Below are 71,553 nucleotides of genomic sequence, written 5' to 3' on the forward strand. Positions count from 1 at the left end.
CATAACACCGAGCCTCTGCAAGTACATTTAAAGAGGAAATGAGATGGAAATTAATTTTTTTGTTTGTTTTTATATACAGCATTTTTATTGGGCAAGACTGAATGTTTTTTTTTCTTATGGTGGGTGAGGTAATTGCATGTTTTGCCAATGTGTTTTATTATATATATGTTAAATTAATCTATCCAATGCTTCCAGAATTCAAATCTAACTGGAAAAGCCTTCACTGTGACACTGCAATGTTTTAAATGACAATCATTTTTGAATTTAACTCAATAATTGAAGCTACTGACTAAAACAGGCTTGGTTTTTAAATAACTGTTAAAAATTAATCATGCAGGTTTAGATTTTTAAACCGCCTTACATTCCAGGTGATATTTAAAACCAAACTTAAAAAAAATGATTCTATTTTAAAATTCAATTTGTAAATACCACCCTTTTCAAAATGGTTCTTGTAATCAAATATGTTATGACGATAAGTTAGTTTGAATTTTCTTGAGAAACATATTTTTCTATAATTATGCTTTCGGTACCTTGAGGAGCAAATGACTATTCACTTTTCACCGATGTTGTCAAAATGTCGAATTTACCTTCGAGCATTTTGTAGCGGTGAAGAGGGAAGAACGTAGCTAGAAAAAATACCTTCGGCATAAATCTCCGCCACATGTCAACGTCAGATTATTGTTGTTATTCCCAAATTTTGGTTTCATCTTGGGATTCACTCATGTTCCGTGAAAAAGTAGGCGGCTTAAAATTCCGACTAGATGTGCGTACTTTGAGAGTGTAATTCATTTGATAACTTCCAACATTTTCGCTCTTTACCCGCGTTATTAGAAATGCACTCTTCCTTGGTCTGCTGGAGAAAATCACAACTGTCTCGTGTCTGCTATTAACATCCAACGGTCTTCATTTTGTCTTGTTAAAATTTCTTAATCGTATTTGCTCTGATAACGGGCCACATTCTCAGACGGTGATTTTGAAAATCAGTATATATTACACGAACTGCTCTCGGCAACTAAAGGAGCAGGGGATCAAATTGTGAGTCTTACTGCCGCAAAATGGGAAAACTACTTGACGGTCCAACACCTTCCTCGGTTGCAAATTGTAACTAAAGTAAAAAAAAAAAAAAAGTAAAAAAAAAAGTAACTAAAGGAGCAGGGGATCAAGTCTTACCGCCTCAAAATGTGAAAACTTCTCGACAGTCCAACGCGTCCCTCGGTTGCAAACTGCAGTGGGTTTAGTCTGCTCTGCAGCTCAGGGAATTTACCCCGCAACCCTGTAAACTGCAGCTGCCTCACACAGGAGACGAGACTCGTCACGCTCGCTTAATACCCGACTGCTATCGAAAGACTGTTTTTATGTACAGACACTGAGACAGGTCGCCACCCTTGCATGTCTCTCAGTGACTCGTCTCTTCCTCTACTTCCCTCTCTGGGGTAGAAAATGTAGGGTTTCAAATGCCGGCGGCGGCGGTGGCGGTGGGGTGTCCTCTCTGTAATCGCTTTGTTCAGACAACATTTTTATAAGGCTGGTCTGCACTGATTTGTAACAACTTTTGTATCGCCGGGGGGTGGGGTGGGGTGGGGGGGGGGGTGGACGTTGCTTTGTAGAAAATTAACGTTTTTAATATCAAAGTTTTTCATTGGATATTTTTGTGATAGCTTTGAATGTTCGTAGCTTTGATGTGTGGGGGCGTCGTGTGAATCCAGGGACACGTTTGCCACTCTAAATCGGCCACCGCTCCTTAATTTAACGCACAGATGTTGCGGCGGGGCCGTCACGACCACGTCACGCACCAGCCAGCCGACTGTGTCGTGTTTATTACGGTAACGCAATATACCACTGCTTTGACCTTTGCAATGTAAAACCACCCCGAATGTCAGATCATCAGAAGCTCCACGCCAGCTCTCCACACACACACACACACACACAGTGGACATGTGTGTCATCGATGCGTGTCATTGTTTTTGTTTTTCCGTTCAGAATAAAGTGATTGTGTCTGGAGTTGGTCTGCGGTCCGTTGTGGTTTTTCAGCGCTCGGCCGATCTGATTTGTCTTACGAAAACCGTGACAGGTAAAACCGTCGTAGGGCCGGCGGCCTCTGGACGGGGCGCGGACCGGCTCTCCTGCCACTACACCAGGCCCTCTCAGGATGCGAGGATTTAACGATGACCGAAACCGAATTCGTCTGATCCGCCACGGTACCGCACTCGTTAGAAGACGGATTCATTTTACCGTTAACGATTATGTGTGTGTTGTATTTTATTACTTGTCACTTCTGTACACAGATCTCACTTTACATATGTATGTACTGCTCTTACACCCTGTTTACACACATTTTATATCTTAGTTACTTTTTAATATCCGCCCGTCCATTATCCGAACCGCTTATCCAGGGGAGACACCCTGGACAGGCCGCCAGGCCACCACAGAGGACACACACACACACACACACCTAGGGACAATTCAGTACGGCCGATTCACCTGACCTACATGTCTTTGGACTGTGGGAGGAAACCGGAGCCCCCGGAGGAAGCCCACGCAGACACGGGGAGGACATGCAAACTCCACACAGAGGACGACCCCCAAGGTTGGACTACCCCGGGGCTCGAACCCAGGACCTTCTTGCTGTGAGGCGACCGCGCTAACCACTGCGCCACCGTGCCGCCCTACATTTGAATATTTTTCTTAAGTCAAGGCGAGTGACAGCAAACTAACGTGCTTGGTTTAATCTGCTTGCCAAAGACTAAATTTACCGGCATGTAGCGACTGGCTGGCGGTAAAGGTACTTTGCCGCTTGTCATGTGGATGTGTAACCAAGCGGGGTTGATAAGTGTGGTCACTTGCAGCAGTACGTTCCTCAGCGCTGTACTGACCGTGAAATCTGACTTCCGCATTTCGAATAGCTCCAGAGTTTCTAACTTCTAACGTTAGAAATAACAAGGCCGTACTAAATCGTCCCTAGCTGTGTGTGTGTGTGTGTGTGGGCTCTGTGATGGCTTGGCGGCCTGTCCAGGGTGTCTCCCCGCCTGCCGCCCGGTGACAGCTGGGAGAGGCTCCAGCATCCCCGCGACCCTGAGAGCAGGATGAGCGGGTTGGATAATGGATGGATGTGTTTTATTAGCGTCAGAGGAACCTCTGCTTGTAACGGCACCGCGGCTCCAGCAGCACGTCTCCATACGTGGAAACGGACAACAACACTTAACAACCAAAAACGTGCCGTTTTCAACACTGCATAAAAAACGTCGCGTTACACACACCCGATGTCCGCCTGAGTGGTGCAAGGGTCTGGGGTAAAAGTGATCAGACAAGCGACAGATGGAAACAAGGCGGCTTTCGTTCACGCAGCGACAGAAGGGAACTGTCCGTGCAAAAAAAATGCTGCACGCTTCTCCATGTGGTTGTGTGTGTGGACTCACACACCACTGTGTGTTGACTTCCTGTGCCGGACACAGTCTCATGTAGTAGAAAACAAACACTAAGACAGGAAACAAACACACGTCAACACTCGCATTCGTCTCAGAGCAGAAAGGTCACGCTGAGTGACGGTCGGATGAGCATCCAATTTAACATTCCCCAATTTAAGAGAGGTTAAATTTAGTTTTATTGATTTATACTTTTGCTTTTTATATACGCAGGGAAGTCCATTTCCTCAACAAGAACAGTTTTAGCAAAAACAGAACCGCGGATAAAGTGTAGGTCTACTTGATTTCCGTTGCTTATTTCGGACAGCAGTACCGCCGCGTGTGTGAGCCGCAGCCTCAGCTCTTCAGAGAAGCCTGCGGTCCGTCACTCAGCTGATCGATGAGATGCTGGTAGGCACAGTGTGGAGGTGCATTGTGGGAGGCCTGCAGCAGCTTCTTATGTGCATCAAGCGATGTCAGCACCTTTAAACAGAACATAAACAATGAGTGAGTGAATGACTGGTTTTATTTTCATGAATGTTTTTTCATGTATGAGTGTCAGCGCATGCATGAAGGAAGGACAACCCTGCAGATGAAAAGCCCTGTAAGCTAAACCACTGTCGGATATGTTAACCCACAAAGCAACGCTCAGACAAAAATGAGTTAAGCAAAAATGCGTCCAAAACAAAACGATTATAGCGAGGAGTTTACAGATGTGAAGACGAACTGAGATATTATCCATCCATCCATCCATTATCCGAACCGCTTATCCTGCTCTCTGTGTTGTGGGGATGCTGGAGCCTGTCCCAGCAGTCATTGGGTGGCAGGCGAGGAGACACCCTGGACAGGCCGCCAGGCCATCACAGGGCCCACACCCTAGGGACAATTTAGTACGGCCAATTCACCTGACCTACAGGTCTTTGGACTGTGGGAGGAAACCGGAGCACCCGGAGGAAACCCACGCAGACACGGGGAGGACATGCAAACTCCACACAGAGGATGATCCCCAAGGTTGGACTACCCCGGGGCTCGAACCCAGGACCTTCTTGCTGTGAGGCGACCGTGCTAACCACTGCGCCACCGTGCGGCCTGAGATATTATCTATAACAGATATTAGTGTGATGTATTTTCATCCTCGGAGAAAATTACTATTCCATGCTTAGGTAATTCAAGAGTGTCATATTGCAGTATAACTGACACATGGTTCAGATGTATCAGGACCTGAGGCAGATAAAAATAAACTCATCTGCCTTTCCTTTTATCTTTTGAATGAACTTACCTGCCGTATTGCACTCTGTTGGCTGTACAAGCTCAGTGTTGCAATCGCAGCTTGTCTCACTGCATGGTGCGAATCCGAACACGCCGCCGTCAGAATTGGGCAGCACATGTCTTTCTCCAACACCCAAGACGCCCCACCATAGATGCTGACCAGATTTCCCAGCGCTGCACAACAGTGGCGACGTGTGACAGCATCGGGGTCAGTAATAAGGGGCAGCAGCATGGTGGACACCCTCTTGGCTTCTTCTGTCCACCTGCTCATCTCGTCCTGGTCCCCTCCCTTCTTTAGTGTTGGGACCAGATGTACTCCTGCCTCAACACTTGAGCTCACGTGTTTATTTTTGTCCCTTGTTTTGCTTTTTTCTGTACCGTCATTGCCCTTTTCATCAGAAATTTTAAATCCTGTCTCCCCGATAAATCCCAACCAATTCCCTAGGGCCCTGCAAGCCGCCCTGCGGACAGGGATACAGGGATCATGAAGACAGTTGATCATGTCGTTGAAAATGCCGGGGTGCAGGGTAGGCAGTGCAGTGGGCATAAATGGATCCAAGTTTCCCAGCAAATTGTTAGTGGCAGCCCTTATCCGGTCATAAGGGTGAACCAGGGCCTGGTGCAGCACCATGGGTTCCAAGTGAAGCTGAAAGCAGTCGGGCCGAGGGCAGCAACGAGTGACCTGTGAAAGCACGGTTAAGAGCTCTACGGCAGAGTCCCATAAGGCATCCTGCTGAAGCAAGGTGGAGAGCAGAGAGCTAGCAGTTCTAGCTGCCGTGGTCTGAGTTCTGGAGGCAATGGGCTGGCTGTTGCTGGAGAAGTTGAAGAAGCCACTGCTCCCGGCAGCCGCTTTGAGGCGGGGGACAGAGTTCACAGGGTCACACAGGAGCAGACGTCCCCACAATGAGATTGGCAGCTCTAATAGCTGAGGAGGAAGGGACTTGACCACCTGCCCCGGCACAAACAAAACAAAACAACTTGCTAGGTCAATGCTGATCAGAAAGCATAAAAACAACAACATGACACTCTCCCTACGGTAGAGACAGTCGATGTTAGTATGTGTTCTGCGTGTGCCAACTGCAAGAGCTCTAATCACTTGCATCGGTATGATGTTTGCTACATCAGTCAGATAAGTATACACTGGACAAGTCTCTAACCTGCAGGAGGCCTGTAACAATGCCACAGCTGTCATATAACTGAAGAATCCTGGACATGGTCTCTGAAGGTAGGTCCAGGGCAAACGGAAAGCAAAGCAAGTGGCAGCTCAACACTGACAAGCTGTCAAGACTCCCGTCCTCCTGAGGCCTTACACGAGTCCCTTCGGAGAACCTGTGAACACTGTAAAAGAGATCTTGTTCATCGCTCCAAACCCTTGGTGACTGTGCCACCTCAAGTCTGGTGGGGAAAAAAAATCTCTAGGGGAAAGTGAATATCTGCTACATAGATAATGATCATGAACACTAACCAATCAGTGTCGAGAAGAAGGCCTAGGGTGCGTACACAGTACGACTCCTTCTCTGAGAACAGAGGGGCACACGAGTATGGATCCTTGGCGAAGATAACCAGCATGGCAGACAGGAAGGCATATAGTCCTGATGGCAAAAGGACAATCTCTTGTAAAATACTGAATACTTTAAAATTCCTCTCAACGGTCATTCTTCTCCTTTGTGTTTTTTGGTGGCTTGCAATACCAACTTTAAGTCATACCGCCACCCACTGTACAACAGGATCTAGTTTACACGAGTCAAAAAAAAAAAGAAGAAGCTATATTCTATTAAACAATCTGGTGTTTATTTAAAAAAAACAAAACAAAACAAAACCATTACCCCTCTCTGTGTTTCCCACACCGTATCTCCATTTGTTCCTAATATCCCTTCCAAATTCCATCCTCGTCCGTTCTCCCTCACCCTTTGGTGCAACCTTACCCGCTCTTCTTTATATTTGTCACAGTGCAGTTATCACCTGTTCCACATTTTCAGTCGTATTACAGTGCGCACACTTGTGAATTTACTTTCCCCTATAGAAATAGTCTCATTTAAACCAGTGTGATCAAACCTTGACCAGGATAAAACCACCTCCTCTCTTCTACTTCTACCTTGTGTTCTATTGTATGTTCTGCCCTTACTGTCCTCATCCCACTTTTTCTGCCAAACTTCCAATATTTTATTTTTGATTAGTGCTTTGATTACCTTCCCCTTTCCCACATGGTATGTCAATTATAGGCCTCATACTTAGTGATCTTTTAGCCGTCCTGTCTGCAATTCCACTGCCCTTTAATCCCACATCAGCAGGTATCCAACAACCTTCAATGGGGCCAAATATTCAAAGGACACTGTACCATTTGCCGAACAGATGTCCGTGATGGACAATGTCTTTTCTAGTGAAGTCCCAATTCTTCTCCACAGACTGAGCAACATTCCCGGGTCTAAAGATGAAGACAGTGGGCCATTTTCATTCTGATAAAAGAAAAGAAAAGAAAAACAAAACAAGAAAAGGCCATGACATCTCAGTTCGATTACAGCTTAAACTAACACAACTTCATAGCACACATGACCAGATTTTGTACATCTCTCAGTCATTCCAGCAGTTGTGGTTCATTGTCTGACCTCAGAGAGTTTGTGTAGCAGCAAAGACAGGAGGCCATCGTATAGTCCCCAGCCCGAGGGTAGGGGAAGCTGGGGCTGAGAGGGACAGAGGGAACAAAGCGGCTCAGACCGGATAACATCACTTCATAATCACATTACAAAATGTTAAACATGTCAAGGCATACAACACAAAACCACTCCACGTGGATCGGCTACCTCATCAGAGTCCAAAAGGAGGTTTTGCAGTGTGGAAGTCAAATTATCCATGTCAACGTCCACAGAGAACCCGTGGTATGTGAACATAGACAGAACTGAGGCAGAAAGACACTGGGGTAAAGAGGGTAAAAGACAGATTTGAAAGACAACCGTTGTCACCCATCATCCATCAACATGTACAGCACGCACATATTAATCCGATTAACGAATACTCACTTCCAAACGGTTGGGTAATGATCGATTAAGGATGCTGATGAAGGGCTTGGCGAGTTCCTCCAGTCTACGGTGAGAGTTGATGAGCCATTTCATAGTGCAATATCATTAAAGTGATTGTGATGAATGGTTCGTGTTGGTCTCAGGGCATGCACATAGTCTCATGGAGGTGAATACAAGTTTAACTGACAGACTGGGAAAAAAAAACAACTTTTAGACCTGCTCTCTGCTTGCATCCAGTCGTAATGCCGCTCCCAGAAAGTCAGCAGCACCGCAATTATTTCTCCCAACACCGCCACACTGCAGGGTTGCTGGAAAAGCAAGAGAGGAGGAAAATGCACCAGAAAGTTACCGTCGATCATACTTTTTGCCTGTGTCAGTTCAACCCACAAGCCAATTCCAATGACGCTCCCATCCCTGTGAGCACTGACCTTCATAACCACGGGGTTTTCAACAATATCGTGGACCAAATCAAAGAGGCAACTGGGTAAGCCAACTTCAGAGCCGACATGGCGGGACTTCTCAGGATCGGATGTCAGAACTAGGTTGGACAAGACTCTCAACATCTGGCGTGTCTGCCGTGGTTTTTCCAGATTCCCATCCACTAGCTGACAGAAGAGCGAGAATAAAAGCTGTTGCAAAAATAGGGATCAGTTTCAGCTTAATTAAACTTTACATGAACCTCCCTACCTGGGATTTCAGCGTCAGCAGCTTGTTTTTCAGCTGAGGGATAACGGCTTGGTGGTCTGACGGTATGGTCTGCTGCCTCGGGTCTGTTTCTAGGGCCAGTTTCTCCCATTCCTCTTCACTGTCAACATCCTGACTCAACAACGAATGATGGATAGGACACTCAGTACTGCATACACAACACAGCTGTCCAGCAGGATTTATTTATTTAAACTGGCCGTCACAAAACAATCTGTGTTTTATACTCCACAATATGAGAAAACAAACAAACCAAAGAAAATTCAGTGCAGATGATCTCTCACTTTAAAAAAAAAAAAAAAAATTTCCGCCTTTTGTCTCCCTAAATGTACTTGGCAACTACCCCACTCTTCCGAGCTGTCCCGGTTGCGGCCCCATTCCCTCTGCCGATCCGGGGAGGGCTGCAGACTACCACATGCCTCCTCCGATACATGTGGAGTCACCAGCTGCTTCTTTTCACCTGACAGTGAGGAGTTTCACCGGGGGGGACATTGCGTGTGGGACGATCATGCTATTCCCCCCAGTTCCCCCTCCCCCCTGAACAGGCGCCCTGACCGACTAGAGGAGGCGCTAGTGCAGTGACCAGAACACATACCCGCATCTGGCTTCCCACCCGCAGACATGGCCAATTGTGTCTGTAGGGACGCCTGACCAAGCCGGAGGTAACACGGGGATTCGAACCGGCAATCCCCGTGTTGGTAGGCAACAGAATAATAATAATAATAATAATAATAATAATACATTTTATTTGTGGGCGCCTTTCAGAGCACTCAAGGACACCTTACATAAGACAGTAAAAAACAAGGAGCACTGTATCAGACAGCATAAAATCAAAACAAAGCAGGTTAATAAGCAGATAAGTATAAAATCATCATCTGCACAAAACTCAATGAGGCATGTATCAGACTGAATATGCCAGTGTGAAAAGGTGCGTTTTGAGATGGGATGTGAAGGCTGAAAGAGAGTCAGTGTTGTGAAGGTCTTGTGGGAGAGACTTCCATAGGCAGGGGGCAGAATGACTGAAGGCTCTAGACACCATGGTAGTCAAGCAGGCCGATGGTGTAGTGAGTTGGAGAGCAGAAGAGGATCTGAGAGTGTGGGAGGGCGTGTGGATATGAAGGAGCTCAGAAAGATAGGAAGGAGCTAGGTTATTAAGGCCCTTAAAGGTGAGGAGCAGGATCTTGAAGTCAATACGGTATTTAACAGGGAGCCAGTGGAGTTGCTGAAGAACAGGAGGGATATGATCTATGGAAGGAGTTCTGGTGATGAGACGCGCAGCTGAATTCTGGACCAATTTAAGTTTATGAAGACACTTGAGAGGAAGACCAAAGAGGACAGAATTACAGTAGTCAGTACGGGATGTAACCAGGATGTGAGTGAGTATGGTGGTGCTGTTAGGTGTAAGCGATGGCTGAAGACGATTAATATTGTGTAGGTGGAAGTATGCAGACCGAGTAACATTGTTGATGTGAGCTTCAAAAGATAATGTGCTGTCCAGGATGACACCCAGACTCTTAACCTGAGGTGATGGAGGAACTATAGAATTGTCAGTAGTCAGAGGAAAACTACCAGATTTGGCCAAAGTAGATTTATTAGAATAGACCACCACACTACCCAGACGCCCGATCTCTTTCACTTTTGCTATCAGAGGAAGCCACGGGAGTACTAACCTGCATACACAAGGTAGTGTGGCTGTCTTGACTACGCCGTCGCACTAATCGAGGCCCAACATCAACAGAGGGGAACTCCCGCTCATAGTCCTTGCTGATTGGACCCCTGCAAAGTAAAGGGCATCATCTGTAAAGGTACCACCTGCACTAAAGGCAAATCACATGTCCTCTTTGACTTGGTCTTATTGTGAACTCCTGTTTTACAATGGGTGCACCAGAAACCTGTGTTTTGATGTCACACTGGCTTGATCCTTTGAGCTGGGGCTTGGATCAATTGTTGCCTGGCTGGTGTCTTGAGACAAATGATTTGTGGTGACTGAGGTAGAGGTGGAGGGCTTGGCTTTGGGGAATGCCCTCGCTGCAGATGAGCTGGCCCTTCCATTTCCCGCTTCATGTTTCCACTTCTACATGGTATACACAGAACAGTTTAGAGGTGGGCTATAAAATTCTGAGATTGACATTATTTACGATGAATACATCAGTGAGTGCTCTGCAATGAACTGGCCAGGGTCCAGAGTGTCTCCCTGCCTTCTGCCCAGTGTCTGCTGGGAAAGGCTCCAGCCCCCCGCAACCCTAAACTGGGTTAAGTGGGAATAGATATTAGATGGCTAGCTGGATGGGTCACAATTGGCGAATTAGACCGTCACCACTTACCTGTTTACTTGTCTTGTCCTTCTGTTCTCGAGCCTTGCGCAATAACCTGCTTTCTCCAGAAGTCACTGTCTTCTCTACTACTTGTTGGCGCTTGAGTGCCAGTACATCAGGGCTGGGAGCGACTGTCAGGGGCCTGGAAACACTGGCGTCTGACTGCACTGTTATCATCACCATCATTGAAAAAAAAACCAACAACAAAAGAAGTCTTACACAAACATAGCCTTAAATAGTGACCAATCTCATCCATACAATGACAACCTCAATTAGAATTTATATTAGAACTGTTCATGTTAGAATTCATGTTAGAACTCCTGACCTAAAACGCCATCAGCAACAAAGGGGTGATACAGGAGGTCTGGCCATGACAACCTCATCTGGGCATCTTTGGTCAGCAAACCTTTAAGCAAACTCTGCCATGGCAAAATCAGCAAGTCATCGTATAGAGGCAAATCCCACGTAGGGAAAACAGTAAGGTACTAACTCACTTAGCTCTCTTCAGCCTGGCTGGAGGCAACTTGGTTGTGGTCTGCTCTGGTATGATTTGCATGGCTACTTGTTAAGTTTTGTCTCATGCACATACTGTAAAACAGACATAGTTCCAGCACTACATGGAACAACACCAAAACTTACTCTTTTCAAAATCACTTAGTCCACAAAGCAATATAAACTTAGGTATAGGTAATGGTTAGAAACAAAATGCTCAACAAAACATATCCACGATTATGCATAAAATTTTAAATTCATTTTTGATACTGTTAATAATTTATAATAAAGACTGTGACCAAGTTTGACCTGGTATGGCCATGTTTTTGAAATGCAGCTGGCTTAGCTGTGGTCATGCCAGACATGGCTACATTCTGGCCAGTGGAAACTACAAAATACTGCAGTCATGCTGTACCTTGCAGGTATTGCTCATAGTGTCTGGCCATTTGACTGGATCTCTCACTATAAGCTGCACCAGCTCGAAGATGGAGTTCGTGTAGAAGGGCGGTGCCCCCGTGTGGAGCTCATAAAGAATGCAGCCTAGAGACCAGAGATCAGCGGTGTGGTCATATGGCTTCTCCTCCACCAGCTCAGGGGCCATGTACAGGGGTGTTCCCTTGATAGAGGTCAAGACCAAGGTAGAGACACTCATAGCCCTGGCAAACCTAAAGGGAGATTACATCACATATGTACTCAAGATTTTTTTTCTCTTTTGTTAAAAAAAAATAAATCTAAATCTACTTACCCAAAATCACATAGTTTCACCACTCCGCATTTTCCCAGCAGAATATTTTGGGGCTTCATGTCACGATGAAGAATTCGATGTGAATGTAAATAATACAGAGCTGACACCAGTTGGCAGGCAATCTCATGGACCTTAAGGGAGAGGAAGAAGTGCACGTAGACCATATGAGGAAAAGGGTTTAAGATGGCATGCCAATTTGAACCCTTACTTCAGCAAACTGAAATTGAGGTAAATACTTGACTTTCTGGTAAATGTCCATCATCCTCAAGGATTTGGAACAACTCTCCCTCCGCGTACTCTGTTACAACCACAACCTATCACAAACAAATGAGGTTTACAGTCATTATACTACCACCACAAACACAGAGTAGAGACAAGCCGACAAACAAGTCCAAACATCCCACATGGGACCAAATTGGATTGTTTTGAACTGTTTTTCCACTAAGCCTTACTCTATATTGTTTGTAAATGTAATTTTTAAAGGAAGACATGCATGGACCATGGTGAACATACCTCTGTTTCGGTCTCAAAGCTGTCAAACAGCTGGACAATATTTGGATGCTTTAGTCCTCTCATGATTTCAATTTCCCTCCTGAGACTTCGTAACTCCTTCTCAGAGCGACCCACCTTCGGGATAAACTTGAGAGCCACCACCTTCGGGTGACAGATGAACAACCGCTGAACCAACGTAGCAATGCAAACCAGCCGTACACTGACATGAACAAACGAATAGGCTTTTTGGATTTGTTTTTGTCTCTGTGTTGCGCTGCTGTGGGCTGTGGGAAACGAAATGACAAGTAAAGTGTTCCTGATAGGATTATATACGTAACTAGAAGAACCCCGCTACAATGTAGCAGTTTGGTTATCCACCCGTCTAAATCTCCCTCCTCTTCATCCTGCCAGCTAACCGCCTTCCCCCTGCCCCTAAACCCCCCTCCCACTCCAACTCCCTCCCCCCAAATGCTCGGAATCATCTGAAATGCCGAGAAAAGTGGTTTTTAGCCATTTTTAGAAAATGCATATTTTGCATAATTATGCATAATTATTATAATTATATTTGAATTTTCTGCTATTTTTCTGGTCCTCTCTGGAACAATACCTACCACCTCCAAAAAAATTAGGATCATAAGTGCATTTTTACAAAAATGCATATATTTTGCATAATGCCAAAACATTTCTAAGTCCCAGAATTTTTTTTTATATACAGTGCATCTGGAAAGTATTCACATCCCTTCACTTTCCCCACATTTTGTTATGTTACAGCCTTATTCCAAAATGGATTAAATTCCTTTTTTTTCTCATCAATGTACACACAATACCACATAATGACAAAGTGAAAAAGGTTTTGTAGAAATGTTTGCAAATTTATTAAAAATAAAAAACTGAAATATTGCATGTACATAAGTATTCACACCCTTTGCTATGACACTCAAAATTGAGCTCAGGTTCATCCTGTTTCCACTGATCATCCTTGAGATGTTTCTACATCTTGATTGGAGTCCACCTGTAGTAAATTCAATTGATTGGACATGATTTGGAAAGGCAAACACCTGTCTATACAAGGTCCCACTGTTGACAGTGCATGTCAGAGCAGAAACCAAGCCATGAAGTCAAAGGAATTATCTGTGGGCCTCCAAGACAGGATTGTATCGAGGCACAGATCTGGGGAAGGGTACAAAAAAATTTCTACAGCTGTGAAGGTCCCGAAGAGCACAGTGGTCTCCATCATTCATAAATCGAAGAAGTTTGGATCCACCAGGACTCTTCCTAGAGCTGGCCGCCCAGTCAAACTGAGCAATCGGGGGAGAAGGGCCTTGGTCAGGGAGGTGACCAAGAACCCGATGGTCATTCTGACAGAGCTCCAGCGTTCTTCTGTGGAGATAGGAGCACCTTCCAGAAGGACAACCATCTCTGCAGCACTCCACCAATCAGGCCTTTATGGTAGAGTGGCCAGATGGAAGCCTCTGCTCAGTAAAAGGCACATGACAGCCTGCTTGGAGTTTGCCAGAAAGCACCTAAAGGACTCTCAGACCATGAGAAACAAGATTCTCTGGTCTGATGAAACCAAGATTGAACTCTTTGGCCTGAATGCCAAACGTCACGTCTGGAGGAAACCAGGCACCTCTCATCACCTTGCTAATACCATCCCTACAGTGAAGCATGGTGGTGGCAGCATCATGCTGTGGGGATGTTTTTCAGCAGCAGGAACTGGGAGACTAGTCAGGATCGAGGGAAAGCTGAATGGAGCAAAGTACAGAGAGATCCTTGATGAAAACCTGCTCCAGAGCGCTCAGGACCTCAGACTGGGGCGAAGGTTTACCTTTCAACACGACAACGACCCTAAGCACATAGCCAAGACAACGAAGGAGTGGCTTCGGGACAAGTCTGTGAATGTCCTTGAGTGGCCCAGCCAGAGCCCAGACTTGAACCCCATTGAACATCTCTGGAAAGACCTGAAAATAGCTGTGCAGCGACGCTCCCCATCTAACCTTACAGAGCTCAGGAGGATCTGCAGAGAAGAATGGGAGAAATACCCCAAATATAGGTGTGCCAAGCTTGTAGCTTCATACCCAAGAAGACTTGAGGCTGTAATCGCTGCCAAGGGTGCCTCAACCAAGTATTGAGTAAAGGGTGTGAATACTTATGTGCAAGCAATATTTCAGTTTTTTATTTTTAATAAATTTGCAAAAATTTCTACAAAACCTTTTTAGCTTTGTCATTATGGGGTATTGTGTGTAGATTGATGAGAAAAAAAGGAATTTAATCCATTTTGGAATAAGGCTGTAACATAACAAAATGTGGGGAAAGTGAAGGGGTATGACTACTTTCTGGATGCACTGTAGGTGAAAAAATCAAAGATGCTCAGAATCATCTGAAATGCCGAGAAAAGTGGTTTTTAGCCATTTTTAGAAAAATTCATAATTATGCATAATTGTAATTTTCTGGGATTCTCCCCTTACTCTCTGAGACAATACCTACCACCTCCAAAAAGAAGTAGGATCATAAGTGCTTTAGTTTTCGGTCCCGCTATCTATACTAACACCACACACACACACACATTACGAAAATATATGAGTAGATGACCTAACGTGACATTTGCTTGAAAAGCACGTCAGAAAGACAAAACGACGAAAACGAGTGGCTGCATTATTCCAACTCTGATCGATGGTTCAACTTTATTGGGCCAGACGAGGCAATTCATGGAATACTTACAGAAAGTCAAAAATGACCCAAAACTGGTTATTCAGCGGAGGAAGAACATAATGTAACCGGTTAATTTCTTGCCCGGTGCGGGATTCGATACGACGTGTACTGCGCCACAAGGCGACGTCACTAACCGCTCGGCTAAAGAAGCAGACCCGTTAACTAACGGGTCTTATTAGTAGTTTACAATAACAACACACTATGATCGTGTATAACCCTTATTGTTGATTGGCCAGGTAAACCCAGCCACTGAGGATGCACAAGCCAGTGCATCCTTAGTGCCGGTCCCAAGCCCGGACAAATGGGGAGGGTTGCGTCAGGAAGGGCATCCGGCGTAAAATCTTTGCCAAATCAAATATGCGGATCATAAATAAGACTTACATACCGGATCGGTCGAGGCCCGGGTTACCAACGACCGCCACCGGTACTGTTAACCAGCAGGGTGTCGGTGGAAACTATGCTACTGTTGGGCGAAGGAGAAGGAGAGGGGGAAAGCATGTCCAGAGGCAGCTAGAGAGGAGGAAGGGTAGGCATGTGGAGGTGAGAGTTGGAACTTTGAATGTTGGCACTATGACTGGTAAAGGGAGAGAGCTGGCTGACATGATGGAAAGAAGAAAGGTAGGCATACTGTGTGTGCAAGAGACCAGGTGGAAGGGGAGTAAGGCCAGGAGTATCGGAGGTGGGTTCAAACTCTTCTACCATGGTGTGAATGGGAGGAGTAATGGGGTAGGGGTAATTCTGAAGGAAGAGTATGTCAAGAGCGTGTTGGAGGTGAAGAGTGTCAGACAGAGTGATGAGTATGAAGCTGGAAATTGAAGGTTTATTGCTGAATGTTATCAGTGCATATGCCCCGCAAGTTGGGTGTGAGATGGATGAAAAAGAAGAATTCTGGAGTGAGTTGGACGACATGGTGGAGAGGGTACCCAAGGAGGTGAGAGTGGTGATTGGAGCGGACTTCAATGGACATGTTGGTGAAGGGAACAGAGGTGATGAGGAGGTGATGGGAAGGTATGGAGTCAAGAAGAGAAATGTGGAAGGACAGATGGTGGTCGATTTTGCGAAAAGGATGGAAATGGCTGTGGTGAATACATATTTCAAGAAGAGGGAGGAACACAGGGTGACATACAAGAGTGGAGGAAAGTGCACACAGGTGGACTATATCTTATGTAGAAAGCGCCATCTAAAAGGGATTGGAGACTGCAAGGTGGTGACAGGGGAGAACGTAGCTAGGCAGCATCGGATGGTGGTCTGTAGGATGACTTTGGAGACCAAGAAGAGGAAGCGAGTGAAGACACAGCCGAAGATCAAATGGTGGAAGTTGAAGAAGGAAGGCTGTTGTGTGGAGTTCAGGCAGGAGTTAAGACAGGCACTGGGTGGTAACGAAGAGTTGCCAGATGGCTGGACAACCACTGCAGAAATAGTGAGGGAGACAGCTAGGAAGGTACTTGGTGTGTCATCAGGACAGAGGAAGGAAGACAAGGACACTTGGTGGTGGAATGAGGAAGTACAGCAAATTATACAGAGGAAAAGGTTGGCAAAGAAGAAGTGGGATAGTAAGAGAGATGAAGAAAGTAGACAGGAGTACAAGGAGATGCAGCGTAAAGCAAAGAGAGAGGTGGCAAAGGCAAAGGAAAAGGCGTATGGTGAGTTGTATGACAGATTAGACACTAAGGAAGGAGAAAAAGACTTGTACCGATTGGCTAGACAGAGGGACCAAGCTGCAAAGGATGTGCAGCAAGTTAGGGCGATCAAGGATAGAGATGGAAATGTGCTGACAAGCGAGGAGAGTGTGCTAAGAAGGTGGAAGGAATACTTTCAGGGGCTGATGAATGAAGAAAATGAGAGAGAGAGAAGGTTGGATGATGTAGGGATAGTGAATCAGGAAGTTCAGCGGATTAGCAAGGAGGAAGTGAGGGCAGCTATGATGAGGATGAAGAGTGGAAAGGCAGTTGGTCCTGATGACATACCTGTGGAGGCATGGAGATGTTTAGGAGAGATGGCAGTGGAGTTTTTAACTAGATTGTTTAACACAATCCTGAAAAGTGAGAGGATGCCTGAGGAGTGGAGAAGAAGCATACTGGTACCGATTTTCAAGAACAAGGGCGATGTGCAGAACTGTAACAACTACAGAGGTATAAAGTTGATCAGCCACAGCATGAAGATTTGGGAAAGAGTAATAGAAGCTAGGTTAAGAGGAGAGGTGACGATCAGCGAGCAGCAGTATGGTTTCATGCCACGAAAGAGCACCACAGATGTGATGTTTGCTTTGAGAATGTTGATTGAGAAGTATAGAGAAGGCCAGAAAGAGTTGCATTGTGTCTTTGTAGATTTAGAGAAAGCTTATGACAGAGTGCCGAGAGAGGAGGTGTGGTATTGTATGAGGAAGTCAGGAGTTGCAGAGAAGTATGTAGGAGTGGTGCAGGATACGTATGAGGGCAGTGTGACAGTGGTGAGGTGTGCGGTTGGAATGACAGATGGGTTCAAGGTGGAGGTGGGATTACATCAAGGATCGGCTCTGAGCCCTTTCTTGTTTGCAATGGTGATGGACAGGTTGACGGACAAGATCAGACAGGAGTCTCCATGGACGATGATGTTCGCGGATGACATTGTGATCTGTAGTGAGAGTAGGGTGCAGGTTGAGGAGAGCCTGGAGAGGTGGAGGTATGCACTGGAGAGAAGAGGAATGAAAGTCAGTAGGAGCAAGACGGAATACCTATGCGTGAATGAGAGAGAGGACAGTGGAATGGTCAGGATGCAAGGAGTGGAGGTGACAAAGGCATCTGAGTTTAAATACTTGGGGTCAACTGTCCAAAGTAACGGGGAGTGCAGTAGAGAGGTGAAAAAGAGAGTGCAGGCAGGTTGGAGTGGGTGGAGAAGTGTGTCAGGAGTGATTTGCGACAGAAGGGTACCAGCAAGAGTTAAAGGGAAAGTTTACAAGAGGGTTGTGAGACCAGCTATGTTATATGGTTTGGAGACAGTGGCACTGATGAAAAGACAGGAGGCGGAGCTGGAGGTGGCAGAGTTGAAGATGCTAAGATTTTCACTGGGAGTAACGAAGAAGGACAGGATTAGGAGCGATTATATTAGAGGGACCGCTCAGGTTGGACAGTTTGGAGACAAAGCAAGAGAGGCAAGATTGAGATGGCTTGGACATGTGTGGAGGAGAGATGCTGAGTATATTGGGAGAAGGATGCTGAATATGGAGCTGCCAGGGAAGAGGAGAAGAGGAAGGCCAAAGAGGAGGTTTATGGATGTGGTGAGGGAAGACATGCAGGTAGCTGGTGTGACAGAGGAAGACGCAGAAGACAGGAAGAAATGGAAACGGATGATCCGCTGTGGCGCCCCCTAACGGGAGCAGCCGAAAGTAGTAGTAGTAGTAGTTGATTGGCCAGGTACTCAAACTTGATGTTAGTACTTCAGCGATGTGGCTGTTTAGCAAGTAGAGCAGGTACTTACTTGTCCGCAATACTTCTTCCTGCCCTTGAAAACACGTCCGAAGGATCCCTCCCCGACCAGCTCCAACACGTGGTAACGCGAACTCATATCAGCGGACGAGGGCGGCCGCGCCATTACTACATCTAGCAGACCCCCCCCCCCAAATAACAAACTAACAGCTGGGCTAAATGCTGCACGCGGGACCGGTTTTTTTTAAAAAAAATTATTACTCTTTTATCCAGCGACCCCTGTCAGATTGTGACGCTTAACGTGACGTATAACCCGTAACGTCTCCAGTTGCGTTTCGGTCGTGAACGTATAAACTGATCTTTGAAAAGCTGCCGTCAACGCGCTGCTTTCCCCTAAACTCTAACTCGGCAACGAGCGACCAACGTTATCCGCCGTTTCATAATAATTACAAAAGGCACAGAAAAAATGTTTTTAGTTACCAGCGCTATACATTTGGTGCCGGGTGACGTTTTATTTTGGTCGTTTAACGATATATCACGATTTCCTTATTTATTTCCGTAAACGAAACAGAATTCTACGCCGGCTTTACTGTAGACAGCAAACAAGCACTGGTCCTTAGCATAGCAACCAAACTTGCGTCCCTAGTAACGGGCTGGGCGTCGCGTCCCAAATGGGCGCAGTTAAAGCGGCGGTGTGCCTCCCGTTTTATTTTACGTTAATTTCCTTAATCTGTTTTTCCTCTGTGCTCATGAGACGAACTCACTTGGCCAAAGTTAAGACCGACGTAATCATACGTGGGTTCTGATCAGCTTAACCCTGCTTTCACAATGTCTTCACAATACAGGGTAGCTATAGCAGCAAAGTATTTGACTAGCGGGGCTCGGGGATGTGGCGCACGCTGGCCACGCGAGGTCGTGCGCGTTCTACATTGAGGATCTTCTATGGGGGTAAAACCCGCTGACGGTCCTGCAGCGAAGGAGACGTGTCGTTTCAAACAAGCTTATTTAAGATTCACCCGACCCGAAAGAACGTCCGGGTCCCTTCCAAGTTTATCAAGTGAGCCTGTCAGCCACAGAGACGCGCGAACACTAAGTCAGTGTTTCTCAACCCAGTCCTCAAGGACCCCCTATCCTGCAGATTTTCTTTGCAACCCTGAATAGGTACCTGTTTGTAGTTATTCAACCAATCAGCAATGCATTTTGTCAGACGTTGCACACCTTGCATAATTAAGTGCGGCGAGATGATTGGTCGAGTAAGTACAAGCGGGGCTACCTATGCAGGGTTACAATGAAAACCTGCAGGATGGGGGGTCCTCGAGGACTGGGTTGAGAAACACTGCGACTAAGCAACATGCGGCATCTTTTTTCATTGATTCTGCCGTCCTGTGGTGAACTTTCAGGGATCCAGACGAGGGCAACACGTCGGTTCAATAAGCAGATTATCGTTTGCGAAAAATCAAATGGAGTTTCATGATGTTCAACCGGCGCTGAGTGGTGTTACTTGAACGCAGCCGCTCTGCAGCGCCAGATCAGAGGGCAGTACAGGTGCCGTGTGACGCGGCGTGCAGGCACTGCGCCCACACACCGCAGCGCAGCTTTCAAAGTCGACTGCTCGATTCCTGCGGTCTGTTAGAAGAAGAAGATGATCACGATGATGATGATGATGCGCAGGCTGGTTACTGGCAGAGTTTTGACTGGCCATATGAACAGAGGCGCACACCCAGCGAGCGCTCCCAAAGACAACCCCCTTCCAAAAAAAGGGAGGGGGGGGCAGAATTTCCACATTTTAACTCATGACGACAATGTATAAAGTTGTGAGAAGGCAGGGATCGGCTCTACACACAGGTGGAGGAGAGGAGAGGAATGGGCAGCACGACCGGGAGTTTGAACTGAGTGGGCTCGCAGCTGCTACGTTTTAGACTACCGTGCCTCGGATTACCCCCCCCCCCCCATTGTAACGCGTTACTTGCTGCTGGTTTTGCATAGGGTTTTTCTGATCTGGTCGTTGCATTCTTCACTGAATGCAAACATCGTCATGTTTATCAGGTCGGCGCCCCCCCTCTATCTGGTCCTCTCCTGTCTAAACATCGTCCGCTGCATGGAAAGTGAACTTTGCTCCCCCGTCAGACTGGATGACCAAAACTACGAGAACGGGGATCTCGAGAACGACGTGGATAACCTCCGGGGGAGAGCGGTTGTGAAAATGCACGCGTTCGAGCAGGATTTCGTGCTCGACTTACGCCAAGACTCCACCTTCGTCGCCTCCTCCGTCACCACGCACAAAGCCGATGTCGCCGCAGACCTGCACCGGTGTTTTTACTCGGGCTACGTCAACGCAGACCGCTATTCGTACGCCGCCCTGAGCCTGTGCAGAGGCTTGCGCGGCTCCTTCGGCTTCGCCGGCTGGGAGTATTTCGTGAGTCCCGTTCGAAATGACACATGGGGCGTCGGGAGCGCGCACGTCATCCGGCGCAGGCGCGACGGCGACCTCGGCGGCAACTCCACCTCCAGGTGCGCGGTGGACTCGGCGCTCAGCCCCGGCGTCGCGCAGTCCTTGGAGAAGTACCGGCACCTGAAAGACTGCGCCAACGTGACAGAGACGATGCTGAAGCGATCCAAGCGATTCGCCTCCGTCCCCAGATACGTGGAGACGCTGGTGGTGGCCGACGAGTCCATGGCGCAGTTCCACGGCGATGATCTCAAACATTACCTGCTGACCTTGATGTCAGTGGCGGCCAGGCTCTACAAGCACCCCAGTATCCTCAACTCCATCCACATTGTAGTTGTTAAGTTCGTGGTGTTAACGGAGGATGAAAAGGGACCCAAGGTGTCCGGCAACGCAGCCATGACCCTGCGGAACTTCTGCACTTGGCAGAAAAAGATGAACAAGAATAACGATAAACACCCAGAATACTGGGACACAGCAATCCTGTTCACCAGACAGGTGAGAGTTGGCCTTATTAGCTCGCCAAGAGATGGCGCGAGCAGTGGTACCATATGGGGGGCGGGTGGGAGGGTTAGAACGGCACCAAGGATCCGTGACTATTAGGGGATAAAGGTTAATAAGTACTTTTGGTCTGTCAATGTGATATCTTTTCACGGGGCCCCAAAATCCCCCGTGGCACTCTTGATCCGAGGCGGCGGGTGAGGAGACGACGTGAGTTTGTTTGCTAAGTGTAATCCACTCTCTTCGTAACTGTAGTCCACCGACTTCCGGTTTCTACTGCAGCGGTCATAGCAGTTTCCTGTTTGTTGGCGCGCGCTATTGACAAGGGCATCTTTTTGGCGATGCCTGCGAGATTTACCACGGATGGAGAAATGTCAACCACGCGCACACAACTGTCCACACACTTTCACCTCCACCCGCCCGCAAACGGGCGGGAAGGTTTCAAGTTGTACATGTCAAGTTACGTCCACAATTCCGTCCGTCCATCTGCTCACTCTCATAGTGGTGGACGTAACCGTAACTTGATATGTACAACTTGAAACTCCCCCCCCCCCCGTTTGCTGGTAGGTGCAGGTGAGAGTGTGTGGACGGTTGTGTGCACGTGGTTGATATTTATCCAAGGTAAATCTCGCAGGCATCGCCAAAAAGATGCCATTGTCAATAGCGCGCGCCAACAAACAGGAAACCGGTGTGACCGCTGCAGTAGAAACCGGAAGTCAGTGGACTACAGTTATGCGCAGAGTCGTTCTCAAAGTTACTTTTACATGTAATAATAGGCTGTATGATCTCTGCAGACATTTTAGTGCTTTGTTAGCTGCACGAGAACGATCACAAAATTGGCAAGAATGTTAACAGGAACCAAAGCACATTGTTTGATGTTTTGATGAGACGAGAGCTTATTTCATCCAACATTTTATATGACTGATACGCCCCTCAGCTCATGGCTTTAATGGCTTTACACACAACCACCTCTGGGGAACCCAGAAACAAGGCACTTGCACAGAACTTATAGGCCTGCTATTCCCACTGGAGATGGGCTGCAGATGGGAGTGACCCGACCTGAGCAAGGCTAACGTCTCATTTGCTTTACATCGATCCCCAGAGGGGTGGTTTTATAGCTTTGAAAAACACCACCTTGTTCTTTCTGCACCCCCACATATTTGGCTCATGAAAGGTCAGAGATGAAGTCACCGCTAACATTCATTGCTCAATATGTAAGTCTGACCTATGATTTACTGTTTCCCTTGTTAAATCGGACTATGTTGGCCAAATTCATTTCAATTGCAACATGGGAAACCTGGCACACGTTTGGTGAAACATCCCAGCTGATGTATTCACAGGGGTTTTAGATATATTTCAGGGACTTTAACCACTTTTGCCCATTGTTCGCTGCACGGTCAGTGCAGCGTGGCAAAGGACACAGATGATAAGGACATTCACACGTGTCCTGTAACAATAGAGGCTACAGCTGCACTCTCGGGGCTCTCTCCAGCAGAATTAAGGAGGCATAGAAAACAAAATATTGTGCTAAATCACTCTTGGCCTATATCACTGGTATTTCCTCACATGTAATATCAAATTATATGGCAAATTATGCGGCGAGGTCAATTATAGCTCCAATGTAACCAAACTACAGTGGCCTGAGGGATGTGCCAGTGGGTCATGTCTTGTTTCTCTCAGCCGTCCCCTTCCTCCCCCAGCTGTGGGGCTTCTAACCCCTCTCACCGCCATGCCTGCTCCTCATTAAACAGGCCCCCGAAGGGAGAGGGAGGAGGAGGAAGAGGAGGAGGAGGAAGCGGGGGGGGGTTGTGTGTGCAGAGGGGGTTTAGTGGGGGTCTTGCATGCATGTCAGATATGTTTCTTGCCCACCTGCTAGCCCCGTGTCCGACACTGTGCAACGTCCTCTCTCTGTTTTCTCTCTCCCCAACGTGTGCTGCACCTCTGGGTATATGTATTTCCAAGTTCCTGCGTCCTCCTGGGCTGTCTCAGTTTTATCCATCTTTGAACTCATCCACCTCAAAGATGGATAGTTCTCCTACAATTGGAAATGGGGACGCGTGCAACAGTTTGGACGTAACACACTCTCTGGCAAACGTACGTGGCCCCGTTCACAAAAATGCATCCCTCCTACACAGAATGAGTCATGTGCCTGTGATTTTCCATACATATAAACCCGGCAGACCGGCCCTGAGGGTTCACTTGCTCTTTCGCTGAGTGATAGAGCAAAAACGACTGACCTTGATTACTGGGATTGTGTGCTTGTACTTTTCAGCGCAAGCTACCACAAAACACAAGATTTCCTCATTTTTGCACAAACAAGAGTGTATAGTATTTATTTATTTATTTATTTATTTTTTTACCAAGAATAGCACAACAAGCAAGATATCTCGAAATGTGTATTTCTGTGGTAGAAAACAGCTCACTGATGACAAAAATCAAAGGTGAATTCCTAAAAGGTGGCGTGGCGGTCTATTCCGTTGCCTAGCAACACGAGGATCGCCGGTTCGAGTCCCCGTGTTGCCTCCGGCTTGGTCGGGCGTCCCTACATACACAATTGGCCGTGTCTGCGAGTGGGAAGCCGGATGTGGGTGTGTGTCCTGGTCGCTGCACTAGCGCCTCCTCTGGTCGGTCGGGGTGCCTGTTCGGATGGGGGGGGAATAGCGTGATCCTCCCACGCGCTACGTCCCCCTGGAGAAACTCCTCACTGTCAGGTGAAAAGAAGCGGCTGGCGACTCCACATGTATCGGAGGAGACATGTGGTAGTCTGCAGCCCTCCCCGGATCAGCAGAGGGGGTGGAGCAGCGACCGGGACGGCTCGGAAGAGTGGGGTAATTGGCCAAGTACAACTGGGGAGAAAATGGGGGGAACAATGGCTAAAAGCATGCGAGCTCATAGCTGAGGCACAAACAGGAACACAGCATAACAGTATAACAGGGATGCACAGAGCAGCATTCAAATGTTCACAACAGCCAAAGGCTCCGGCTAATGATAATAGTGCTCTAACACATGTTTGATTTCTCTTGTTCCAACAAATATTCTTTGGTCTGAAACATTTTCAAACTGTTTTCCCCCTCAGATCAAGAGGGCCCATATGCATGTACCTAGTGTAAACTACTAATAAGACACGTTAGCCCCTAGCTAACGGGTCTGACCCTTTAGCCGAGCGGTTAGTGATGTCGCCATGTGGTGCAGTACACGTCGTATCGAATCCCGCACCGGGCAAGAAAATAACCGGTTACACTAACAAAACAACAAACCTCTCATCCGTAATGCTAGTTTGACTATGCCTGTTGAATGAAGAAAGATGTCAGAAAGGTTTAAAATTCACCCTCCCTGATTATCCTGCCAAGTTTTTATATATATATATATATATATAGTTCCTGAGTTTATTCACTGTGACCTTGACAAATTTTAAAGAGAACAATCGAATCCATTGCATGAATACAGGACTTTCCCATATTCGACTAAAGGGTCCAACCCGTTAGCCAAGGGCTAGCGAGTCTGCTTATCCGTGGTCGTTGCAATATAAATGAATGTCCCTGACAAAACTTCCGCACTGCAGGTTTTAAGGAACCTGAGGTCACATGTTGGGACTTTAAACCTGCAGTGCGGAAGTTTTGTCTCCCCCCTCCGGCAGTGGGTAATTACTTCTGTTCTTTCGCTGCTTTCCAACGAGGAAACGCTACACCAGTGGTTATCCGTGTTTGTCCTCGCTGTCAATCGCTTTTTAAAAAAAATTAAATTTATTTTAATCCTTCCTCTGAACGCTGAGTTAATGTTTTCTTTGGTGCATCAGAAACTTTTCTTGGACGCTTCTTAGGTTTTCCCGCCAAATCTTCCAAGTTCGGAAGCTTTCTGGCGGAAACGCCCCGAAGGCCAGCCAATCAGAGGCATCCAAACGCTCGCGTCACACGGAAGTGCGGCTCTGGCAAAGCAGGCAATGCTGGCTGACGTAAAACGCACCACTACTCATCACCTGCGAGGGAATGCGGCCCCAGACACCAGATTTAAAACTGGTTTACGCCAAATACAGAGAGACTTGCCTGGCGGTGATAGGCTTAATAGTCATTGTGCGACCTCGTTTGTCACGGACGTTATTTATATTGTAGCGAGTTCGGAGGGCAGCCGGGACGCGAACCCGGGTCTCCCGCCCCATGGGCGACAACCTTAACAAGTCGACTAAAGGGTCTGACCCGTTAGCCAAGGGCTAGCGAGTCTATTTACCCATGCACGTTACAATATGTAAAAGTGCTGTACTCTAGCTTTAAAGTCTTCAGGATAATAATATTGTAACAACCACGGATAACAAGACTCGCTAGCCCTCGGCTAACGGGTGGGACCCTTTAGTCGACTGGTTAACGTAGTCGCCCGTGACGCGGGAGACCCGGGTTCGCGTCCCGGCTGCGGCGGTTCCCGACTGCCCCCCTGAATTTGCTACAACATGTATATTAAATGTTTGTGTATTGACATGGTAGAAATTTGAAAAAAAATACAACAAAGGTTAACCACGTAAAATTACAAACTAATCAAAAATTATGTTTGAATTAACAAATCTGCTCATATCAACAGCCATCCTGAATTTACAGATGCAAAAAATGCACACACACATGTTCACACCTTCGACACTCAACGTCACTGAATGTTGGTGGTGAGAATTTCAGACGCCTTCCTCTTCTTCTTCTTTTCCCTTGATAGACGTTGGACCTCAAGTCAACAAAGCGGATTTATGATGTGATGACAGTGAGATTTAGTCAGTGGGGTTGTGTTGGGTGGCTATGGTTCCCTGTGTGATTTAAACCAGCTAGAGAATGTCTGCCTGCCGTTTACCAGCCCACAGGGTCATTTCTAGGTTTTACGGAGGCAGCTGCGGGTGGCTTTACCCTACATCTAACACTTGCTCTGTTTAGTCGTGTGTTGCGTTATTTGTCTGTTCAGCGAGTCGCCCACTGTAAGTGAGCAGCCATGCGTAAGAAAGATTCAGTAGATTCTTACCACATCGTCAACATATATGCCAAGTGTATATGGAGAAAACTGGCGGAGGACATTGTGCCTCTACAGTAAGGTTGCTGTAAATGTCAGCTTGCCTGACCCTTACCAGTGATTCAGGAGTGCCAGACACATCAACAAGTCTTTAAATCTTTTAGGAGGAGTACACATTTCATTAGCTGGAACCTCCGCAACATCCTGACCCCAACATAAACACAGGGGTGAATTTCAGAATTTGGACGGCGGTGCTCTCCAGTGCCTTGCCATCTGTGGACGGAAGACGTAGGTTTCTGTACCGAGCGATAGCTGTGACTGAGCAGCAAGTCCGAAGTAAGACTGATGACAGGTATGGGAAGCAGGTCACGGCGTCCTTAATGGCACAGCTGTCTCGTTTGACCCGGTTGCCTCGCATTTTCTTGGCTAGTAAGCGGTCCAACATTCATTTGTCATCTGATCACACACAAACACGTCTGGATTTGATTTGCACTGGCCCACAGTTGCGGTTTAATACCTTGACTAATTTGTCGCTGCACCTCTTGGCCTTGACTGTGCGTGGCATTTTTAATGTGCAGTCGAAGCATTAAAAGATATCGATGAGCCAGGAGACTGAGCCAGAGAACTCTTCGCAGTGCCATCTGCAGTCTCCGCTGTTTGTGCGTTACTGTGGACGCCCGGCCAGACAGCTGTGCTCGAAGGGCGTTGGTGTGTTGTGGCTACTCCAGGAGTTGACTCTGAGCCCTGTGATCAGGAGCTGCAGTCAACCGGTCCAAATGGATACTCACTGAGATTGTGTTTAAATCCCTTAGGCGGAGAAATAGGTCATTTGGAAACTCTGGCTTTTGGCATGGGAATGTTTTGATTGGGGACAGTTACATTACCTCATGGAAGAAGGTGTTCTCCAAACATATTTGCCCGCTAAAAACACTTGTGGACTGGGTAATGGAAAGCTTTGCCTTAACACGGTAGAATGAGTTCACGAATGATAATCACACTGTGAACCAGTACAGAAGCACGGCTTTTAATCCGACCTCGACCAATGTACCATCTAGATATATACTATATACATATGTTTTACATCCTCCCTAGGACCTGTGTGGAGCCTCCACCTGTGACACCCTGGGCATGGCGGACGTCGGCACCATGTGTGACCCCAAGAGGAGCTGCTCGGTGATCGAAGATGACGGCCTTCCCTCGGCCTTCACGACGGCCCATGAGCTCGGTGAGGAATGTCAAACGTTGTCTGTAACCTTTGCTCCCTGCCGGTTTGCTGTGCACGGGAAGCCGCAGCAGCCGGGCGCTTCGCTGCGCAGGTCGACAGCGCCCGTTTAGGCTTAAACGACTTGCGAGTGACGTCTCCGGACATGCCTCTTCCTCAACAGGCCACGTGTTCAACATGCCACACGACAACGTGAAGGCCTGCGAGGAGGTGTTCGGGAAGCTGAAGGACAACCACATGATGTCCCCCACACTCATCCAGATCAACCGCACCACCCCCTGGTCACCCTGCAGTGCGGCCATCATCACAGACTTCCTGGACAGCGGACACGGTGAGTCACCGTGACCTCTGACACCTGCTGTTAGGAGCCCACAGTGTGTGCTCGATAGGGAGGTGGGTGAGGCTGAGCGGAGGACAAAGAAACCTCAGTGTTCTTCGGGGCGCGTGATGCCCCGGTATCTGTCTGGCAGCAAACATCTAGTCTGGTGTTGGCAACGGGCTGATCACATCGGGGGAGCACATGCTCCTGCTAACACTCACGTAAGCACAGAGCCTTGGCTGTTCTTGTTTCTGTTTGTGGCCGGCTCAAGTCGACTTCCAGTTGTTCCGGAGGTGAGGACTCACTTACGTGACGTTCACTGGCGTTTCTACAAGTCTTAACCCCCTTTTATCTCTGCTGAGACCCCTTTGTCATCCGATACACAACCCGCTACGCAAATGCAGCTGAGGGCGTCGGATGTTAAGAGCAACACAAGACATCCAGCGCTCATCAAGGCTCCGAATGAAACATCTGCCCCAGACATTACGCCGAGCGCCCCTAGAAAAGGCCGGAGCGGGGCGGGGCGATCCGCAGAAATCCGCTCTCTTTTGGATGCGGACCGTCTGCCAAACAGGGCAAGCCACAGGACTTGGCCTCGGATCCCTGCTGAACTTTATTTTAAAACCGTCCCGCATCTGCTCCGAATTAGAGGGGTTGTTGCAGGGGGGGGGAGGAGGAGCCACCGCAGCGGTTTGTAAAGGCCGTTGCAGCGCCCATGTTTCCCATGCCGCCTTGCTGTAAATAGCGCGGCCGGCTCGCTCCTCGCGCTGCCCTTTCCAGGAGGGGATCCACGTTTCGAGGAGCGCAGACGCCGAGGAGCAGCGCTTCACCCTGCTCGACGTGGCTGACCCGCTTTTTGATTCCTCTTCTGTGTGACCTCCTCCTCCCGCCCTGCTCCAGGAGGCCGCGGTTCCTCCAGCAGTAGGGGGCGTGTCTCAGCGTGCTCGGGGCAGCTGGGGGCACGTAAATGTATTTCCGGCATGTTTACTGTCCCGCTGGCAAACGGCAATTAACATTGTTTTGGAGGATTGGTCACCGGAGGGCGAGTGCGGATCGCTCCCCGCAGAGAGCGCGTCCGAAGTGTCCTTGAGCAAGACCTAGTAACTGCTCCGTGATGAGCGGGGTGGCGCCCGGCGCGCCAGCCTGCACCACCCGTGTGTGTGGACGGGTGCATGTGAGGCAGGTCGGTAGACCAGAGAAGCGCCGTGTTATTCTGAGTACTGCGGTCTGGAATGTGCAGCGCTGGATCGGGTCGTCCTTGCCTCTGCGCTCCAAGTGGGCCGGCGGGACGGGACCCGAACCTCCCAGCAGTTCCAACCCCAGCGCAAGCCACCGACCCTAACTGATGAGTGCTCACCGCAGAGTATTAACAGCTGAACGAGAGCTAAGTACAAACCACTTCTTCTCAGAGTAGTGAATTCCCCTTGAGGTCGACAAGCCGGGAGTCCCCCCCCTCCCCTCCCCTACCCCCTCCCCCCTCCCCCCCGAGTGAGATCAGCCACCCGTTACTGGCCCTCTCGCTCTCTCTCCGCTGTTGGTCTTTTAATGTTCCAAGCACCTGCTCGTCAAACTCTTACCGTCATTACCTCGTTCCTGGGAGGGTTGGTGCATGTGTCATTTCTCCAGCCGGGTGCTGAGGTTCTGAGCCTTGTTCCCGAACGGTCCACACACACACACACACACACACACACACTAACGGTCCACACGTGTGCACACGACTGCACATTACAGAACCGGTCCGCCTGCCTGCAGGCTTTGTGGTGGGTGGAAAACCGCAGTGTGTGTGTGATCAAAAGGCTCGCAGAGACGCTGACAGATGTGTGCAGAGAGCCCTCTGCTCTTGCACTCTGCACAGTTTTGGGAAGAGGGCTGCCTCCCGAGACCACGTGTTGCAGGCCCTCTGCCTGCTGATGACGCTGGGTCAGAACCAGCTCGCTCGCTAGTGGCGGAAGTAGAGCTTTTCCACCCGTCCATCCGTCACCCGAACCGCTCACCCTGCTCGCAGGGCGACGGTGACGCTGGAGCCCATCCATCAGTCACTGGGCGGCAGGCGGGGAGACACCCTGGACAGGCCGCCAGGCCATCACACAGCCCCCCCCCCCACACACACATCCCTAGGGACACCTGACCTACATGTCTTTGGACTGTGGGAGGAAACCGGAGCCCCCGGAGGAAACCCACACAGACACGGGGAGAACATGCAAACTCCACACAGAGGACGACCCGGGACCACCCCCAAGGTTGGACCACCCCGGGGCTCGAACCCAGGGCTAGAGTTTTTTTTTGGGGGGGGATTTTTTTCTGCCCTTTTTCTCCCCAATTGTATTCAGCCAATTACGCCACTCTTCTGAGCCGTCCCGGTCTCTGCTCCACCTCCTCTGCCGATCCGAGGAGGGCTGCAGACTGCAGACTGAGGACACGCTCGTGCATCAGCACTACTCTAGAACAAATCAAAAAAGACAACAGGCACGCCCTCACAAACACACCAATACAATCACACACACACGTGTGGATTTGTAAAAGGGGGAGGAGGAGGGGGGGGGCGCAGGTGACTGTCTTCGTTCATCCTTTCGAGTTTTTTTAATTTCCCCCTTTTTTCTCCCCAATTACATTTTTGGCCAATTACCCCACCCTTCTGACCCGTCCCGGTTGCTGCTCCACCCCCTCTGCCACGTGGAGTCACCAGCTGCTTCTTTTCACCTGACAGTGAGGAGTTTCGCCAGGGGGATGTAGCGCGTGGGAGGATCACGCTATTCCCCCACAGTTCCCCCTCCCCCCTGAACAGGCGCCCCGACCGACCAGAGGAGGCGCTAGTGCAGCGACCAGGACACATACCCACATCCGGCTTCCCACCCGCAGACACGTCCAATGGTGTCTGTAGGGACGCCCGATCAAGCCGGAGGCAACATGGGGACTCGAACCGCCGATCCCCGTACGCTACCCGGACGGGAACTAGAGTTTTATACATGGGGTGGCCCAGGCTACTCCAGGGGGTCCATAGGCCTTGACGAAACAGTGCGTATAACCCTAACCTGGCATCTGAGCAGCATGAATGAATGCTATGACTGCTGATTAGAGGTAGAAGTGATAATTCACTCAGCCCGGAGTCCTTCAGCGTGGCAGATCACGGAGTCCACCGGGTTTACCTCACTAGAATTCTTTAACGTGCTATTAATAGCCAGCGTCTCTACCTTGGAACTACGGCTCAACCCCCCCCCCCACACACACACACAGTACTGTACTCACATACTGCAGAGACTTGGGTCAGTCTGTTTTCATGAATATATAATCTGGGTCTGTAACTGCTGGAGATCCAGAACCATTTTCAGAAAATAAAGCTCGAGCACCAAGGAAATAAGATAGCATTTGTGGGTGTCAGTGACGTGCGGTGAGGTCAGTGACGTGCGGTGAGGTCAGTGGCTGGGCTGGCAGGGGCTGGGCTGGCAGGGGCTGGGTAGGCAGGGGCTGGGCAGGCAGTGCTGGGCAGGCAGTGCTGGGCAGAACTGAGAGTGAATTCACGCAAACGAGCTGGTTGCTGAGGAGACACAATGTTGAGATCTTGTGTACTGAGGTCACCTACAGATCAATTAAAACACTCATTTTTGGGCAACACATGTGAAAATAGCAGTTAGTCACTTAGGGCATGCTTTTACCCAAAACCATTTAGAAGCAAACTGACAAGATACAAAGTGTCATCAGCATATTAGGAGACGAATGGTGAGAAGGGGAACATATAATATTACATGTATCCCGTCATCAATGCGTCTCCTGTGAAGTTACATCCCTGTCCAGTTCAACTACGTAATGTAACAGCGTGAACACACTTTAAAAAGTGAATCAACATAATCCCAAACATTGTATAGGGAAAGTGAACAGTAAATATTGTTTACGAGTAATTGCACTGATTTGTAGAAATGGAAGACAAACTGGGATGACTTGCACAAATCTGCAAACTTCAAAATGGTTGACAACTTTCAGAGCCGTTTTTGATGTATATCAACCATCCATCCGTCCGTCCATCCATCCATTATCCGAACCGCTTATCCCGCTCTCCGGGTCGCGGGGATGCTGGAGCCAGTGAAAAGAAAATGTGGCATGATGCCTTGAGCCAGCTTGGAGGGAAAAAAAACAAAACAAAACATGGCAAAACTACAAGTAAAGAAAATAAAATAAGAGTGTGACTTGGGAAGCCATACATGACCCATGTACTCACGTCATTCACAGTACTCAGTTTCACATTTAGCCAGTATCTCACAAAACACAAAGGGACAAAATCATAATAAATGATACTGGCTGCAAAGCATGCATGCAAGCACCCACTGCAGCTAAACACCTCAGTTCAGCTACACAACTGCAAAAGCACATGCATGCAAGAACAGTGGCATACCTTTGTGAACTCTACATTTGCATAGGTTGGTAAAAATGAACAATGAATATCAACACAACGCAAACTAGAGGTCTAAAAATGAACAATGAGTATCAATTCAAATGTATAGATTTGTAAAAATGAAGAACAGAATTTGAATTGAAACATATCTACACAATAATTGTATAAAGAGCTATTGATAATAAGGATGTGTGCAGCTGATAGGGAAGGTGTTTCAGCGATGGTTGTCTGATGCAGGGCAGCATTCTATAAAAAAGTCAACATTTAGGGAATAAAATCAGCAATATTTCAATAATATACAGTAGTCTGCGTGGGTGACGTACACGCCGCGAGCCCGTGTGCCGACGGAGAGGAACTTGGCGGCCGTGGTGAGTACACTTGACTGCAGTGCTGAACTAAAGTGCCCCGTTCTCCGGCGCAGAGTTGGTCCGGACTCTGTAAATCCTGTTACCAGCTACGAGCCAGGCTAAGCCAAATAAGGCGAGCGAGACACCAGAGACTTCCAACTACGGTTCGGGGCCGCGAAGCCGGATAGGTAACACTGGGGGCTCGTCCGGGATCTTCTCTGCAAGTAAGAGACATTAGAGAGACACCTTATTATTCGGCGAGGGAAACATTAAAATAAACTTGACAGTTGCAGCGGACCGAGCGAGAGAAAACAGTGGCCTTCGGGGATGTCGGCACTGTCAGAAACAAGAACCACATCGAGGTAATAAGCCCAAATATCAATACAAAGCCGCCTTTAGCGGTTGTGACAGAGAGGCTAACACGAACTCAGTTAGCCCAGCGGACACGCTGACAATGGATACAGCACCAACCCCTTTGTGGCTAGCATGGAGCTAGCTTTAGCTCCATTAGCATGGAGCTAATGCTCACGGCTCACACAACACTGCTGCAGCCAAACGCAGGATGGCCACTTACCCCACCACCCTCGTTGCCCTTCACTGATCCGTCATCCCAGCTAATGGCTGTATATGGTGAGTCTGTGACTTTTCCTCAGATGGATTACAGCCCTACTAGAGGTGCAGCCTTTGTCTCTGGCCCATTGCCATCATTTTGCAAGGGAAATAACTCAACCCAAGCCTCTGCTTTCACTGCTGGTGCCTGGCTAGTTAACTCCTTCACCCCTATGAACTGCAATTATTAAGACACCAGCACCCCAGCTGCCCTGGCCCAAGCACCATTCCCACAACAGACTGTGCCACCATTCATTCAGCCATTGTATGCCCCAGCATGTAGGACTGAGTCATGGAGTGTGTGCCTTGGGCTGTGACTACACCCCACCCAGGGATGCACCACTGCAAAGGGGTGGATAACCCGAGCTGTGTGATTATGGCCTCGCAGACATGACACTCATGAAATGACACTCTTCGGGGAAAAAGTACCCCACTGCAATGTTGGCCCAGAACCAGAGGTGTACTTTGTCAGGGTGAAGCGCCGGACAGTGCTGGGGCTGGGCTGTGAGTACGTTGTGCCTGGCACTGCATGCCTCCAACCCGCCGCTGATGGAGACCTGATGTTAAGCCCCATCAAGTATTTCATCAAAAGACACCACATCCTGGTGGCCCGGGTCATTGTGCAGGCATGGCCGTCCACCAACATCCTCATCAGTCTTCAACCCTGGTGCCACCTCCATCATCTTAAAGAAGGGGACCATGGCTGGGGTTCTCCACCTGTCAAAGGTGCTGGGGGTGATAGAGCCCCAGTCTCTCAAAGTCCCATCAGTGCCTGAACTTGTTAATCCTGTCTGTGCCCCTGTACCTCCCCACCTACAGGTCCTGTATGTGAAGAGCTGTGCGAGCCTGCCTGAGGGTGACCACCGTAGGCTGGCCAGCCTACTACAGGCCTACAGTGATGTCTACTCTAGGGGGCCCACCAACCTCGGCAGCACCAGCCTCGTGCAACATGACATCCTGACTACCCCTGGGCCACCTGTGAAGCAGCAACCCCGCAGAATGGCCAGGGACACACAGATTGCAGCAAACTAGCAGGTGCAGCAGAGCCTGGGGCCAGGCATAGCCCAGCTCAGCAAAAGCAGCTGGACTGCACCGATCGTGATGGCTCGGAAGAAGGACCAGAGCCTATGCCTGTGTGTGGATTACAGACTCCTGAACGAGCGGACTATTAAAGTTGTCTATCCCTTGCCACTTTTCCAGGATACTTTGGACACCCTTTCTACTGCCAGGTACTTTAGCACACTGGACTTGACTTGAGTGTAACATGATGCCATTCGGACTTTGTAATGTGCCGGCCACATTCCAGCATCTCATGGACCGTGTCCTGTTCAGGTTGCAGTGGGAGACGTGCCTGCTGTATATCGATGACATAGTCATGGGGCGAGACATCAACCAGATGCTGGAGCGGCTTGGTCAAGTGTTCGCCAGGCTGTGTGTAGCCAACCTAAAGCTGAAACCGTGCAAATGCTGTCTGTTCCGGGAGCAAGTTTCCTACCTGGGGCACATTGTCTCAACCAAAGACGTTGCCACGACCCCAGATTCAAAAAGTGATTGAGTGGTCTACCCCCCCGAACATCTCAGAGGTGCATCAATTTGTTTGCCTGGCATCCCATTACCGACAATTCGTTGAGGATTTGGCCATGGTGGTTAAACCGCTCTATGAACTCAATAAATAGTATGAATACTTGAATTGGACAGCCGAGTACCAGGAGACATTCGAGGAAGTGAATATCCAGCTCATGTGAGTGCCTGTACTCGCCTACCCCCTCTTCTTGGACACTGATTCTGGTGATTGGGGAATCAGGGCCGTCCTCTCACAAATGCAGGGAGAGGAGGAGAGAGTTTTGGCCTACAGGAGTAGGAGATTCTCTTCTACAGGGCAAAACTACTGCACCACCAGATGGGAGTTCCTGGCAGTACTGGAGTTCATCTCTCACTTCAGACAATATCTGCTTGGGAGGTTGTTCACTGTCCTTACTGACCACAGCAGCTTGCACTAGTTGACCAGGTTGAGGGAGCCAAAGGGATAACTCACACACTGGTTGGAGAAACTGGCGGAGTATGACTTCCAGGTACTCCACCAGCCAGGGAGGGTTCACAAAAATGCTGACACACTGTTTAGGAGCCCACGCAGAAGCTCATGTCCCTGCACCATGCCCGAGCCCCACTCCTGCAGCGACCAGCGCCAGCACAGGGGGGACAGCGCAGCCTGATGGATGAAGGGGTCCTCCTCACAACGCCACTGGAGCAACCTCTAGTGGGGGTTGACAATGCCTTCAGTGACAACAGCTGTAACCACCTCCTGTCCCACCCGAGCAACAACAAGGTGAGATGCCCCAGACCGACCTGTTCAGGGGTTGGACTCAAGAGCAGCTGAAAGCAGCACAAACAACTGACCCAGACATAGTGCCCATGTGCAAGTGGTTCAGGAAGGGGGGGACCGGCTGACATGGGCTGACATAGCACCTTGTAGCCCCACCACCAAAGCTTACTGGGCGCAGTGGAAGTGGCTTTATCAGAGGGATGGGGTCATACTGAGAAAGTTTTACTGTGACGAAGGAAAGGTGTTTTACCCACAAATCCTGTTTTTTTCCATAATTTCAATTTTTAGATACTTGAAATGAAAATAAAAACAATATGGTGCATCCCCCCCCCACCCCTCCTGCAGGCCAATGACTGCAGTGCTTGCACCAACTCTCTCTCTTCGGGATGTCCGTCTCCTACTGGATCTCCTCCAAAGTTGATTTCTCCTTGTTGCTGAACAGCATAAGAATGGTCATCTGGAAAGTGAAGACTTGAAGTATGTGCTTATAGGTATTGCAGCCTGTCACCTGGGCCCCTCCTACACCCATTTCTGAACCATCCTCCACCTACTGAATTTTACAGAACTGAATTAAACAATCTGAAAAGTATTCAAAATGGACTTTGTGTGCATCCTCACATTTAGAACAAATTATTTTCCATCAATTTTATTTTTATTATATCATTGCAACACAAAAGCTGTATTGTACACCTATTCTAAACACAGAGATGCTGCAGGTTTAATGTATTTCATTACATAAAGTCACACTGAGCACAAAGGCCTGATATTGAATACTTTTCAAAGGGAGTGAGAGGGGGAGAGAGTTTTGGCCTACAGGAGTAGGAGATTGTCTTCTACAGAGCAAAACTACTGCACCACCAGATGGGCGCTCCTGGTGGTAGTGGAGTTCACCTCTCACTTCAGATAATATCTGCTTGGGAGGTCGTTCACTGTCTGTACCGACCACAGCAGCCTGCCCTGGTTGACTAGGTTGAGAGAGCCAGAGGGACAACTTGCCCGCTGGTTGGAGAAACGGGCGAAGTATGACTTCTGGGTGCTCCACCAGCCAAGGAGCCTTCACCAAAATTCTGACACCCTGTCTAGAAGACCGCAACTCTGTAATGGGACAGGTGCATGAAGTGGCCACTTTGGGGTGGAGAAGGCCCTTGCCTGCCTTAAGACCAGGTACTTTTGCTACAACATGAAAAATGATGTCACGCTGTAGTGCCGCACCTGTACCAGCTATGCTGCCAAGGCTCATCCTATGAAACCCCCCCAGGCGGCCATGGGATATGTGAAACTAGGTGGCCCTATGGAGAGGACCGCAGTCGATGTAATGGGTCCATTAAATGAGACTGAGAGAAAGAATCGTTTCTTAGTGGTGGTTCAGGACTACTTCAGTAACTGGGTGGAAGCTTATCCAGTTCTCAATGCGCAAGCAACCACAGTAGCTGAAAAGATTGCCTCTGAGTGGATGTGTAGACATGGAGCCCCACACTCCCTGCACAGTGATCAGGGCACAAACTTCGAGTCAGCTGTGTTCCAAGGAATGTGCACACTGTTGGGAATTGAAAAGAAATTAACCATTCCATTTCACTCCCAGTCCGACGGCCAAGTGGAGCGTTTTAATGCCACCCTGCAGAAAATCTTGGCTACCATTGCTGAGCGATACCACTGGGACTGGGATGTAATAATTTCCAATGTGCTTATAGCTTATCGAGCAACCAAACACAGCTCCATGGGACTGTCCCCCTACATGATACATGGAAATCACCGAGCCAGTCGACCTGGTGGCTGGTATGCTGCCCAACAAGGATGTTGTCAGTTCCCCTCCACTCTGTCATGCAGGTCAGTGAACGATTGGAGCTCTCTCACCAGCTGGCATGGGAAGCTTTGGGGAGGTCTGCTGAGCATGCCAAACGACAATGCGAAAAAAACATCCACCGAGTACACTACCAAGTTGGAGATGCAGTATGGCACCTGATTAAGGGCACCAAGAGAGGGAAAACCAAATACGGAAGTTTCTGCCTTCCTACGAGGACCCCTATTTCATTGTGGGCCGGCTGGATGACTTGGTCTACTGTATCCAGAGGAGAAAAAGGGTAAAAGCTAAAGTGGTCCATTATGACAAGCTCAAGCCTTACATTCCAGGACTTCGCTGGACAACAGATGGATCTGCCCCGCTTCTGCATTCTGACAGACCGCCCTCGGTGTTTCCTCTTCGGTCGCAGCTCCAGTCAGGGCCATGGTCCTTGGGCACAGCAGACAAAGCTCCCACAGCGGATCCAACGCCAGCTCTCCCAGCCAGACACCTTTGACACACCTCCCCACACTCCCCAGAGTGTGGGGAGCTGATCAGCTGGGAGAGCGGGGTAGGCTAAGCTAACTGCTAGCCCATGCAGATCGACAGTACCGATAACACCAAGGGCAGTCTGGCGGCGGCCTCACCTGGCGTTGACTGGTGTTTTTAATGTCATCGTGAGGAGTGTGGGGAGGTGCGTCGAGGGTGTCTGGCAGGGAAAGCTGGCGCTGGATCGGCTGGGAGAGCTTGGTCTGCTTCGTCCGGTGGGCCCGGGGTCCACGGTCCCTGCCTGGAGCTGCGTCCAAGCAGGAAATGCCGAGGGTGGGGCCTGACAGGACGCGGAAGTGGGGCGGGCTAAGGTAACTGCTAGCACATGCAGACCCACAATACCGATAACACCAAGGGCAGTCTGGCGGCGGCCTCACCTGGCATTGACTGGTGTTTTTAATGTCATCGTGAGGAGTGTGGGGAGATGCGTCGAGGGTGTCTGGCAGGGAGAGCTGGCACTGGATCGGCTGGGAGAGCTTGGTCTGCTTCGTCTGGTGGGCCCGGGGACCACGGTCCCTGCCTGGAGCTGCGTCCGAGCAGGAAATACCGAGGGTGGTCTGACAGGGAGCGGAAGTGGGGTGAGCTAAGCTAACTGCTAGCCCATGCAGCCCGGCAGTTCCGACAGTCATTCTGGCTGGTGTTCATTCCCTTGGATAGTGATTTTTTGTTTAGTTTGAATATATGTATGTGTTAGTTTGGATATGTGTTTTCTTGTTTTGGATGTGTTTTTGTGTTGTACTGCTGTGGGCTGGGGGGGGGGCAGCATTTTGTTTCATTTTATGTACACAAGTGAAATGACAAATAAAGTGTTCCTGATTCCTGAGATGTCAATCAGCATCAAACTGCCAGCAGTGAGTGAACATTTTTAGGGTGGCATTCGGGGTGGCCAATCAGATATCGGGGTGTCCAGGGTCATCCCAGGCACCCCTTTGACTCTGCTAATGGGTTCTGCTTGTGTCTTTTGGTATTTGTCAGCAGATTTCTTCGCAGAAAGACTTTATTCAGTGATCTCTCAGGAAATCTCTACCAACATGGCAGTGCAAAATACCTTATATATATATATATATATATATATACACAGCATCATCTACATCTTATTTACTTAAGGGTTCATGCCTTTCTAAGCATGACCAGTCTAAGCTGATTTTGAAAGCATCCTGACAGTTGCCCAACGTTGGTTTGCTGCTTACCCAGTCTCTCTCCTCTAGGGGAATGTCTGCTTGACCAGCCTCAGAAACCCCTGGCCCTCCCAGACAAGCTGCCTGGAGCATCGTATGGTCTTGAGCGACAGTGTGAGCTAGCATTTGGGGAGGCCTCGAAGCCCTGTCCCTTTATGCAGCCACCATGTGAACGTCTGTGGTGCACAGGAAAGACCCATGGCCAGCTGGTGTGTCAGACCCGTCACTTTCCCTGGGCGGACAGCACCAGCTGCGGGGATGGACGGATCTGCTTCCACGGGGTCTGCTCAGATAAACAGGCGGTCCATAATGTCAGGGTGAGAATACTTATATGCACTCATGCAATCATTACACCAGCCCAACACACACAAACACACAGAGTTGTCAATACCAACTTGTACCTCTCTTGTTCACCTTCCCAAGAACTCCCCGTCTGGGCAGTGTAAAATGTGTAATGTCTACAAAAATGTGACCGTTGTTCCTTGGAAATGACTGAGCTTTGATAAAGCCAGTCCTATGTGTTTATACCTGCTTTAATAACCCACTGATCTATGCACTTTTCCAGGTGGATGGGCGCTGGGGAAAGTGGGGCCTGTTCGGATCCTGCTCGCGCACCTGTGGAGGAGGTGTGCAGCTGTCTAAAAGGGAATGTAACAACCCAGTTCCGTCAAATGGGGGTAAATACTGTCAGGGGGTGCGGGTCAAATACCGCTCCTGCAACCTGAACCCCTGCCCTCACACAGGTAGGTGTCGCTCAAAATGGGCAACTCTGTCCACCGACCTCTTTACCAGCAGCGGTCTCACCTCTGACCTTTCGTGCCTTCTCACCTCGTTTCCGCATAGGTAAGAGCTATCGTGAGGAACAGTGCGAGTCCTTCAACGGCTTCAGACTCAACACTAACCGTCTCAACCCCTCTGTGATGTGGGTACCCAAGTACTCTGGAGTGTCCCCTGAGGACAAGTGCAAACTCATCTGCCGGGCCAACGGCACAGGCTACTTCTATGTCCTTGCACCCAAGGTCAGAAACTCCACGGCTGTTCTTCTGTGTTTTGCTTGGCTCAGTCTAAATACTATAGAGGATTGTTGTTTGAATTCATAAATTGAGGTTTTGTCAGTGGTGGTTCAAATATTGATAGAATCCATTATCCATTCAGCCAAGGGTCGTGGGATGCTGGAGACTGTCCCAGCAGTCATTGGGCGGCAGGCGGGGAGACAGCCTGGACAGGCTGCCAGTCCATCACAGGGCCAACAAGAATCCCTTATGTTATCTGTTGTAGGACTAGAATGATCTAATAGGGTTTGATTTTATCATGTTTCTGACAAGTTGACACGTTTTTTTTTCTCATCCAATGCAATGGCAGATGCAATTTGACGGTATGATCAAACATTAACACAGAGGTTGCCAGGACCTCTTAAAGCACAATCTGGGAGAGGAACATGTTAGTAATTCCTTGTGGATGTTATTGTACATAAATTTAGTGCAGCCAGCAGCCCCCTGGGCTCAGTCAGAAGAGAGCCGAGGGAGGGGAAAAAAGAGGGGGAGTAGAGAGGACTTTATCTTCTCAAGATAGAGAGGTGGGAAATGAGCTTGAGCAGGCGTCTCAGTCGCAGAGTTTGACCCCTGCTTTAAATGTTCTGCTGTCATTGTTGGCTGAGAAGATGTGGATAATAGAACCAAGGAGAACACTGGATGACTCAACTGAAGGACTCTGAGGTCTATACAGTTATATCGTATGACTTCAGTCTTACATACTGCGATTAGATGAAATGTTTCATTTGAAAAAAACAAAAACAAACTTTTAGGCCTCACGTGTCGTGATAGAAAAAGGTCCGGGTCAGTGTGTGTTCACAGCCATAGCACATCAACTTTGCAGACAGACAAGAGGCGAGGCTGATGTGGCTGACTGCCTTCAGTCAGACTGGTCATGTGTTAGGATCATGGAGAGGTCAAGAGAGGAGTATGGCTAGACTGCATATAAACACTAGATTATGGATTTTCCACACAATGTAGTTATATTGTAAAGCCAGTAATAGACTGTACTCTGCATGCATTAAACAATTTAGGCACATATTTGCAAAAGCAAGCATTATCATATACCCTCATGTATGTATATATGTATGTATATGTACATGTGTAATGTGTGTATATATATATATATATATATATATATATATATACCTGTGTGTTCATCAGCTCCCATCTACATACCTATTTAGAGAAGCAACTTTCTGTTAACACAGTCTTTCTCATATGTGTAAGTACTAAATCAGCTATGAGAGAAGTGACTTTAAGTTTTCAATCCCTAGACCGAAATGGAAAGAGTCATGAATATACCGACGGACACAGCCAAAGTTAATATCAATTAAAGAAATACATTTAAAGGTACAATCTGCAAATTGATGCACTCACCCCACTTCTGCCATTGTTTTGGACAGACTCCCCAACTATGAGGGGCTGTACAAGCCATAATATATTCTGGCCCTCTCATATTCTACGTTCTCCTTTCCCATACATATATTTTCATTTTCATATTCATATATTTAAACTCATATTCAATATATTTTCACTCACATTCATACATTTTCAGTGTCATATATATATATATATATATATATATATATATATATATATATATATATATATATATATATATATATATAATTGCACACATTCATACATTTTGCTGTCATGCACATGCAGTCAATGTGTACATTTAATATCAATAATATATGTATGTAAGAAGAAAACGTATGCATGTGAGAGGAGAATGTATGTGTGTGAGAGTGAATATAAATGTGAAAGGAGAATGTATGGATATGAGAAGTCCAGAATATATTATGGCTTGTACGGCCCCTCATACACATCTCAACGAAAATCCACAATGTGGACCCCATGGAAAAGTGCATATATGTCACGTTTCTGCGCTGGCAGTAGAGCACTCATATTGTTGTAGGACTCCACACAGCCATGGTGGAGTACTACGGACAGTACCTTTAAAGAGAAAATGCATGCATGAAATCCAACACGTTTCAAAAACTCAGAGAACTGATGGAAGGTTGAAAGGAAAGTGGCCCAACACTCTTGCGTGGCGCTGGTAGAGAGGTGCAGTGGGTCACCGTTTAAGGTTTGCCTCTCTGAATGAGCGTGCTGCCATTTAGATCCTTCTGCCCCATCTTTTGAGTATCTTTCACCCTTTTTATCTATCATGGCTCAGGCATATTAGGTGCTGTGTCTTCAGTGACTTTCATAAACTATGTTTTTTTTTCTTTATAAATTGTCCTCATAGATTATTCGGTTGTTATTAATAAGTACGTGAAACATGTGTTTGAGTTTGAGCACAACACTCCTCTTTCTTCTCCTAAATTGCGACTGTTGATCTCAAGACAGCACGGTGGGCGCGGTGGTTAGCACGGTCGCGTCACAGCAAGAGGGTCCTGGGTTCGAGCCCCGGGGTAGTCCAGCCTTGGGGGTCGTCCCGGGTCGTCCTCTGTGTGGAGTTTGCATGTTCTCCCCGTGTCTGCGTGGGTTTCCTCCGGTTGCTCCGGTTTCCTCCCACAGTCCAAAGCCATGTAGGTCAGGTCACTCAGCCGTACTAAATTGTCTCTAGGTGTGAATGTGTGTGTGTGGGCCCTTTGATGGCCTGGCGGCCTGTCCAGGGTGTCTCCCCGCCTGCCACCCAGTGACTGCTGGGATAGGCTCCAGCATCCTGTGGCCCTGGTTGGGATAAGCGGCTTGGATAATGGATGGAACGGATGATCTCAGGACACGAAACTGAACTGTTCTAGCAGAGCCGCTCATTGATTACATCAGACAGCTGTTAGGAACTAATATGTTGAGCTGGTTAATTTCTGTAAAAGAAAATGTGCTCATCTCCGTATACATGGACGGGGGGGATGTGTGTTTAAGACCTCAGGATGTGCATCTGTTGTATCTTGTCTGTTTTTCTTTCCACCACAGTGAAACTGACAGCAGTTTCCCCCATGTTGGCCATGCTCTTTCTATTCCCAGCTAGCCGCCCCTGGATAAGCAAGACTTTAAGAAACTAACAAGAGTGTTTGTGTACTTCAGGTGGTGGATGGGACCCCTTGTTCCCCAGACTCTCCAGGGGTGTGCGTTCAAGGGAAGTGCGTCAAGGCTGGCTGCGATGGTAAACTTGGCTCGGACAAGAGGTTTAATAAGTGTGGAGTCTGTGGAGGTGATAGTAAAGGCTGTAAGAAGGTGTCTGGCCTCTTCACCAAGCCCATGTGAGTAAAAGCCTCATTGTGTTGTAAAACGCCTGTAGAGAATGATTCTGTTGTCATCATATATTAAATTTCCAATATTACAGAGTCGTATGAAGCTAAGGGGGAATAGCTGAATTTGCTCTTAATGCTATCGATGACAGCATGAAGAGCCCTTATAAGATGTATTTATGGTTTGTCATGCAGACACGGCTACAATTTTGTGGTTTTGCTGCCGGTGGGAGCTGCCAACATAGACATCCGTCAGCGGGGTTACAAGGGCATGGTGAGTGACGACAACTATTTGGCTGTGAAAAACAGCCAAGGCCATTACTTGCTTAATGGGAACTACGTGGTGTCAGCGGTGGAGAGGGACATCATCGTGAAGAACAGCTTGCTGCGCTATAGCGGCACGGCGGGCCTCTCTGAGATACTGCAGGCCGTCAAACCACTGGGGGAGGCCCTGACTGTTGAGGTCTTGTCCGTGGGCAAGATGACCCCTCCTCGCATCCGCTACTCGTTCTACCTGGCCCGTCAGAGCAAGGAGGACAAGACCCTGAGGAAGGAGGGTCGTGTCCGCTCTCACAACAGCGTGCTGGCAGAGGATGGCATCAAGGAAAAGGTGGGAGACATCCTGAAGGACACGTCCTACAGCAAGGAGGGGTCCAGACTCGGGAAATGGGTGTCGACAGGATGGGATGAGTGTTCCGTGACCTGTGGCAGTGGGATCCAGAGGAGGATGGTGCAATGTCTGAGGCCAGATGGGAAGCCAGGACTGGACTGTGATAGCACACAGAGACCCACAGCCATGAGGGTTTGTGGCGACCCGTGCCCTATTTGGCACGTCGGTGACTGGTCGCTCTGCTCCAGAACCTGTGGGAAGGGCTTCAAGAAGCGGCCATTGTACTGCACCACCCATACTGGGCGGCTGCTGCTGCCCAGGGACCACTGCACCAGTATGCGCAAGCCACAGGAGCTGGACTTCTGTAACCTAAGACCTTGCTAGTGATTAAAAAACACTGAACTCTTTGTAACCTATAGCTGCCACTTTCAAATGGACTGATATGACTCTTCCATCTAGAAATACTGCAGAGCGAGCAGCAGCTCTGCCTGTTTGGCATATGTCCATCTGCAGCACGGGGCCAATAGAGGATGACGGAGGACACTTGCTTGGAAGACTTTTGAGAAGGCGAGCAAAAGAGGCAGGAGACGTGCTGACCAACTGCTGTGACTTCAGAAGACATCGTGCAGGCCTGACTCTGATGATAAGATGACATGCAAGGTAGAAAAAAAAAAGGTTTTGTTAAAATCATTGTGCTGTCAGTAGATACCAGATACCCATTTGCAAGCAAGTAATCTAGTGTGTCTCGTTTCTGGAACCCATTTATCTGTCTTGGTTTTTCCATAATACAGGTTTCATATTTTTGTTTGGAAAAAAAGTGCCAAAGTATAATAACGAGGAGTTGGGAGAGTCGGTTCCCAAAATGACCCACTTTTGTGTTTGACAACAATGCTTACTGGGGAAAAGTAAGGAGGAGTCACAGTACTGAGTCCATATCTACCAGATGACATGTCTCATGCCCTCGTACTGCACAACACCTGATGGGGCTGAGACGTGTTTTGACCCCTCATTTAGTCCTGAAAAGGAGTCAGGTTACCTTAGATGATGAGTTGTGATGGTAAATGAGTTGTTTTGTCCACCTTGTGTACTGCCTTCATAGAGTACATTGATTATTTTTCACTTCTGGCTTTTCTTTTAGTTTCTTAAAAGGTTTAAAATCGATTCTGAAATGAAATACAAATAGCATATACTTATTTATTTTAATTTTTTTTACCCCCCTCCCCTTCTCCCCAATTGTACTTGGCCAATTACCCCACTCTTCCGAGCCGTCCCGGTCACCAGGCAGGGCTGCAGACTACCACGTCTCCTCCGATACACGTGGAGTCGCCAGCCGCTTCTTTTCACCTGACAGTGAGGAGTTTCACCAGGGGGACGTAGCGCGTGGGAGGATCACGCTATTTCCCCCCCGCCCAACCAGAAGAGGCGCTAGTGCAGCGCTCAGGACACATACCCACACCCAGCTTCCCACCCGCAGACACGACCAATTGTGTTTGTAGGGAAGACTGACCGAGGCGGAGGTAACACGGGGATTCGAACCGGCGATCCCCGTGTTGGTAGGCAACGGAATAGACCGCTACGCCACCCGGCTGCCCAACCATAGCAGTGTTACACAGCATTTACTGCGCTATAAAAATCTGCCCTACTTTTTTTTTTTTAGATGCTTGCTGCACTGGTGCTGTACTTTGGGTTCAACCCAGAAACAACATTTGATAACTTTTATCCCTCCCGCCCGCCCCGTGTCGCCGCAGGGTAGAGAGACGCCACAGCGGCCGTCACTGTAAGGAGTCCATCACCTTTCATCCACGTCTACAGGAACTCGCCTGTCCTTTAAACAGCAACAGAAAGAGGTAACAGAGCGGCGTATTTCCTGTCTTTCTGCTGCCCTCCTTGCAAAGCAGGAGGAAATGCCCCGCGCTGCAGACACCGACTTCCTGCAGACATGGCTCAGCACCGCCCATGGAAACACTTCCACACGGAGTGAGAGACAGACAGCAAACAGGGCAGACACCTCCAGCCTCTGTGAGAGACAGACAGCAAACAGGGCAGACACCTCCAGCTGCTGTGAGAGACAGACAGCAAACAGGGCCTCCAGCCGCTGTGAGAGACAGACAGAAAACAGGGCCTCCAGCCGCTGTGAGAGACAGACAGAAAACAGGGCCTCCAGCCGCTGTGAGAGACAGACAGAAAACAGGGCCTCCAGCCGCTGTGAGAGACAGACAGAAAACAGGGCAGACACCTCCAGCTGCTGTGAGAGACAGACAGCAAACAGGGCAGACACCTCCAGCCGCTGTGAGAGATAGACAGAAAACAGGGCCTCCAGCCGCTGTGAGAGACAGACAGCAAACAGGGCAGACACCTCCAGCCGCTGTGAGAGACAGACAGAAAACAGGGCAGACACCTCCAGCCACTATGAGAGATAGACAGAAAACAGGGCAGACACCTCCAGCCACTATGAGAGATAGACAGAAAACAGGGCAGACACCTCCAGCCACTATGAGAGATAGACAGAAAACAGGGCAGACACCTCCAGCCTCTGTGAGAGACAGACAGAAAACATGGCCTCCAGCCTCTGTGAGAGACAGACAGAAAACAGGGCAGACACCTCCAGCCTCTGTGAGAGACAGACAGAAAACAGGACAGACACCTCCAGCCTCTGTGAGAGACAGACAGAAAACATGGCCTCCAGCCTCTGTGAGAGACAGACAGCAAACAGGGCCTCCAGCCTCTGTGAGAGACAGACAGCAAACAGGGCAGACACCTCCAGCCTCTGTGAGAGACAGACAGAAAACAGGGCCTCCAGCCTCTGTGAGAGACAGACAGAAAACAGGGCCTCCAGCCTCTGTGAGAGACAGACAGAAAACAGGGCAGACACATCCAGCCGCTGTGAGAGACAGACAGAAAACAGGGCCTCCAGCCTCTGTGAGAGACAGACAGAAAACAGGGCCTCCAGCCTCTGTGAGAGACAGACAGAAAACAGGGCCTCCAGCCTCTGTGAGAGACAGACAGAAAACAGGGCAGACACATCCAGCCGCTGTGAGAGACAGACAGCAAACAGGGCCTCCAGCCTCTGTGAGAGACAGACAGAAAACATGGCCTCCAGCCTCTGTGAGAGACAGACAGAAAACAAGGCCTCCAGCCTCTGTGAGAGACAGACAGAAAACAGGGCAGACACATCCAGCCGCTCCTTGGCTTGTTGGTGCGGTCGCGGGCTCGCAGTGATTTAATCAGAGCTAGAATCTGATTCATCAGAACCTCCGTTACCCCACCAACACATTCCCCCAACAAACACACAGACCCGCTCTGCTCCACTTCTGCCTTTCGCTTGTTTCATGTGCCTCCTCATTTCCTGCACCACTTGAGTCTGGAGGAATCCATTGTCTCGCCAGTCAGTCCGTGAAGCTAAGCCGCTGGTGCAGCTCCGTTACGTCAAGCCTGTCTAGCACAGTTAGGATGGATAATTCATTATCGATGAAGAAATAAAGCAAAGGGGGGGTGGGTGGGGGGCTCTGGCAAAGCCCCCTTTTAGGCTGCACAGAATGTGTGCTCCACCGGGCCTCCTTGTCCACAGGCCATCAGTCTGAGCCAAACTGTTTTATTTTGGTTTTTGTTTTTATTTATCCTTTATTCAGCCAGGAAGGTCCCGTTGAGATACAAGAGCTCTTCTCCCGGGGAGTTCTGGTCAAGGCGGCAGCACCAGCAGCTCCTCATAAAAACCAGTTTCACATGATGGAACACACACACGTGGCGGCGCGGTGGTTAGCGCAGTCGCCTCACAGCAAGAAGGCCCTGGGTTCGAGCCCCGGGGTAGCCCAACCCTGGGGGTCATCCCGGGTCGTCCTCTGTGTGGAGTTTGCATGTTCTCCCCGTGTCTGTGTGGGTTTCCTCCGGGGGCTCCGGTTTCCTCCCACAGTCCAAAAACATGTAGGTCAGCTGAATCGGCCGTACTACATTGTGCTTAGGTGTGAGTGTGGTGGGGCCGGATGTGGGTATGTGTCCTGGTTGCTGGACTAGCGCCTCCTCTGGTCGGTCGGGGCGCCTGTTCGTGGGGTGAGGGAGGGGGAATAGCATGATCCTCCCATGTGCTACGTCCCCCTGGTGAAACTCCTCACTGTCAGGTGAAAAGAAGCGGCTGGTGACTCCACATGTATGGGACGAGGGGGGGAGCAGCGACCGGGACGGCTTGGGAGAGCGGGGTAGTTGGCCAGATACAATTGGGGAGAAAAAATCCGAAAAAAGAAGACATACCATACGTAAAAGCTACACATCAGAACCCATGAAAGAAGAGAGGCGTGCCGGCCCTCCCGGCTGATATCCACAACGCCGTCCACCTCAGGTCGAGGATTATGTAAAGCAGCAACATGGTTCCTCAGGTCAGTTTGTAAGAGACCTTAGAAAGTAGTCAAAGAAGGGAGGGCTTGTCAGGTAGCGCTGTTCTGCAGCTCATTCCGTGTCCAAAGTGCGTAAAAGGAGAAAGCCGGTCCACTAAGCCCGGAGTGCACCCGGGGGGCACTTAAAAGAAGCTGAGTCGTAGATCTGCTGCTCTGCTTTGCTCGGATAAGAGCTGGGAGACATAAGTAGGTCGTTTACCTAACAATGTCTCGGCAGTAAATAGTGACGTGTGTATTTTTCTCTCCTGGTCCGGACAGCACCGGTCCGGAGAGGACCGGTCTGGAGGTCCATATGAAATGCAGCGACGAGTGTGTGAGGCTGCACTTGTTACCAAAAACATAACGCAAAATGATACGCAAAATCCCGGTTTTCAGTAGGGATGAAGTTGCAGGCATGTAAACCAGATCACCATAGTCTCGGATACAGGCCGAAACCGGCTTTGCACCATTTTCTTTCTGGCTTCAAATGGGACGGGATTTTTTGTAAACGGAAAAAGAGCCCCGTTTAGGCCCAAGCTTCTTCAATAGATTTTCAATATGCACATGAAAAGCCAGCGTCTCATCCAGCCCTGTGCCTTGGTATGTGTCTCGGTATTTGTAAGAAGTGACTCTTTCTATACACAGGCCTTCGAATGCCGGGACAGTGTGATCCGCTGCTTTAGAGCGAGAACGAGGGAAGGTCGTATGTTTGACCTTTTTGAATTTAGGACCAAGTTCAGTTTGGGACCACGGCACGGTGGCGCGGGGGTTAGCGCGATCGCCTCGCAGCAAGAAGGTTCTGGGTTCGAGTCCCGGGGTAGTCCAACCTTGGGGGTCGTCCTCTGTGTGGTGTTTGCATGTTCTACCCGTGTCTGTGTGGGTTTCCTCCGGGTGCCCCGGTTTCCTCCCACGGTCCAAAGACATGTAGGTCTGATGAATCAGCTGTACTAAACAGTCCCTAGCTGTGTGTGTGTGGTGGTGGTGGTGGCCTGGCGGCCTGTCCAGGGTGTCTCCCCGCCTGCCGCCCAGTGACTGCTAGGATTGGCTCCAGCGACCCTGAGAGCAGGACGAGCGGTTGGGATAATGGACGGATGGGCGGAATTTAGGACCAGTTGACTTTTCCTTCTACACACTCGGTTACGTCCCTGTAATCCAGTACGTCCTCAGTTTCCTTCTTATATTTTGGTTTTGGTTCCCGTTGCCCAGCAAAAATATGGTCCCTGTATTATTTGGAAGATCATTTTGTCAGCTTTTGCACTTTGTACCGCAAAAGAATCCGGTGACCTGCATGAGCTGTTTGTATACTATGTATACATCTATTCAGCTGTGTGCAAACAAGTAATGTAAATATTTTCTCTTTTTTTTTTTACCTTTTGTCTACATTGGCATTTGTAATTGTCTGACTTCAAGATATTTATTCCAAATAAAGACATTAATAAAGAACCGCAGCTATGTTTTTAATGATGTTTTAACCGTGTTTATGGCTGTATGCTCGTGATATCATCCGTCTCGTTGTAGGTTTGTGTTGTGCCGTAGTGGCTGACGATAAAAGGCTGTTTTCATTTCTGACTGATTGTAGCATAAAACCCTCTTGTTGTACGCCTCGTGGGAAACCTTGACATTTTCTTTTCTTCTTTTATACCTAGTGTTTTTGATATTATGGGAGGAAAATTTCCTTATTTGTTTTTTTTAAGTTACCCCCAAGTTGCCTGTAAGGAAGTCCCAGAAAGTTGGACCAGTTCATCTGGATACAGCGTTTACTGAGACACACTTCGTGTCCAGATGAACTGGTTCAACTCCCTGTGACGTCCTTACCGGGATTATGGCGCGTGCATCGGCACCTGTAAGCAATTGTTCCCTTTAAGGAATATGAACGGTGTCAACAAACACCCCTGTTCGATGATGGAAGTATTTCTCCTTTAAAGTGGTAAGTGACGGGTGAAACCAAAAGAAAAAGAAACACTGAGTAAACTGGTGGCCAGTGTCACTATTTAGAGACGAGAACTTGGCGTGGCGGTCTATTCCGTTGCCTACCAACACGGGGGTCGCCGGTTCGAATCCCCGTGTTACCTCCGGCTTAGTCGGGCGTCCCTACAGACACAATCGGCCGTGTCTGTGGGTGGGAAGCCGGATGTGGGTATGTGTCCTGGTCGTTGCACTAGCGCCTCCTCTGGTCGGTCGGGGCACCTGTTCGGGGGCAAGGGGGAGATAGCGTGATCCTCCCACGCGCTACGTCTCCCTGGTGAAACTCCTCACTGTCAGGTGAAAAGAAGCGGCTGGCGACTCCACCTGTATCGGAGGAGGCATGTGGTAGTCTGCAGCCCTCTCCGGATCAGCAGAGGGGGTGGAGCAGTGAACAGGGCGGCTCGGAAGAGTGGGGTAATTGGACGGGTACAATTTGGGAGAAAAATCCCCCTCCCTCAAAAAAAAAAAAGCGTTGGAAACATAAACTCCATGCAGACATGTATTGCAGTCAGAGGTTCCCAAACGAAAGGCTTGTTTCTGGCTCTCCGAGCGTGCTCGTGCAGCCAATACCTCACTGGGAAATACCCTCATGATCCACCAGCTCCCACATCTGCAGCTGGACGTGGAGCTGAGATGGGTGGCCAACATCACTTTACAATATGTGTAGCCCACTAACTTCATGTTCCATGTTCCATGTTTTTGTTTTAACAATCAGCACTACGGAACATTTTCCAGTGATTGTGCATCACTGTGGATACAGTCTGTTTCAAAATGTTTTTGCATGTGAAGCTCCAGGATACAGCTGTTTTGGTCATTTGGCTGGACGTGTTTTATTGTGATACAATATTGAGTTTTCACTTGATACTGTACAGGTACGGCCATGAGCACAAACAGAAGGATTCAGATACTAGCCAAGAAGGGTTGAGTCTAAAACAATGACTATTTCCAACAGAGCGATCTATGATTTCAGTGACAAGAAAGTTTGATAAGTCTGACCTACTTAGACTCAAAGCCGATCGAAGCAAGCTGGGAAGAGAGCCAACGCCAATGTTTATTTGCTCCCTAGTTGGTCCGTGCTTGGGTTTATCGGTCTGTAGTTACACACTTGCCATGGGTCTCAGTGTGCCAGACTCTTTATCAGGGACAATGTTAGGTTAGGCTGGTTCCTCTCAAATGACAACGACTTTAAGATATACAGCTGGTACTTTTGCGAGGCTCACTTATAACTAAACCTTAAGCTGAGGACGCAGTCTTCCAGAGAGTATGTACATGTCCCCAAATAAGCGTCCCTGATACTAAACCACAAATTAGTATCAGGCAAATTCATGTTTGCGGCGGCCTCACCCAGTACCGTCCATGCAGTGTCTTTGTCCATGCCTGTGTCTAAGTTTGTCTTCGTTTGATGGCTGGGAGAGCTGGCGCTGGATCGGCTGGGAGAGCCTGGTCTGCTGCGTCCTGTGGGCCCAGGGACCACGGCCCTGCCTGGAGCTGCACCCGAGGAGGTAACCCCGAGGGCGGTCTGACAGGACGCGGAAGCGGGGCAGGCTAAGCTAACTGCTAGCCCATGCGGACCGGCAGTTCCGACAGTCATCCTGGCTGGCGTTCCTTCTCCTGGACAGGGATTTTTTTGTTGTTTAGTTTAGATACATGTGTTAGTTTGGATATATGTGTTCTTGTAGTTTTTGGATATGTGTTTTTGTCGTTGTGTTGCACTGCTGTGGGCTGGGGGAAAACGCATGAAATGAAATGACAAAGTGTTTCTGATTCTGATTTGTACATCTCTGGAGAGTGCAAAAAGTATCTGTAATGTTGTTTTATTACAATTTCTTACTAAAAATCAGTTATCGAGTCACGTACTGTTTTCTGTGTTCATTCCAAAGTTGGTTTGAGACTTGACATCTTAAGCACATAACCCTGACTGGATGCACTGTGAGGGGCGACGTCACTGGAGGAAGGGGAAACTGGACCTCACACCGCAGGACTTCTTATACAAAAACTGACAAATAAATCTAAACGTCTCCTCATTTTACAACCTCCCTCTCTCATATATCACTTAATCTGAATTGGTGAAACCACCAAAGAAACAGGCAACTGCATCGAATTCCTGGAGACGTTATGGTGAGGAGACCAACAACAAAATGTCTATGTGGGTTCTGCTATCTGATCAGCAGCAGATGTCTGTTTCTTTGTGGATATCACTGAGTCAGACAAACTATGCACCACAGACCGTTTAAAAGTTATTCATCCTCAGAGGAGAGCTTTGCACAGAGCTCATGTGATGCTGACTGGGTACATGGAAAGGCTCAGTGAGAGGCGCCATTAGTCCACATCTCCAAGGAGGTCTGCTGACTCTGCAGGAACAACAGCATCAGCCTGCAAACAATAATGATGACAGATTCACAGCTGAGCTGCTCGCAGGGCAAGAGGTTCAAGTGACAGGGCGTAGCGGACCTCTGCGGTCTCATGCGTTCACTGAGTATTCTACTTCATAGGGATTTTGTTTTGTTTTGAACCCCGTCTCATGGCTTGGTACTAAACCCGCCAACTGCCAAACACAATCAACAAAAGCTGAAGTTTCTCAAGGTATTCCCTAGACGTTTCTGTTGCGCTCTGCGCAAACATGTTTTTTTTTTGAGGATGTGTATTAACACCATTTAACCAAGTTACCCAATAAAAGATCCATATCTGGGGCGTCCGGGTGGCGTGGTTGTCTATTTTGTTGCCTAACAACACAGGGATCGCCGGTTCGAATCCCTGTGTTACCTCCGGCCTTGCCGGGCGTCCCTACAAACACAATTGGCCGTGTCTGGTGGGAGCCGGATGTGGGTACGTGTCGTGGTCGCTGCACTAGCGCCCCCTCTGGTTGGCCGTGGCGCCTGTTCGGGGGGAGGGGAACTGGGGGAATAGCGTGATCCTCCCACGTGCTACATCCCCCTGGCGAAACTCCTCACTGTCAGGTGAAAAGAAGCGGCTGGCGACTCCACGTGTATCGGAGGAGACATGTGGTAGTCTGCAGCCCTCCCCGGATCGGCAGAGGGGGGGGGGGCAGCGACCGGGACGGTTCGGAAGAGTGGGGTAATTGGCCGGATACAAATGGGGAGGAAAAAAAGGGGGGATCCATATCTGTTTGCTGGTTTTAAAGTCATACATTTCAAAATGTGTAACTTTATGAGGGGAACTCGGAGGAACTTAAGGTATCAGAATCAGAATCAGAATCAGAATACTTTATTCATCCACGAGGGGAAATTGGGTTCTGTTACAGACACTCACGCTCCAATAACTAACACGAACAAGATACAAGATAAGAGAATAGAAACAGAAACAAATAGAAATAAAAGATAAATAAGAAATAGAAAATATAGCCGCAAGCGGCGATTAATGGGGTCCAAGCAGTATTGCAGCCGCCATGTGTCCGATCTGTTTCATATTTGGTACATGGCTTCTATGTGCCACAAAGAATAAGCCTATCAAGTTTCATGAAGATTGGCCATTCACAGTAGTAGATATTAGCTGCTGAATTTTGATTAACTGGTTGGCAGCCATTTTGGTAATCCACCCAATCAGCACTTTAGGCAATGTAGCCAAATGGGTCCAAGTGTAAGTATAACAAATTTCAGATTTTTTGATCAAGCGGTTTTTGAGATGTAAGATTACTTGGGTCGCCTGTGGCCTAGATTTTTTAATATGTCGTAACACTCCCATTGCTTCAGAAACATGTGCCAGAGTTTCCAAAACTGGACCAGACGGTGTCTGATTTCTTGCGTCCTAGCCGACTGCCGTAAAAAGAAAAAGTATGTCGTTAAACCCAGGTGTCCTGGCGTGTGGTATGTAGAGCTGCAGCGCTTCCACACCAAATACGTCAAAATAGCGGGCAAACTATATGACCGACATAGGTGGTCCCAATAGTAAAGTTGTTGAGCACATTGAGATGCACGGGTCGATTAAGTTTTGTGTTGATCTGACTTATGCTGTGGGAGTTATGGCCTTTTAAGCATGACCCTTTGTTATAGCGCCACCATCTGGCTGACATGGGTGATTTGTAGTGCCAGAGTAGTGGGGGGCCGTATGAATCCACCTACCAAATTTGGTTGGTCTAGGACTTATGGTTGCTGAGCCTCAGACACTTTTAGCTGAGAAACCGCGCCCAAACTAATACAAGTCAAAATGGCGGGCAAACTATATGGCTGACATATGTGGTCCCGATAACAAAGTTGTAGAGCACATTCAGATGCATAGGTCTGTGCAGTTTTGTGTTGATCTGACTTATGGTGTAGGAATTACGCATGACCCTTTGTTACAGCGCCACCATCTGGCTGACATAGGTGATTTGTGGTGCCTGAGTAGTGGGGGGCCATAGGAATCCACGTACCAAAGTTGACTGGTCTAGGACTTACGGTTGCTGAGCCTCACACATTTTTAGCGGAGAAAAATAATAATAATCCTAACAAATACAATAGGGGGTCCACCAGCTTCGCTGCTTGGACCCCTAATAAGCTCTTGCAAACTCTTGTAACGATTATGCGTATATAAACTCCAATGCACTGTTCCAGGCATAGTGAGATGAATGCCAATGGGTGACGTGCAGCCTTGCTTGGTGGCTACTGAGATGAGCTTATCAAGCATGAGGAGCCTCGGAAGCGTATAAAGAAGATTTCGAAATTTCTATTATCCTAAGTGAAAATGATCCCCATACTGAAAATTATAAACGTCTTTAACATGTCTTCCCAGCCTCATAAAGCAACATTTAAAGATGCAAAGACTTCGGGGCCACTCAGTACAGCTTTTGTAGACCGAAACCCTTTTCAGTAACGAGTTGAAGAAGAGCAACGAGTGTGATAGATACAGAGTACTTGTGTAACCGAGCATGTTTTCGCGCACTGCGGGATTCGATCCGAGTGTACCGCACCACAAGGCGACACCGCTCACCTAAAGGGGGCTGACCCTCTAGCGATCAGCCAGTGAGTCTTTTTTTTGTAGGTTACAGTAGTCACCCTCTCCCGGAAGCGTGCCCCCACGCTTCCTTAAACCCGCGCTTCGAAGGGACTTATGAGGATCTGCACGCTTCCGGATCCCACCAGCTGCTACCTAACCGAGCTATCTTCTTGCGCGGGATTCGATCTGAGGTGTACTACACCACAAGGCGACATCGCTAACCGCTCGACTGAAGGGGGCCGATCCGGCCAGAGTCTTTTTTTTTTTGTAGGTTACACTTGTGAACAGAATGATATTGGATCATCACTAGAACGACCAAGGCCGCCATTTTGACGGTTTTGGATTTTCAGAGTTTAATAACTTTGTGGAAAAAAAGAAAAAGATACAGACCTGCCGGTGAATGAATGCTCTTAAAATTGCATACATTTGCATTAAAATGAGTTTTAGATCAATTGCACAAAAAAGTTGATGAGATCTATCTAAAATGACAACGAGCGGTCAAAATGACGGTGCGTAAATTACGCGTCATCGTCGCGCCATGTCACTATTTATGACGTGTACTGGTCGCATCATTTCCTTCGCAAAGTTCATTGTTGTCCTAGAAACACACTAGCGTCCTCCAGTGCAGAGAAATAGTCTAAACTTGATTTGTGATTATTGCCAACACATCTGGTTACAGACGCCGTTACAGACGCACCATGACTACCACCGAGGCGTAGCAGTATTTAAAGACGTTGGACAGCGGCCATTTTAAATTGTTTGAAAAATAGTATTAAAGTTGTTAAAATGTTCATTATGATGTCAGTTTCTTAACAGACATACTAATATACACTATATGGACAAATGTATTGGGACACACCTCTTAATCATTGAATTCAGGTGTTTCATTCAGACCCATTGCCACAGGTGTATAAAACTCAGCAGCTAGCCATGCAATCTGCATTTACAAACATTTGTGAAAGAATGGGTCGTTCTGAAGAGCTCAGTGAATTCAAGCGTGGTACTGTCATAGGATGCTACCTTCGCAATAAATCAGTTCGTGAAATTTCCTCCCTGCTAGATATTCCACGGTCAACTGTGAGCGGTATTATTGAAAAGTGGTAGCGTTTAGGAACAACAGCAACTCAGCAACGAAGTGGCTGACCACGTAAAGTCACACAGCGGGGTCAACGAGTGCTGAGGTGCATAGTGCGTAAAAGTCGTCAACGCTCTGTTGACTCAATAACTGCAGAGTTCCAAACTTCCTCTGGCATTAACATCAGCACAAAAACTGTGCATCGGGAGCTCCATGGAATGGGTTTCCATGGCCGAGCAGCTGCATGCAAGCCTTACATCACCAAACACAATGGCAAGCGTCGGATGGAGTGGTGTAAAGCACGCTGTCACTGGACTCTGGAGCAGTGGAAACGTGTTCTGTGGAGTGATGAATCACGCTTCTCTATCTGGCAGTCTGATGGATGAGTCTGGGTTTGGCGGATGCCAGGAGAACGTTACCTGCCTGACTGCATTGTGCCAACTGTAAAGTTCGGTGGAGGAGGGATAATGGTATGGGCTTGTTTTTTAGGGGTTAATCTCAGCCCCTTAGTTCCGGTGAAAGGAAATCTTAATGCTTCAGCATACCAAGATATTTTGGACAGTTCTACGCTTCCAACTTTGTGGGAACAGTTTGGGGAGGGCCCTTTTCTGTTCCAGCATGACTGTGCCCTAGTGCACAAAGCAAGGTCCATTAAGACATGGTTGGGTGAGTTTGGTGTGGAAGAACTTGACTGGCCTGCACAGAGCCCTGACCTTAACCCCATCGGACACATTTGGGATGAACTAGAACAGAAATTGCGAGCCAGGTCTTCTCGTCCAACATCAGTGCCGGACCTCACAAATGCTCTTCTGGCTGAATGGGCAAAAATTCCCACAGACACTCCAAAATCTTGTGGAAAGCCTTCCCAGAAGATTGGAAGCTGTTATAGCTGCAAAGGGGGGGGGGGAACTCCATATTAATGCCTATGGATTTAGAATGGAATGTCAAAACAGCTCCTGTAGGTTGTAATGGCCAGGTGTCCCAATACATTTGACCATATAGCGTATGTTATTCATTAATATCTCAACTGGCTATTTATCTTGACAGAATATAGAGTTTAAAAACCAGCTGTCATTTTGACCGCCCATGGTCGTTTTAGGTAGGAGTGAAATCCCGGTCGTTTTAATTGGCAGTAGGTCCAGTACTGACTGCACATTTTCAACTCAGTAACTAACGTTATACATGACTTACATCATATCCTGACTGGACGTTTAACATTGATATTGTAAAATCAGAATACTTTATTCATCCCCAAGGGGAAATTGGGTAATAGAATAAAAAAATAATAAAATAAAATAAAATAAAATAGATGCTTGTGCAGCGGTTCAACAGAGCTAAAGTTAGTGTGGAAAAAAACCCCTTTAGACTGTCAAAAATGGGTTCTTGGAGAGTTGTGGCAACTGAAGAACAGGGGGGAGAACAGTCCATGGTTGGGGTGGGGGGGATCTCTGATGATGCTGAGACCCCTTCGAAGGCAGCGTTTGTGATAAATGTCTTTTATGGCTGGGAGCTGGGTACCGGTGATGTGCTGGGCCACCTTGATGACCCGCTGCAGAGCTTTCTGGTCTACTGAGGTGCAGTTGCCGTACCACACTGAGATGCAGCTGGTCAGGATGCTCTCTATGGTGCAATGGTAGAAGTTGGTGAGAATTGTGGGGGATAGACGGGCACTCCTCAGCCTCCTCAGGAAATGCAGGTGTTGTTGGGCCTTTTTAACAAGGGCCTGTGTGTTTAATGTCCAGGAAAGTTCCTCGCTGATGTGGACTCCAAGGAATTTAAAGCTGGAAACACACTCCACTTCTACTCCATTGATGTGTATGGGGGAGTGGCTGCAGCTTCTAGACCTCCTGAAGTCCACAATCAGCTCCTTCGTCTTCTGCACATTAAGGACAAGATTGTTGGTAGTACACCATGATGTGAGGTGCTGAATCTCATCCCTGTAGGCCGTCTCGTCATTGTTGGTGAGACGGCCAACGACTGTGGTGTCATCTGCAAACTTAACTACAACATTTGAAGGGTGAGTTGGCAGGCAGTTGTGGGTAAAGAGGGAGAAAAGGAGGGGGCTCAGAACACAGCCTTGAGGGGCACCTGTGCTGGGGGTCAGAGTGGAGGAGGTGTGGTCACCTAACCTAACAGACTGAGGTCTGTTGGTCAGGAAGTCCAGGGTCCAGTTACAGAGGGAGGGGTTGAGGCCAAGGGTGAGGAGTTAGTTTGGCGGGGATGATAGTGTTGAAGGCAGAGCTATAATCTATAAACAGCATCCGGATATATGTGTTGTTAAGTTCAAGGTGGGTCAGAGCAGGGCAGTGGCAATGACATCCTCAGTTGACCTTTTGGGACGGTAGGCGAACTGATGTGGGTCGAATGTGGGGGGGATTATGTTTTTGATGTGAGCCAGAACCAGTCTCTCAAAGCACTTCATGGCAATGGGGGTGAGTGCTATGGGTCGGTAGTCATTCAGACATGTGGATGTTGGTTTCTTGGGGACAGGAATGAGGTGGTCTTAAAGCATGCCGGGACTATGGATTGGGACAGTGAGAGGTTGAATATAGTTATGAAGACCTCAGCCAGCTGGATTCCCGGAGGACCCGACCCTGTATGCCATCTGGTCTGGCAGCCTTCCGTGTGTTCACTCTGCGTAGTGATTCTCTGACCTCTGTGATCGATAGAGTGAGCACCTGGTTTTCTGGGTGGCTGGGGATTTTTGTGACTGGGTCAGTATTGTCCTTGGCGAAGCGGGCATAGAAATGATTTAGCTTGTCTGGCAGGGAAGCATCATGGACAGTGGGACCGCTATTGGAGCTTTTGTAGTCTGTGTTCTGAATGCCTTGACACATTCGCCAGGGATCGCAGTTATTGTGAAAGTGGTCCTTTATCCGTAGGGAAACAAAGTCCTTCATTAATATGTGTGTAGTTGTACATGTATGTCAGTGAGGAGAGGTGTTGTGTGTATGGATGAGAGAGTGTGTATTGTGCTATAAAATAATCGTGTACATGCATGTATGTTTGTTTGTGTGTGTGTGTGTGTGTGTGTGTGTGTGTGTGTGTGGGCCCTGTGATAGCCTGGCGGCCTGTCCAGTGACTGCTGGGGTAGGCTCCAGCATCCCCGCGGCCCTAAGAGCAGGCTAAGCGGTTTGGATAATGGATGGATGTATATAATACGCATAAACCATAAACCAATCTTCTTCATTAGCTGGTCTGAGTCATGTCTTTTAGCTAACCAACAACCCAGAAAAACAACACACACATCAGAAAACACACATCAGAAACCACCGCGGAACTGATCAAGAGATTGGTTCGTTTGAGCAGGTCAAAGGTGACCGGGAACATCTTACTTGCTTCCCAGTTGGTTTCTATGAAGTCCTGTCTTGAATGAAACCACGTGGGCAATACCAAACCCAGATGATGGAGTACGAGGGACAGACAAAGACAGGACAGAGGTGGGGGTGCATAATAAGCATATTTGACAAATTTTATTACCAATGAAGGTTATAATATTAATGGAAAAAACACACAATCTTTTACGTCTTACAACAACATATTTTCTGAAGTTGAGAAACAAATGTCCGTGTGTGAGTGAGTGAGAGAAGCCAAGTTGACGAGGTGCTTCATATCTAATAATATGGTAAAAACAAGGTAAAGAAATGAAAGGGGGGGGCAGGTCAGGTGCAGAGGCCGCTGAGTGGCTGCGTGACTGACGGAGCCCAAATATGTGTCAGCGCAGAGAATCAACTCGAACTTACCGTGTCACTCTTTGTTTCCAAGCCAGCTCCGAAGTATATTTGATAGCCGTCTGAGTGCTAGCTGGACTCGTCGCTGTGTACTGCAATTTCTAACAAACAAAACAAAGACCAAAACATTTTGCTTGCCGTCTGAAACAGAGGAACCCGTTTTAAAGAGCCATGGAAACGGGATTACGAGCGCCGCGAGTTTCCTTAATGTGACGTGTTTCCGGATGAAAACAGACCGTTAGGCGGGTACTTTACGGGGGGGGGGGGGATTTGATTGACATGCGGAAGTGAGCGCGCGCACTTTTTGAAAATCGAAAAAATGGCCGTCCTAGTTATCGAGGCCGGCTTCGACTCCGTGGTAGAGGACCGCTCACCCCCTCCCTCCCCCCCCGCTCCGAGAGACGGAGGCAAATTTTGAAGAAGAAGAAGTAGAAGAAGAGGAGGAGGAGGAGCGGGACAACGAAGAAGAGGATAATTTCATGCCTGGGGTCATACCCGGTATGTTTGACCCCGTGGTGGCCGCGGGAGATGCGGCAGCTAACAACGCTCGTGGTATGGACGCGCGCATTCCTCCACGGGACAACATCACGGCAGATGAACGGTAAGTCGGGACGCAGTAACGTTAACATGCACACTAAATATAATGTTGTAACCGGTTATTTTCTTGCCCGGTGCAGGATTCGATACGGGTGTACTGCGCCACAAGGCTAACGGTCAGACCCGTTAGCTAGGGGCTAATGTGTCTTATTAGTAGTTTACAGTCGTCACCCGCCCCGGAAGCGCGCCCTCGCGCTTTGTTCTTCCCGCGCTCCGAAGAGACTTCTGAGGATCTGCACACTTCCGGATCCCACCGCTGCCACCAATGTAACCGGTTATTTTCTTGCCCGGTGCGGGTCAGACACGTTAGCCCCTAGCTAACGGGTCTGACCCTTTAGCCGAGCGGTTAGTGACGTCGCCTTGTGGTGCAGTACACCTCGTAACGAATCCCGCACCAGGCAAGAAAATAACCGGTTCCAGTACTGATAGCTTCCAACGTAACGTTAGAGATGTCCTTGGTTCTAGTGACTCCGCTAGCTAGCTAGCTAGCGTAACGTTAGCAATTACAGAATAGTAATTCGGGAAGGAATCAGGGGTGAAATGACGGTCGCACCAGCGCGAGCTGTCAAACACCCCAGATTCCTCGAAATGCGCGAAGTCGAGCCATTTCTGGCGCAGCCACTGGGTTTTGGGGGGAGGGGAAGAGCGTTTTGCTTAAGGTGCAACCGAAAACACGCCGGCGTCGCATGGCGATCGGTGAGCCGTGAAAGCCGTGACCGCGCGTTTACGTTACAGTTTTTACAAAGTGGTGGTGGTGGGGGCGGGGGGGCTCTAAATGACCATTGTCATATTTTATTGGATGAGCGTTTTTGGGGTACGCCCCCGACTGCAGATGTGCGTCTCTCACAGGCAAGCAAGCGTTTTCAAGGAAGGGAGATTTTCTCGACAGAATATCAGGCCGATTATTTTTTTTGTCAAATATTTTGCATGATTTGATATAAAGATGCACATTAGGTGCCAAAAAAGTTATAACACAATGAAAAACACGTTCCAGAAAGACCAACCGGATGAGCGACGAGGAGAAAAGGAACAGAAGGAATAGCACAGTCATCCCGTATGTTTCTGTGGTCTCCGAGAAACTCAGGAGAATTTTCAACAAACACCGCATCCCGGTATACTTCAAACCCAGCAACACACTCAGACACAGACTGGTTCATCCCAAAGACCTTGTACCACACACCCGGAAAAGCAATCTGGTGTATGCTGTACAATGCAATGAGGATTGCACTGACCTATACATAGGAGAAACCAAACAACCACTACACAAACGGATGGCCCAACACAGAAGGCCAAACTCCTCAGGACAAGACTCAGCAGTCTATCTACACCTAAAGGAGAAGACACACTCCTTCCAGCACAGCAACGTACACATTTTGGACAGAGAAGATAGATGGTTTGAAAGAGGGGTGAAGGAAGCCATCTATGTGAAACTGGAAAAACCATCCCTCAACAGAGGAGGAGGTCTGCGACACCACCTATCTCCCACTTACAATGCCGTCCTTTCATCTCTACCCAGGAGACTCAAGAAGCCTAGCCTCCAAGAACAACCGTCGGTCACTAACGGCTCCAAAACGACTCTCATGACTCTCATGACCAATGACGTCGAAACTAACACCCCCAACAACCGTCGCTGCTAAACAAATGCAAATCAATAGCTCCGATGGTGACGGGCGCGGCCAAACATCGGTACACAAAAGAGCCACTCATATCTATGGCTCTGTTAGCGACGGGCGTTGGTAAACATCTGATCACAAAGAGCCACGCATATCAATAGCTCTGACAACGCCTCCTAGAGGATAAATTCTGAGTCTCATCACCAGCCAGTCAGACTAGCTTGGTCTAGTCAGAAAGGCACGAACTGAGGAAGCCTCTTGGATGAGAGGCGAAACGTCTTCACGGATATATACCAAGTCCAGTTGCACTTGATTCAACTCCTTTGGATAACCACGACTTGGATGAATGAGAACATTCACAGACACAATGGAAAACACATTTTTTGTTTCATGGGGTCTTAAAGTTTCAAGCAGAGGTAGCAGCAGTCAACGTATTCTCATGAAACGGTTCGTGTGATATCGTACGAAAAGTTATGCACACAAATTCCTAACCCTAACCCAGGGGGGGGGGCAGCTCCTCCCCGGGGTTAGGGTTACATACTTGGGTTACATACAAATTTTAGTGCATTACTTTTCGTACCTTTTACTACAACCAGGGAATGAGAGCAGCCTGCAGCAGTTAATGCTGACTTGTTTTCCCCTTATCGCAGCACCTTTAGTCAGTGATATAGAACATGCTTCTTTATTCCATAAGAGAGACTACTCATGATAGAGATGAAACATTACATCTCTGAAGCATGATTCAACTGTTTTGGGGAAAACTTGGAAGCCATTATATCAGCAGCAGATTTCTATTTCAAAATGTCAGCTGAGGCGATTGCTGGATTAATAGATGGGATTTTAGCATACCGTTTTCTTACTCTAAAGGAGGTGCATTCAGAACACTATTTTGTCCAGGCTTACTGTTGGGGCCAAACAGGAAAATTAAAAGCATGCAATGGTGCACGGCAATTCTGTGTTTCAAACAGCATGTTTACCAGAAAGTTCTGTAGTGCAGCGACATGTGTGCAATGAACTTTGCTTCACTGCAGCTGGATGAGAAATAATTTAATGTTTCATTTGAGCTCTTCATCCAAATACACACCAACTACAGAGCATCAGACTTAAATCTGGGGTTTCATATTCAATTTACTTTAATCAAGGGGGTTTTAAGGTCTCAGAACGAAGAGAGGGATTAAGTGGAACCATGTGTGTCTTTATGTGAGGGACTATAGTAAGTACCCCAAAGTGCAGGACTTGTTTTAGAGCTCTAACATTTATCCTTCACACTATAATTTGGATCACAAAGACAAAACCAGGCAAAGGCAAAATGTGGCATCAATCATAGAGCTATGACCTGCTTTTTGATGTGTACACATACAGAGAAAGACCATGACACAATCTGGATGCTTTGGCCACACATAACCTTACTCGTAAAGTTTTTGGGGTGGTCTGGCTGCTTTGGGTCCATTGTTAAACTGGAACTCAGAGTAAGTCTCTTTTCCACAATAAAATTCTCAAACCCAGTGACAGTACCTCCAATTCCTCCACAGTTTACAAGTGCAACTCTTTCCTTTCATTTTTCCAAACTAAAATTGACACTATCTACAGCAATCTGACCCCCCCAACTCCCATTTACCACTCAGCCCCTGTCAAATTTCTCCCCGGTGCCCCCAATGGAGCTGTCCAACCTTACGGTAGGAATGAAGGAATGAGAAGCTACATTTGTCTTCTGGATCCCATCCCATCCAATCTTGTTAAGGTCTATCCCCCAGCTATCTCTTCACTCATCACAGAAATCATTAACTCCTCCTTCAGCTCTGGCTCATTCCCCCATACCATTAAACTGGCTGCTGTCACCCCCATCCTCAAAAAACTTGGACTCAACCGTGATATCACGAGCAACTTCTGGTCCACCTCCTATCTCCCCTTTCTGTCAGAATATGTGGTGTCGCCTCCCAACTCAAAATTCACCTCATCTCCAACAACCTGTTCGAACCATTTCAATCTGGTTCCCGCTCACAGCACAGCACAGACACAGCCCTCCTTAGTCACCAGTGACCTCCTCCTCTCCTTAGACTCTGGCCACCTCAGCATTCTTATCCTCCCCGGTCTCACTGCAGCCTTCGACTCCGTCAACCACACCATTCTTCTCTCCCACCTTAAATCCTCCCTCAACATCACCGGTACTGCCCTCTCCTGGCTAAAGTCATATATCTCACAAACATACAACAGTTCCTCAGCATCAACAACTGCACCTCCTTCACCACTCCTTTGTCTCAAGGTGTCCTCCAGGGTTTGGTGCTTGGTCCTCCCATGTTTATCCTTTACGTGCTCCCCCTTGGTAACATCAAATGTCTCCACTTTCATTGCTACACCGATGACGTCCAGCTCTATATTGCCGCTAAATCCGTTGCCACTACAAGTTAATCCACTCTGACCAACTACCTCACTGAAATCAAATCATGGATGCAAGCCACCTTCCTCAAGCTAAATTGGATACATCTGACATAACCCTCACAGGTCCCAAATCCCTTACCAAATCAACTCACAGCTTCTGCCTCACCACCGATAACTCCACTCTGTCTCTCTCCCTGCACATCCACAACCTTGGAATTATTTTTGACAGTAACCTCTCCGTTGAAAACCATGTCAATCAAATCACCAGAACTGCCTTTTTCCACCTAAAAAACATAGCTCATGTCCGCCCATCACTCTCCTTCTCTGCAGCTGAAACTTTGATCCATGTCTTCATTACATCCAGAATTGACTACTGCAATAGCATTCTCTATGGCTCATCATCCAAAGTCCTAAACAAACTCCAGTACTTTCAGAACTCTGTTGCTCGCCTGCTCACAAACTCCCACCCCTGTGATCACATCACTCCTGTCCTCCAGAACCTCCACTGGCTCTCTGTCCCACAATGGATCCAATTCAAAGTCCTTCTCCTCACTCACAAAGCCCTCCATAACCAGGCTGCCTCCTACCTTACTGACCTGCTCCACTACCCTACTCCTTCCCATCCCATAGCCTTTGCCCCTCCGATGCAAACTTCCTGTCTCCACCATACAGGAACAAGTACCGGACCTGGGGTGACAAAGCCTTCTCCATATCTTCCCCCTTCCCTCTGGAACTCCCTCCCCAAATACATCTCAGACACTGCATCAATCTGTCCACATTCAAATCATTAATCAAAATTCATCCATCCATCCTTCCATTATCTGAACTGCTTGTCCTGCTCTCAGGGTCGCGGGTATGCTGGAGCCTATTCCAGCAGTCATTGGGTGGCAGGCGGGGAGACACCCTGGACAGGCCGGCAGACCATCACAAGGCCGACACACGCACACACACACACACACACACACACACACACACACACACACACACACACACACACACACACACACACACACACACTCATACCTAGGGACAATTTAGCACGGCCAATTCACCTGACTTACATGTCTTTGGACTATGGGAGGAAACTGGAGCCCCCGGAGGAAACCCCCGCAGACAAGGGGAATACATGCAAACTCCACACAGGGAATGACCGGGCTCAACCCAGGATAATCAAAATTCACCCTTTCAGATTGCTTTTAATGTATGATTAATGTTGTATGTTACATATTTTAGTGTATTACTTTTATGGTTTTTTAAAATTTTATGTAAAGGGTCTTTGTGTTTCTTGAAAAGCATTATACAAATAAAATGCATCATAATTTATTATTATTAAGTTTGATTTGCTTGCAGCCCAGGTCTGTGTGCAATAAACATCTTCTGGATGAAGGCCAGAGTAAAAATAGAGTTGTCCCTTTCTCAGTTTCTAATCCAAATACTTAATTCATTGAGGCATATCATTCAATATGATTAGTTTTGGGGATGCTTAAAGGGAAATTTCGCTGAGGGGTTTTTGTATGTGCAGTCAGTACTGATGAGTAATGATTGAAGCAATAATGTCCTCAGTGCCTTGACAGGGCCAGACTCAGTGGGCCTGGCCTCAGTGCCAGTCCTTGATAGTGAAGTTGGTGTTCTCGTGCTCACAGTCGTTCCCACCGTGCCTACATGTACCAGAATGCATTGCTGCACAATTGCTTCTCTGTCGTCACCCATAAAGTCCTTTGTGCTAGTGTTGTGGGACGCCATTTGCACTATCGGAAATGTAGTTTAGCCGAGAAGCGAGGATTTGTTTTCTGAACAACGTGTTTAGAGTAGATTAGATTAGAAACCCTGTTTAGGATGTAGTTTTTAGATTTTCCTCCCACTGACTGACATCACGATATGTTAATTGGTGGCCTGGAAAAAAAACAAAAACAAAAAACAAAACTCTTTTTCACTGCTGCTCCAGAGATGGAGAAACGATCGGGGACAACTGCAGGTGTTTTTCTTGTACCATCCCTGTTAAAGCTAGTCAGATATAAGTTTGAAAATCTGTGAATTTCTCAGTCAGGTGAGTGTTCAGGTCCAATACAACAGAGCACTGCCTCTATTTTCACTGGGTTCTCGCATTATATCATATCATTGTTTAAATGTCTTTACCCTTCACCCACTTTGAAAGGAGTCGCTACACCCAACACTTTTTTTTGCAGCTGCACAGGCTTGTGGCTAGCTGTGCCACATGTTTTCAATGGAGGATGCTAACAACGCTAACAAGACACTTTAGTGAAAGTTAGTAGCAACTTTTCCAATAATCTGACAAGTTTCTGAGAAAGAAACATAACTTGCTCGAATTCTAAATGTCTGGGTATCACTTAAAGGACATTCGGTGTAAAACCTTTGCCAAATCAAATATGCAGGTCATAAATCAGATTTCTATATCAGACCAATCAAGGCCCGGGTGACCAATGACTGCCACCGGTAATGTTGGCCAGCAGAGTGCCAGTGGACACTATGCTACTATTGGGTGAAGGAGAGGGGAAGTCCTGAGGCAGCTGGAAAGGAGGAAGGGTGGGAATGTGGAGATGAGAGGTGGAACTTTGAATGTTGGCACTACGACTGCAAAGGGGGAGAGCTGGCTGATATGATGGAGAGAAGAAAGGTAAAATACTGTGTGTGCAAGACACCAGGTGGAAGGGGAATAAGGCCAGGAGCATCGGAGGTGGGTTCAAACTCTTCTACCATAGTGTGGATGGGAGGAGAAATGGGGTAGGGGTAATTCTGAAGGAAGATAATTTCAAGAGTGTGTTGGAGGTGAAGAGAGTGTCGGACAGAGTGATGAGTATGAAGCTGGAACTCGAAGGTCTGATGATGAATGTTATCAGCACATATGCCCCACAAGTTAGGTGTGAGATGGAAGAGAAAGAACAATTCTGGAGTGAGTTGAATGCGTGGTGGAGAGTGTACTCAAGGACGAGAGAGTGGTGATTGGAGCGGACTTCAATAGGCATGTTGGTGAAGGGAACAGGTGATGAGGAGGTGATGGGTAGGTATGGTGTCAAGGAGAGGAATGTGGAAGGACAGATGATTGTGGATTTTGCAAAAAGGATTGGAATGGCTGTGGTGAATACATTTTAAAGAAGACAGAGAGACACAGGTTGAAGTATAAGTGTTGATGAGGTTCACACAGGCTATCTTATGCAGGAGGTGTGATCTGAAAGGGATTGGAGACTGCAAGGTGGTGACAGGGGAGAACATAGCTCGGCAGGATTGGATGGTGGTCTGTAGGACTTTGCGTATCAAGAAGAGAAAGAGAGTGAAGGCAGAGCCAAGGATCAAATGGTGGAAATTGAAACAGGAAGACTGTTATGTGGAGTTCAGGGAGGAGTTAAGACAGGCACTTGGTAGTAGTGAAGAGTTGCCGGATGGCTGGGCAACCACTGCAGAAACAGTGAGGAAGACAGCAAGGAAGGTACTTGGTGTGTCATCTGTAAAAAGGAAGGAAGACAAGAAGACTTGGTGGTGGAATGAGGAAGTACAGCAAAGTAAACAGAGGAGGAGTTTGGTAAAGCAGAAGTGGGATAGTCAGAGATGAAGAAAGAAGACTGGAGTACAAGGAGATGTGGCGTAAAGCAGCTACACCATCTTTCGGATGAGACTGTGGTCATTAAAGATCCCATGGCACTTATCGCAAACAGTAGGGGGTTCCCCGGTACCCTGGCAAAATTCCCAACCTGGCTGTCTCCATCTGGCCACCTAATCACCCCCCCCATGTAATTGGCTCAATGATTCCTCCCTCTCCATCTCAAGCTGAAGTGTGGTGAGCATTCTGGCACAAAATGGCTGCCGTGCATCACCCAGGTGGGTGCTACACATTGGTGGTGGTTGAAGTGAGTTGCCCCTCTTCAATGTGACATGCTTTGGGTGTCTAGAAAAGCATTATATAAATGTAATGATGATGATTATTTATTATTACCAACATGTACCCTGGGTCTGCTGAATGACAGAAGCTAAGCAGGTATGGGCTTGGCTAGTACTTGGATGGAAGACCTCCTGGGAAAACTGATTTGCTGCTGGAAGTGGTGTTGGTGGGCAAGTTAGGGGCAGTCTTCTCTCTAGTACTCATAAAAAGAACTGACACGATCACTGGCCAGAGAGTCAGCAGCCAACAGGTGTGACATCTCCCTGTCGGCCAGTATGAGTGGCACCTGCCCTTGATTGGCTTGTGATTAGGTGCACCTGTGCTGGGGGCTATTTGACCGGGTGCTTTGCAGAGATACCTCGTCGAGTCTTGGAAAAGCTTAGTGTCGGTCTACGGATGCCCGTGTCTCCTGAACCCTACTCACAGGCCAATCAAGGGCAGGTGCCACTCATACTGGCCGACAGGGAGATGTCACACCTATTGGCTGCTGACCCTCTGGCCAGTGATCGTGTCAAGAACAGCAAAAAAAATCCCAATGGTCAAGTGCAGTGATGGGGATGCTGTGCTGTAGGAGATTCCATCCTTCGGATGAGATGTTAAACCGAGTTCCTGACTCACTGTGGTCATTAAAGATCCCATGGCACTCATTGCAAAGAGTAGGGGGTCCTCCGGTGTCCTGGCAAAATTTCCAACCTGGCTCTCGCCTGACCCTGAGACTGGCTACCTCATCATCCCCCGTGCAATTCGCTCAATGATTTGTCCCTCACCACCTCAAATTGATGTGTGTCGAGCATTCTGGTGCAAAATGGCAGCCGTGTATCACCCATTTGGGTGCTACACATTAGTGGTGGTTGAGGTGAGTTTCCTCCTTCACTGTCAAGCGCTTTGGGTGTCTAGATATAGCACTATATAAATGTAATCCATTATCATCATCATTATTATTATTAACGCAAAGAGAGAGGTGGCGAAGGTAAAGAAAAGATATGGTGAGTTATATAAGAGGTTGGAACTACGGAAGGAGAAAAGGACTTGACTAGACAGAGGGACCGAACTCGGAAGGATGTGCAGCAGGTTAGGGTGATGAAAGATAGAGATAGAAATGTGCTGGCAAGTGAGGAGAGTGTGTTGAGAAGGTGGAATGAGTACTTTGAGGGGTTGATGAATGAAGAAAATGAGAGAGAGAGAAGGTTGGATAATGTGGGGATAATGAATTAGGAAGTGCAGTGGATTAGCAAGGAGGAAGTGAGGGCAGCTATGAAGAGGATGAAGAGTGGAAAGGCGGTTAGTCCAGATGACATACCTTTAGAGGCATGGAGATGTTTAGGAGAGATGGCAGTGGGGTTTTTAACTAGATAGTTTAACACAATCTTGGAAAGTGAGAGGATGCCTGAGGAGTGGAGAAGAAGCATACTGGTACCGATTTTCAAGAGTAAGGGTGATGTGCAGAACTGTAGCAGCTACAGAGGTATAAAGTTAATCAGCCACAGCATTATTGATATGGGAAAGAGCAATAGAAGCTAGGTTAAGAGGAGAGGTGATGATTAGTGAGCAGCAGTATGGTTTCATGCCATGAAAGAGCACCACAGATGTGATATTTGCTTTGAGGATGTGGATGGAGAAGCATAAAGAAGGTCGGAAAGGGGTACATTGTGTCTTTGTGGATTTAGAGAAAGCATACGACAGGGTGCCGAGAGAGGAGGTGTTGTATTGTATGAGAAAATCAGGAATGGCAGAGAAGTATGTAGGAGTGGTGCAGGATATGTATGAGCGCAGTGTGAGAGTGGTGAGGCATGTGGTTGGAATGACAGATGGGTTCAAGATGGAGGTGGGATTACATCAAGGATCGGCTCTGAGCCCTTTCTTGTTTGCAGTGGTGATGGACAGGTTGACGGAGGAGAGCAGGCAGGAGTCTCCATGGACTATGATGTTCGCGGATGACATTGTGATCTGTAGTGAGAGTAGGGTGCAGGTTGAGGAGAGCCTGGAGAGGTGGAGGTATGCACTGGAGAGGAGAGGAATGAAAGTCAGTTGAAGCAAGATGGATATGTGTGAATGAGAGGGAGGACAGCACATTGGTGAGGATGCAAGGAGTAGAGGTGACGAAGGTGGATGAGTTTAAATATTTGGGGTCAACTGTTCAAAGTAACAGAGAGTGCCGAAGAGAGGTGAAGAAGAGAGTGCAGGCAGGGTGGAGTGGGTGGCGAAGAGTGTCAGGAGTGATTTGTGACGGAAGTTACCAGCAAGAGTTAAAGGGAAGGTTTACAAGATGGTTGTGAGACCAACTATGTTATATGGTTTGGAGACGGTGGCACTGGCAAAAAGACTGTAGGCAGAGCTGGAGATTGGGAGTGATGAAGAAGGACAGGATTAGGAACCAGTATATTAGAGGGACAGCTCAAATTGGACGGTTTGGAGACAAAGCAAGAGAGGCAAGATTAAGATGGTTTGGACATGTGTGGAGGAGAGATGCTGGACATTGGGAAATGGATACTGAATATGGAGCTGCCAGGCAAGAGGAAGAGAGGAAGTCCAAACAGGAGGTTTATGGATGTGGTGCGAGAGGACAGGCTGGCGTGATGGAGGAAGATGCAGAGTCAAGTCATTTTTATTTGCATAGCCCAATATCACAAATTCCAAATTTGCCTCAAGGGGCTTTACAGCAACACAACATCCTGTCCGTAGACTCTCGCATCGGACAAGGAACAACTCCCAAAAAAACACAAAAAAAAAACCTTTAACAGGGGGAAAAAAAATAGGAAGAAACCTCAAGGCGAGCAACAGAGGAGGGATCTCTCTCCCAAGACGGACAACGTGCAATGGATGTTGTAGTTAAAAAATGTACATAAAACAACATTGAAATAGGATTACAGAATTATAATGTATAATATAAAATGTATGAAGAATATGATGATGAGGATACCAAGCAGTGTCCAGACACCCTCACAACAGTCCAGGACACAATCCA

General features: G+C 48.1%; 3 protein-coding genes across 3 annotated transcripts in view; 2 read left to right on the top strand and 1 right to left on the bottom strand.

Annotated features, from left to right (window-relative positions):
• Window positions 1-1,934, top strand: part of atf5a (activating transcription factor 5a) — a 5,367-nt gene extending 3,433 nt beyond the window's left edge. The window contains exon 4 of the mRNA XM_056284880.1: window positions 1-1,934. This exon is cut by the window's left edge and continues 182 nt beyond it. Within this exon, the coding sequence (XP_056140855.1) occupies window positions 1-5 (5 nt within the window). The 3' untranslated portion in view covers window positions 6-1,934.
• Window positions 1,935-3,620: 1,686 nt separating this feature from the next.
• stk36 (serine/threonine kinase 36 (fused homolog, Drosophila)) lies at window positions 3,621-18,730 on the bottom strand. Its single transcript, XM_056284349.1, has 21 exons — window positions 18,602-18,730; window positions 12,455-12,595; window positions 12,178-12,255; window positions 11,942-12,072; window positions 11,612-11,861; window positions 11,030-11,123; window positions 10,707-10,871; window positions 10,282-10,447; window positions 10,060-10,165; window positions 8,375-8,503; window positions 8,116-8,292; window positions 7,904-7,995; window positions 7,688-7,751; window positions 7,472-7,582; window positions 7,277-7,351; window positions 7,009-7,126; window positions 6,136-6,262; window positions 5,828-6,008; window positions 5,011-5,619; window positions 4,681-4,959; window positions 3,621-3,884 (listed from the first exon to the last, which is right to left on the bottom strand). The coding sequence occupies exons 1-21, from the start codon at window positions 18,713-18,715 to the stop codon at window positions 3,759-3,761; spliced, it is 3,333 nt and encodes a 1,110-aa protein (XP_056140324.1). The 5' UTR covers window positions 18,716-18,730; the 3' UTR covers window positions 3,621-3,758.
• Window positions 18,731-20,584: 1,854 nt separating this feature from the next.
• On the top strand, window positions 20,585-45,154 carry LOC130116704 (A disintegrin and metalloproteinase with thrombospondin motifs 15-like). Its single transcript, XM_056284711.1, has 8 exons — window positions 20,585-21,493; window positions 27,569-27,701; window positions 27,862-28,029; window positions 39,221-39,507; window positions 39,756-39,933; window positions 40,034-40,209; window positions 43,261-43,436; window positions 43,620-45,154. The coding sequence occupies exons 1-8, from the start codon at window positions 20,585-20,587 to the stop codon at window positions 44,416-44,418; spliced, it is 2,826 nt and encodes a 941-aa protein (XP_056140686.1). The 3' UTR covers window positions 44,419-45,154.
• Window positions 45,155-71,553: the final 26,399 nt, after the last annotated feature.

Source organism: Lampris incognitus, chromosome 8, assembly GCF_029633865.1.
Source record: "Lampris incognitus isolate fLamInc1 chromosome 8, fLamInc1.hap2, whole genome shotgun sequence".
Lineage (NCBI taxonomy): Eukaryota > Metazoa > Chordata > Actinopteri > Lampriformes > Lampridae > Lampris > Lampris incognitus.

Excerpts from the sequence above, each read along its gene's own strand:
- stk36 (XM_056284349.1), bottom strand. The coding sequence starts at position 18,715 with ATGGCGCGGCCGCCCTCGTCCGCTGATATGAGTTCGCGTTACCACGTG. Across the intron at positions 11,862-11,941 it reads GTGAAACTATGTGATTTTGG|GTTTGCCAGGGCTATGAGTG; the intron begins GTAAGTAGATTT and ends ATCTCCCTTTAG. Across the intron at positions 7,583-7,687 it reads CATTACCCAACCGTTTGGAA|TGTCTTTCTGCCTCAGTTCT; the intron begins GTGAGTATTCGT and ends TCTTTACCCCAG.
- LOC130116704 (XM_056284711.1), top strand. The coding sequence starts at position 20,585 with ATGTTTATCAGGTCGGCGCCCCCCCTCTATCTGGTCCTCTCCTGTCTA. Across the intron at positions 27,702-27,861 it reads CACGACGGCCCATGAGCTCG|GCCACGTGTTCAACATGCCA; the intron begins GTGAGGAATGTC and ends CTTCCTCAACAG. Across the intron at positions 39,934-40,033 it reads GAACCCCTGCCCTCACACAG|GTAAGAGCTATCGTGAGGAA; the intron begins GTAGGTGTCGCT and ends GTTTCCGCATAG.